General features: G+C 26.0%; 2 protein-coding genes and 1 long non-coding RNA gene across 7 annotated transcripts; 1 reads left to right on the forward strand and 2 right to left on the reverse strand.

Annotated features, from left to right (window-relative positions):
• Nucleotides 1-11,702: 11,702 nt before the first annotated feature.
• LOC135930882 (protein LMBR1L-like) lies at nucleotides 11,703-28,165 on the reverse strand. Of its 3 annotated transcripts, XM_065467680.1 has the most exons (19): nucleotides 27,834-28,165; nucleotides 26,184-26,366; nucleotides 25,670-25,854; nucleotides 23,025-23,129; nucleotides 22,554-22,669; nucleotides 20,018-20,095; nucleotides 19,880-19,973; nucleotides 19,807-19,837; nucleotides 19,630-19,769; nucleotides 19,484-19,587; nucleotides 19,306-19,438; nucleotides 19,096-19,164; nucleotides 18,880-18,944; nucleotides 18,413-18,494; nucleotides 15,421-15,707; nucleotides 15,094-15,171; nucleotides 14,345-14,418; nucleotides 13,313-13,470; nucleotides 11,703-12,529 (listed from the first exon to the last, which is right to left on the reverse strand). In XM_065467680.1, exons 6-19 carry the CDS (start codon nucleotides 20,072-20,074, stop codon nucleotides 12,255-12,257), a joined length of 1,647 nt encoding a protein of 548 aa, XP_065323752.1. In that variant the 5' UTR covers nucleotides 20,075-20,095; nucleotides 22,554-22,669; nucleotides 23,025-23,129; nucleotides 25,670-25,854; nucleotides 26,184-26,366; nucleotides 27,834-28,165; the 3' UTR covers nucleotides 11,703-12,254. The 3 variants fall into 3 exon arrangements, with proteins under 3 accessions (XP_065323752.1, XP_065323753.1, XP_065323754.1); XM_065467681.1 differs by lacking the exons at nucleotides 22,554-22,669; nucleotides 23,025-23,129; nucleotides 25,670-25,854; nucleotides 26,184-26,366; nucleotides 27,834-28,165 and having other exon boundaries at nucleotides 19,330-19,438; XM_065467682.1 differs by lacking the exons at nucleotides 11,703-12,529; nucleotides 13,313-13,470; nucleotides 22,554-22,669; ... (2 more) ...; nucleotides 26,184-26,366; nucleotides 27,834-28,165 and adding an exon at nucleotides 13,562-13,998.
• LOC135930881 (uncharacterized) lies at nucleotides 22,131-42,145 on the forward strand. Of its 2 annotated transcripts, XM_065467679.1 has the most exons (4): nucleotides 22,131-22,287; nucleotides 37,049-38,026; nucleotides 38,304-38,548; nucleotides 40,092-42,145. In XM_065467679.1, the coding sequence occupies exons 2-4, from the start codon at nucleotides 37,087-37,089 to the stop codon at nucleotides 42,111-42,113; spliced, it is 3,207 nt and encodes a 1,068-aa protein (XP_065323751.1). In that variant the 5' UTR covers nucleotides 22,131-22,287; nucleotides 37,049-37,086; the 3' UTR covers nucleotides 42,114-42,145. The 2 variants fall into 2 exon arrangements, with proteins under 2 accessions (XP_065323751.1, XP_065323750.1); XM_065467678.1 differs by lacking the exon at nucleotides 22,131-22,287 and having other exon boundaries at nucleotides 36,913-38,026.
• LOC135930883 (uncharacterized) lies at nucleotides 32,931-50,580 on the reverse strand. Of its 2 annotated transcripts, none has more exons than XR_010572895.1 (4): nucleotides 50,480-50,580; nucleotides 50,409-50,438; nucleotides 34,224-34,289; nucleotides 32,931-32,989 (listed from the first exon to the last, which is right to left on the reverse strand). It is a non-coding gene; the product is annotated as an uncharacterized LOC135930883 (long non-coding RNA). The 2 variants fall into 2 exon arrangements; XR_010572894.1 differs by lacking the exon at nucleotides 32,931-32,989 and adding an exon at nucleotides 50,326-50,364 and having other exon boundaries at nucleotides 34,250-34,289; nucleotides 50,480-50,579.
• Between the last annotated feature and the right edge of the window lie 11,669 nt (nucleotides 50,581-62,249).

Here is a 62,249-nt window from a genome sequence, read left to right on the forward strand (position 1 = left end):
AGAGTGGGACAAGAAATATTTAAGAACTATATTAACAATCTTGGAACTAAAAATGCCCAAATAAATAAAATAATGTACAATGGTAATATAATTTTTTATAATATGTAGCACCGCCGACGCCGCTAGCGCCAATTTATTAAGCCGCGACTACGGCCTTCCTGTGAAGAGCGATAAAAATTTAAAAGTCTCCGCCGCCGATTAAGACTTTGGCCCACCGGTCTATCTACAACAGAGCTTACATAGGTCAACTTAAAAAAAATATATAATTACCCAAATATAGACAGAATTCACCCCTCGTGGAACATAATACAACTAATTTTTTCTAATAATTTTATCTTTAAATAACTTGTCCTATATATCGAAATTTCATTAGTAACTTAGATAATATAACCTTTCATCTTATCGAATATAAGATTTTTATTATCTACCACATAGCATGAATTCCACACTATTTTTTGATTCATCATTTATTTTTTTTACGTCTAAACTATTATTAAACATTATAATTGCTTTTTAAAATATATTTTATTTTGATATAAGTTTGTATTGTATTTTATAAATTGAAATCATTTTTAAATAAAATAATTTGACATATTAACAACATAAACTTTGGATTATATAAATTTTTAAAAGTATTTTTAATTAAACTAACTAACTTGTATCTGTTATTTAAAAAAAATTTTTAAACAATATTTTTAATTTTCAAAATGAAAAAGAAAAAAATTCAAAAATTTATTTAATGATATGTATGTATATCTCTATTTTTAACATCAGTAACAACTAAAAATTATAGCCGTATTATAATAAATGTGCACGAGATTATTACTTACAATAATAAAAAAATAACACTCATTTTATGAAAATTTTGCTAAAAAAAATTCTTACATTTCGCAAATAGTGGTTTAAAAAAAAATAAAATTATTAATGAATTGTATAATATTATATATTATTAATTATTTATGAGAACTTTTTATTATAGAAAGAAATAAAACATTTTAAAAAGTGGATATTTTTTCCCCCTATTAAATCCTTATTAAAGTTTAAAATGTATTGTAATTATCTTTACGTAATAAACACTTTCATAAATATTTCTGCGAATTATTTATTAAAATTCTAAATTGTTATGTAATATAATAAATATATTTCTCTAGAGAAATATCCTTCCTTCTACTCAGTGTCGTAGTCAGGAATTCAGCTAGGGGGGTCAGCTGCTAACTTGAGAGGGCCACTATTTTTTTAAAATAAAACAATTAAGCATTCATAGAAATTTTTTGATATTTTATTAAAAAATTATTAATTGTTATATGAATACAAAATAATACTATAATAATAATACTATAATATAATACACGATTTTTATAACATAAATGAATTTAAGGATACATTTTGTTATTTTTTTTTCATAAGCCATCAATACTAAATTTTGCTTACGTTGATCTTTCATCGACTTCTAGTGCTCGATAGAACTCTCTAGAGAACGAGGCCACACAAAAAGCCATTGGTACCCTAATGACGATGGATGCTGAGTAGCATTTATACAATTCTTTAAATGCATGATGATATTTTATACATAATATTTAGGATATTTTTAAAATTATGTGTTTTTTTAACTTCTTGTGCTAATAATCCTCTAGCGATTTACATTTCTTGATGTAACGTTTCCATATTTAAGTTTAATAATGATTATAATCGGGTCATCTTATCCGATATAAAATAATCAGGATCAAAGGGGGACAATGTATTAAAACATGATAGAAGATTATAGTCATCTTGTGTAAATCCTATAAATCGATCAACACAAACAAAGTAATCAATAATTCATTTTTAAAGAACTCCAATTGGAGTCTTTTTAACAATCATATTGTAATTTGGTTTCGACTAAAAAATCTTGAAAATTTATAGGCGTTTTACGTAACCTTGATGATTTGTGGGGAGTGAGATTAAATTTTGCTAAAAGTGGTTCGGCCTTAATTCTAATCGAATTAAACAATTAACGCTTCTTTTATTTATATATTGATAGTGGAATCAATACAAATTTTAACATCCACTAGATTAGTACCTAGTGTAGATACTTATTTAGTGGATCTATTGTTATTATATCTCATAAATTATAATGGCTATCATAACGTAATTTATATTGACGTATTGAGATAAAAGACTAGAGGCTTCGACTAATTCATGTGAGTTCTATTAGAAAAGTAAAATAATACTTCACCAATAGCCTGAAAATTCTCATAAATGATGCGAGATGATTTTAAATGGCCAGTCCACCTCTGGTCTAAAAGGCTCTTAAGACATGACCTGTATATTTATAGGATACTCTAAAATGTCTAAAAAATTATACAATGCATTGGATAAATTAAAAAAATTAGAAATGATAATAATATTATACCAATTTTGAATTACAAGATGAAACTTGTGGTTGTAGCATATAAAAGTAACTTTTTTTATTAAATTTTTTTTGAAGGTTTTGCACTCCTCCATTTTGATCAGACATGATGTTTGCACCATCATATACCTGGCTTATTATATTAGTTGAATTAATATTTAACTCATTAAGTTGCTTTATAATGCAATCAGTAATGCTTTCAGTAAAAAGACACTGTAAATTAATAATTCTCCAGGAAATATAGCGAATAATTATGTCAGGTTTTGACAATCTGATGTATATTTTGCCTCATCAGCCTTAAGACAAAAAAAAAGCACGCACTTTTGTTATATTTATCTGAGATATTTAAAGTATCATATCTTCCATAATAGATAGGTGGGAACCAATAGTAAAAACCCAATATTAACAAAATATTGTATTGGTATTGGTATTGGGTCTAAAATATTGGTATTGGTTTAAACAATATTTTCTATTTGTTGTATTGGTATTGCTATTGGTATTGGTTTATATTGGTAACTATAGGTTTATATTGGTATTGGTTTAAATTCAAATTACTAATTAAAAGAATAGAAATAGTGATTATAAAACCCTTAATTTCTAATTTTAAATAAACATGGGAAAAAAAATCATGATACCATAAAATCAGGGCTAAGAACCAACTCTCAAAATTTTACTGAATTCAAATTCTTTTTTTTAAACTAGGAATTTATTAGGTGATGTGAATAAATTTTTGATTTAATCATGTGTTTTTTGTATCAACAATAATAAACGTATTGATTTTGAACCATTTTATTTATCACAAAGAACATAGCAAAATAAGTAAACTAAAAATGTAACATAACTGTCTATTTATACAAAATATAATGCAAAAGAATGATATAATTTTAATATAAGAAGAGGAAATAATTTTATGTATTTAAGAAGAATCTTGCATGCGCATCCAACTTTTTAGGCACAGGCAAGCTTGTATAGTATGCTCATCTAGTGAACAACGTTGGTCTGTTATAACATACCGTCCTTCTGAAAAAGCCCTTTCAGAGCTAGATGAGGTGGCCCGAATTGCTAGATAATCTCTGGCAATTTTTGATAATACTGGATATCTATTTTTATTTAATTTCCACCAATATAATGGATTTGTATCATTGGAAATTGTGGCTTCATCTACGTATTTACTTATTTCTAAGTTGTTATTATTATGAGGTTTCACCTGATAAATTTTGTCATAAAAGGACAATTTTTTGTTATTTTGTGCTTCATTTGTAAGTTCCGCTGAATTGTTATTATATTTTATAAATATTGTATTCATTAGTAAGATATCCAATAAGAGTTTCCCTATTATTATGCTTTAATAAATGACTTGATAGTTTAAATCTTGGGTCAATCATTGTTGAAATAATAAAGAGGTGTTTATTATAATTATAGTATTTATTAAGTTTTGTTAAGGCAGCTAAAGAAGCTGTCTTTAAAATAGCATTAGGATTATTATTATAACTCTCCACATGCTCAAAAAACACTGGAATATAAAGGAATAATTGTTGAAATTGTTGGAGTATTAGCACATGAGGCCATCTCTGTAGCAAAATTAAATGGTTCCAGAAATTTTCGGTATATTTCTATATTATTCCAGGCTAAGGCACTAATATAATTTTCTTGATTGGTATTTTGTAAATGATTGGTATTTTGTAAATGATTGGTATATGTTGTCAAATAGGGTTTGAGCAATATTGCTCTTTCAAGCATTTGGTATGTTGAATTCCAACGTGTTGGTATATCCAAAATTGGGTGAGGAAATTTTAAGTATGGATTTTTTTCAAGATATATTTTTTCGAGTTTATTAAATTTAGATTTAGATAGTTTAAAAAATTTTAAAAATTTCTTATTTTTTTTTAAAGTTGTATTTAAGTGTTCCAATGCAGCCATGACAGCCAAATGTATAATATGGCAAAAGCATTTGCACACATTATCAAAATTATCTTTTTGTTTTAAAATTTTTAGAAATGCTAAATTATTACTTGCATTGTCTAATGTAATGCAAAAAAAAATCAATTTCAAATTTTACTTTTAATACAGAATTAAAAATATTAATAGAATTATGTGCTGATTTAAAAGGAATAAAATCTAATAAATGATTATTTAATTTAAAATCATTATCAATATAATGAATTGTTATGCCCATAAAGGGTATTTTATTTGGAGGACCAAATGTCCATTGTTAAGGAAAATTTAGATGTAATGTTAAAAAGTACAGATTTTAAATTGATAAAAGAACTATGATAATGTTTCATAATTTCTATTTTTAGTGTTTTTCTAGAAACTAATGTTAGTGAAGGGTTACAATATGCTATTAAATTTTTAAATGATATCCTCAACTATTGAAAAGGCTAAATTATTATGAATGAAAAAGTTTATAATTAAATTATTTAAATTAGCTTTATTATTTATATTATTAAGTAAAAATGATTTTATTGTCTTAATTTTTTTACTGCCAATATTTATCTGCTCACATTTCTTATATAATGTTGGGTGGATGGATTTAAGATGTGTCCATAATCCTGAGGTTCCAAAATTGGGAAGTGATATTTTTTTTACATTTATTACAAATTGCCTTTTTTTTATTATCACAAGTCGTATAAAATTCCCAGATTTTTGCCGAATTTCGTCTTTTATTAGATATTGATAATTCTTCTTGTTCCTTATCGCTATTATTATTAGTACCAACAGCATCTATATTTATTAACTCTATTTGGTCTTCATTTATTATAATATCTGTTGATTGATTTAAATTTGAATATTATTTATTTTATATGTTGATTGATTTAAATTTGAATATTATTTATTTTGTATATTAACTATTTAAGTTGTTCAATTAACTTGTAAATTTTATATATATATAATGTTTTTAGATGAAAAAGATAGTAAATAAAATAGTTAAAATTAAGTCCTTACATTTATTATTTACATGGTGCCCCGGTTACGGTGGTACGTTTTTCGTTTTAAATTAAATTTAAATGATAAAAGTTTTAAAGAAAAAATTAAAAAATATCCTTACCTTGAATTCTTTTGTTAAAAATAAAAAGTAAACGAATTACTTATCAAATTCGTCGTTCGATATTGGAGATGATATAAGGACAAATAAAATTTTTTTGACTTTTCTTTTCGATAGTCAAAATTTTATCCAAATTTAAAAAATTATAAAAGGTAAAAAAAAAATTTTTTTTAGAATAAATATAACTTGTTAACTTCTTGTTTCTTTTATGGCGCCCTGTTACGTTTTTGTAAAAAAAAAAAAGAATAAAATATAGAAAATTTGCCTAAAATTAAAATAAAAAAGTATAAATTAAATTAAATTTGAAATTGATGACTACCTTATTTATTGATTTGTCTACCTATTGTGACGATTGCTTTATCCATTGAGATGACTATATTTATATGACTACTTTTGTGGTGACTACCTATTGTGACGATTGCTTAATCCATTGAGATGACTCTATTTATATGACTACCTTTGTGGTGACTACCTATTGTGACGATTGCTTAATCCATTGAGATGACTCTATTTATATGACTACCTATTGATTACCTATTGTGTTGATTGCTTAACCTATGGAGATGACTACCTATTATGACTACCTTATCTATTGTGACTACCTAATCTATTGTGATGACTATCTAACCTATGGAGACTGCTTAACCTATGGAGATGACTACCTATTATGACTACCTTATCTATTGTGACTACCTAATCTACTGAGATGACTATCTAACCTATGGAGACTGCTTAACCTATGGAGATGACTACCTATTATGACTACCTTATCTATTGTGACTACCTAATCTACTGAGATGACCAAGAATCAAACCTTAGTACGTTCTTTCATGCAAAAAGCTTCTTTCTTTATGGTGTCCCGGCTCTGGATGTTGGACTGGAATATGATAGCCAGCACCTAACCTAAGGTGGCAACCTAGAAAGAACCAATATGAAAGTTGGACGTTAGGTTATGAATTCTATTTTGTGAGACCAATGATGATTAATTATTATTCTAATCCACGTAAGAAGAAAAGTTATTAAAAATTAAAATTTTATGCCAGGATAAAGGCATGTTATAAATTTTTAAAATTACTAAAATGTAAAATCATAATGGATAATATTGATATTTTTTGATTTCTTGAATGATGACGAATTGTTGTTAATTAACAAAACCTAAAGATGAATTCTTAGATATAATTAAAAATAAACCATTAAAAATCCTAAACAAGAAGATAAAACTTAATTTTAAATATGTTAAAATGTAATTTAAACATATGAATTAAAAGGGATTGATTTAAATAACCCTTATAAGTAATACTTAATATGAAAAAAAATGTTTTTGAAATAAAGCTTTTGAAGAAAAAAGGTTATGTAAAAATTAAACATCATTATTTTAGAAAAATATTGTGTGAAATTTAAATTTTTTTTTAAGAGAGGGAAATGTGCATAGTATTTGCATATTTAACCTCGGAGATTGAAAATAAATAAAAATAAATTAAGTATTAAAACGCTACTAATTAAATATGGAAACGCTAAAAAATATAAAACGCAAAAAATATAAAACGCTAAAAATATAAAACGCATAAAACGCTAAAAGTATAAAACGCTATGATTAACTTAACACCTAAAAAATAATATAATAATCATTATGATTTATCATTCCTTATTCTGGATTTTATTCCTTATTCCATAAATTATCATTCCTTATTACATATTTTATTGTTCCGAAATTCAAAATTTTATTCGTGCATATTATTCATACATTTGATTTGATCAACTATTCCAAATTATATATTCCGATTTATTCCAAATTCCAATATTCAACTGGATTAATGATAATAACAATTTTGAGAAATGTGAACAACATACGATAAGGATATCAAACCAACGATAACGTTCAACGATTTTATCAAACCTACGCGATTGATTCAAGCCTACAAAAAAACGTACAAACTCACGCAACTCTAATAAACGATTTTATCAAACCTACGTGATAGAATCAAGCCTACGAAAACATTTGAGACTTATGCGTTAACCAATATGAAACCGAGTACAATCGAAACAGGAAAAACTTCTAGGACAACAAGCTCTCGATGACTGCTGAGAAGAAGCTTCGTTATTTATAGAAGAGGGGGAATGTTGATTGATTTAAATTTGAATATTATTTATTTTATATGTTGATTGATTTAAATTTGAATATTATTTATTTTTTATATTAACTATTTAAGTTGTTCAATTAACTTGTAAATTTTATATATATATAATGTTTTTAGATGAAAAAGATAGTAAATAAAATAGTTAAAATTAAGTCCTTACATTTATTATTTACAATATCCTAAATAAATAGATAAAATTGATAGATATCATATAAAAAATTTACTTCCATAATAAAAATAAACTATAATTATAAATAACAGAAATATTGATATCACAGTAGTATTTGGAAGAAATAACAGATGTATTCAGTTTTTGCAATGAAAGTAAAAAAAATACCACGATATAATTATCCACGATAAACCCAAATAATTATGTTATTTTTAATATTGGTATTAGTTAAAATTGTATTTAAACAATATATCAAAACCAATATATTTAGGTAATTGGTATTGGTATTGGTTGTAAAAGCAATACCAATATTTAAATATATATTGGTTTATATTGGTATTGGTATTGTAAACCAATATTATATTGGTATTAGTCCCACCCCTAGATAGGATGATGTATATTCGGCATTTTTGGGTATTTCATAATTTTATTTAATCCAGGATCTTTTTGGATGGTGCATGAAACATTGCAGTCCAGAAGAATAAATTATGTTTTCATCTTTTGCAGCATGTTGAATGAACCCCAAGAAAAGGTAGCTCCTGTATGCTAAGAAATAGCATCAAATCAAATATTCATTTAAGATAATAAAATTTATATTATCACTTTCATTTTTAAAAAACTTCAATGCACATTCATATAATTAAAACAAAACAATGATGAAAATACTATTTAAAAGAATATTAAATTATAATTGACAAACTATATCTATATAAAAATTTATAATTATAAGAAGAGAAATTAAAAAAATAATTTAAAATAATATATATGGTCGGCTGGGGTTAATGACCCATGTATGGATATGCAGTTGGATTGACAAATTTTAATTGAAATTCCTTGTTGAAGGTAAAAGCCTACTTTTGGATCACCTGTGATTATACGTAACCTTATACGGTTAATTTATTGGCTTACAAAATTGTTGTAATCTCAGTATTTTCTTCAGTTCTAAAATATTCACCTCGGTTTTAAATAACTGGTTATATTATAATAATAATAATATTGTGATTGAACCATAATAAATAAAATAATTATCATTGAAATAAGTACAATTTAAAAGTGATTAAGCGCCTATATAATGACATACACAAACACACATGAAAATGATTGTGAATGAATGATGATTTATTATTGGATAAAAATAAAACAGGATAGAAAGAAATTTACAAACAAGACATGTTTTTTGAATAAATATTTAAAATTTTTATTACAGGTCACCATAGAGCTTCATACATTGAGAAAGAATATCCTATGATTACTATGCATAACGAAAAAGGCGATATGTTGCATAACTTCTATAATTATTTTCTCATTCATTTTATACATTTGAGCCTTTATTTGAAATCTTCTTAAAATTGTTAGACCAATTTAATCGGAATGACTTGAAATTGTATTCTCTCTTTGTTTATTAATACGAAATAATAATTAATAAACTTGTTTCTGCTTCAGTTTATTATATTTATATATATCCCCTTAATAGACCTTTTAAAAAGATGAATGAAATATAGGAGTCGCAACACTTATCAAAATAAAAACCTTGATGACGACATTTCTTCAACTAATTTTATCATAAAACAGATAGAAATTAGATTTCCAAAAAACATTCTTTCTAAAAAATCAAATTAGGAGTTGATGGTAGAGCCCAACTATTTGGTCCGGCATGGCTCTTGCTCGAACCTAACTATTTTAAAATTGGCTCAGGCCTAAAAATAAATTTAAAAAATATTAAAATTTATCTGTAGTGATGACATATCGATTAATATTTGTAATTTATTTCTCTTATAAAAATCGTTTTTTATATATTTTTTTTTCATCAAATATTTTGGACCGGGCTCAAATCTAGAATATAAAAATTATCTCGGGTCTGGCTAAAAAATTTAGTAAAAAATTGAATATGCCTGGATCAAATTGATGGACGTCATTTAATAATTATTTATTTATTTCCGCATATCATTTTATTCTTATTTGAATTATATAATAAAGAGCAGAGCAATTCACATATTTCTAAGTAATGGTACGTTACCTATTTTTCTATGTGCAAAGGAAACTTATATGATTGCATATTTTCTGTAAATAAAGGTATTTATTTTTTGTAGTTTAACCTGCCCATCCCTTAAATTCACTTATATAAATTCATGTGCATTTATCTTTATAAGACATAAAAAGATATAGTAATAATTCTAATATTTGGTAATGTTTTTTTCATCATATTTCCCAATATATGTTTAGTTGTACCTCATTTCGATTCAAAGGAGACGATATCTAGGATGAGCTATACCGAACAATATAATTGCACATAATAAAGCATAAGTTCATCAATTCTGTTTCGGCAGCGAGGATGTAAAGCTTAGAGGTCTGGAATGAGGGGGGGGGGAGAGTTAACTCAAATGGCAGCCAGTCTGTAGTTTTGAAAAAAATTACCCGCCCGCTCATTTATATAAAAACTTTGTCCAAAAAATTTATTTAACTTGGGTGTTTGGTTCATTATTTAATTTATATATAAAATAAAAATATTAATTTTTGGTAAATATAAGCTAATTCTTTCAAATTCACCCGCCCGCCCATCAATTGTTTTAAAAATATTTTTAACTCTTCTACCCATCTTTAACCCGCTCCTTTTTAAAAAAATTTTCCCTAAATTATAAATTAATAAAACAAAATATTTAGATTTACGAACAAATCTGATTATTAAATGCATCTTTTTAACACCCTTCTTTAGACAGGCTTGAAAAAAAAATTCATGAAATATGGCACTTAATTTCGCAAAAGAGACTTTAGGGATAAAAAAAAGAGTATATTTCTATATATTCGTTTTTATCCTTTTCCGGGTTCAATAACAGTTTTATATCTATTGAAGGGTCCTGAAAAATCTGTGATGCTTTAATAAATATTAATATTTGTATAGCGGACGGTTTGTAAATTTTTATCGAATATCATTTTCAAAAATATTAGGTTAAGAATTGAGCTTGGAGGAATTAAATTTTGAAAAAGATAGTTTTAGCTGCGTAGGAAATATTAGAATGGTTATCTTCTTCCCATGACCATAGTTACACGATTCGTCAGCATTTTTAATATATCTTAATGCCAACCCATACCTAGCAAATCTTTAATTAACCCTAATCCATATCTCTAACCGTTAATCGTTATCCTTACTTCACCTGCTCAATCTTAAATAAATTGCATTCATTTAAAAAATTTCCTAGGATTTAAGTATGTTTTTAGAAGTTCCGATCTAGCTTATAATTAAGTTATTCTTTTAAACAAATATTGGATTTGAGGGAAAAGATTAGTATTTTTAATGAAACGGATTGTATAAAATACATTTGGAAAATAAAATACAGTAAAATCTGCCTAATTTCGGCACTGTTAGAACCAAAATTTACCCAAATTGTCAAGGCGTTTTTTTAATATTTAATAGGAATTTGATTGTGACTATGCCCACCACCGGCGAAATATTATTAATCATTGATATCCATAAAATGTTATAAATGTGTATTATTTTACAATTTTCTTCATTTTTTTGGGAACATACTTTTTCACCTATAGGTCTGGTTGACTAGAAAAAATTGGTCTCTAATACTTAACAGTATTTGCGAATAAGATTTACTAATTACAATTGTGTAATCTTAAATAATTACTAATTAAATCATAAGGCGAATAATAAAAAAAAAGGTTTCAAACCTGGCATATATACCTTGTTAGAGGCTATAAATTTGTTAGTATGTTTATAACCAGTAAGTTAATTTGCATGTCAGTCAACCAGATGTGCATAAGTCGGAAATATTATTTGGTGCGGAATAATATGACTCTAAGGCGATAAATATAAAAAAATATACTAATATTTCTTTCATATTAATTTACCAAAAATCTTGGAACTTTTTAAAATTACTTTTAATATACATTTATGTAAACTAAATATATTTTTTACAATACATGAACATAGATTTACATAAATACTAGCATCCATGATTTTTAATTAACTGAATTTAATAAGGGGTCGAGATATATGGTAAATAATAATACATAAATCAGGAAGCAATATTAAATAATGTTTTTAATGATTTGAATCAATGAGTTTTCCCAATTTGCATATTTAAAAAAAAAATCAGAGAACTATATCCATCTAAATAATTAATTGTGACTGCAATAAATAACTCAAAAATAAATTTGAATGTCAATGACAGTGTTAATTATAATATAAATAAATAAATAAGGAAATTTCGTGTAATTATAATTGCATAAAAATATGTTTTGATTTTTTTTCTTTAAACAATAGCGTGCAAATTTCCATCTTATTTTCAAAAAAATATAAATCATTTGGATAGTTTATAATACAAAATTATATATTATTGCAATTTTATTAGTAGCATATTTATTAGAAATGAGCTAATGCAAAAAAAATCGGAGATGACTCGATAAAAATGTAAATTTTACATAATTAAAATTGTATTTAAAGAAAATTTTGATTCATCGAATGTCAAAGATAAAATATTATTTAAAAAATATATATCAGCATTTTTAATTCAAATGCGTAATTATTCGAAATTTAATAATTTTGGCTGATGCGAAGAGAATGAGGGAATGAACATTACAAGAGGAAAAAGTGGGAAGCGGGTAAGGAACGAATGATAAAAATCTATTGTAAAGTTCTAATTTCATGGCGCGAGTGAATTTATTGGTTAGACACCAGGCGGTGGCGAGTACGAAGACTAAATTGTAAAATAGGACCAGGTAAAAGTTGCCTAACCATTGGAGTTTTCCCAAATTGCCTATGAGATCGAATTTCGTAATACCTAGTGATGTTTTTGGTAAAAAAATACTTTATTTAAAATTTTCATTAAAAGATAGAAAAAGGGAGTCAATTTAAGTTATGCGTCATATTTTTTTGTGACAAGATTATGAGAACGTTCCAACTAAAATGTCCGCTTTTTTAAAGAAAAGTAACCATTTTGTGATGACATATTTTTTTTAAAGTATCGATTTTGTATGACAAACTCTAAGGTAGCACAAAAATCCATAATAAAGTATATGCAAGAATTTGTGATCCCGGATATGAACTAATATGGTGATAGCAATCAATTCAGTGTTGCATTATTTTATTCGTAATTTTACACTCCTTGTTAGCAATTAAAAGGAAGGAATATTTTTTATTTTAAAATATTTCTCAAAATCTATTATTCTTTTTAAATTATTATTTATACTTTATAATAGTATACAGGAGAAAATATTTAAAATAAATTATATTTATAAATGTAAAATAAATTACTAAAAACTAGTGAGTGATAGTGTATAATATATATAATTATATCGAGATAGTTTTAAAAATATAGAAATTATTAAAATCTAAAATATTTTTTTGAAAGTAAGAAGTAACGTTGTTTAAAAAAGTAACTTGTTAACGTTAGATTTATTAAAATTTAACAAAAAAAACGTTACCTTTTCAGTAAAGTATACTTTATATCACTTAATAATATAGGAATTATATATTAATTATCTTTCTCTTTTTAAAAAAAATAATTCATAATCATATTTCACAATCTTCTATTACAGAAATAATAATATTTTAGATATTAAACCTATAGTTCGAGAGAACACGGGAAACGCTGAGGTTAGTATGAGGAAAATGCCGCAATTGAGGATTATTTTGGTGAGCGATGTTCCTTTTAATTTAGGTTTAATACGTGCGAAACAGGGAAGACCAACGAAACCAATAAAACTGGCTATTTTCAGGTAACTATTTTAAAGATTTAATGAAGACTTTGATAAAAAAATAACAATTTACTTTTACCAATTTTAAAACCCGATAAAAAATAAATTAAGGTTTATTTTTACCAATTTCATAAATTAAATTATGAATGATTAATTATTTTTTGCTATTATTCTAGAAATCCCTAATTTCCAACTTTATAGGATTTTCCATCCCAGGCTTATTTTTTTTGGATATGTTGGCTCTATAGGTAGAATCAATATCGACCATAAAATGTGGTTCTAGTTCTCCTAGATTTAACCAGGTTCCAACTTCTGATTTCGGATTCAAACTTAATAAGCAATGAAACCCTCTAAAACAAAAAAATATTTTGTTTGGTATGTGGAAATTTTCTCTAAAAATAATTTTAAATGAGATTCCGAGTGATCTAATTTCACTCTGATCATTTAAAAAAAAATTATTGTATTAAGTTCCTTGTAAATTAGCCCAAATCCCGTAAAATTAAAGAAGAGATGCCGCATACAGAATTTGATCGGATGGATGATCCGGATATACCTGTCCAGAATCAAAAAAAAATTAGGATTTATGCCAAACCTATATCGATATAAATAAAAAATTGAATACTATCTAACATTTATATTTATTATATTGCTTAAATATATCTCTATCGAATTTTTAGTACCAACTAGTAATAAAATTTTTTAGATCATGCTGGGAAAAAATATCTGCTAAATCTCAAATTTAATTATATTCCTTCCTTTGTTACTTATAAAATGCAGTTTGAAAAATAAATATTCAAATAAAGTATCTATATATTATTTATGAGTATTCATAAGAAAAATAGAGCTCTCATTGATTATATTGATTATATTGTGTATAAATCGTAAAATAAAATATTTACAAAATTATAATGACGTCCAAGAAGCCACCGAGTGGTCCAATAAACGATAAAGATGTATTTCCTATATTGATATGCTTGTTTTTATAGAATTTTACCATTGTAAATAATTTAAAATTAAACTTATATAAAAAGTAAATGTCAATATCAATCAACTCTATTTCATAAAATTTTAACTGACACTCACATGTCTATAGAACCTTCCAACCTATCTATTATAATTTCTTGTGATTCTGGAAAATATTTTAATATGGAATTCATTACCAGCCACAACCTAAGCTCTCTATAAACGAGGCCAAGGAATTTTATTTTATAAAAAACAAAAAAATATATAAATAATTTTTTTTCAGAATAACTATAGTTTCATGATTATAATTTAAATTATAATAATTTTCATGATAATGATTTAAATTTAATTCGAATAAATCAGAGATGCATCAGTGTCGGTAACGAATACCATGGCATTGATAAGTTTTGATTTTAACTTAATACCAGTGGTGGAGAGCCAAGGATAATTAAGGATCTTAAATTAAAAAAAAAAAATTTTTCCCCATTTCTTTCATTTTTTAAATTTAATTTCTTTTTTTTTATAAATTAATTATAAATGATAAGTTGCATTGAATGCATCTCTGAAATGAGATATTTTAAAAATAGTCGAATCGTATGCACGAATTGTAGTGTGCTGAGATGATGTATCTGTTTCAAAATATAACTTTAGCTAGAAATAAGATATATAATGTATAAAATTTAACTTTTGAAAACGAAGGCAATGCTTTTTCATCCACCAGCAATTCTAAACAGTGTACACCCACTATGACAACTGACAAGGCCTGTAAAGTAGTTTATGTAAAATATTTTTTTTTAATAAGAGTTATAGTATATTTTTTTTGGCAGGAAAAAATTGCAATTATACATAACTGTTTTGTCTCAATTCTAGGTTTAATTTGTACCTCCCTTCGTTTCCTCATCATCTTTGCCGTTTAAATGTTAAAAATAATTATTTTTAACTAAAAAGTTATACCTGTAAAGCTTCATTTAAACAAATAGCAACCAAAGAAAATTTAAAACAAAAATGAAACCGTCAAAATGAACAGAAATAAAACGAAGAAAGGATAGTTGACATTCCGCTTCCAAAAAGAGGCTCGTATAGAACTATCCAAATCCTGTATTTTAGTACGAATCTCATCGTAACTTCCTTCCGTGAGCTTATTCGTAGGATATTCGTTTTTATAAAGGGGGAAATGTTGGGGGTTGTTAATAATTTTCTTGTTAAAGTTGGAATGATGGCCATTACATATGATGACAGTCGAGCGAATTTGAACGTATATTTGCGATTCATTGTCACTTTTAAAATGGTCTTTCTCATCTTTAGAAATTAAAATAAATATATAGAAAGATTGATAATCAGAGTTCTTATATATAAAAAATATTATAGAATTCGTGAATACATGATTTCCCATTTATTTTTCAGAAATATGAGACTTTTTATAAAAACATATCTTTTTTTATTGTAAAAATTTAGGAAAAAAAAATTCAATGAAATTTCAGGGATAATGTAATCTAGAAAGGAGAATGAATTGGTAATAAAAAGGAACATTAACAATTTTATGATGTAAAAAATAAAAAGATAAGAAACATAGGATTTAGTCCAAAACATCAAAAAATTATATTCACAATGAAAATAAATATATAAACTATTTTAAATATAAAAATAAAAGTTGTCCAAAACATAATTCGAGAAAATTTTATAAATTATAACAAGATTTCATTAAAATTTTAAAATTTGTGAAGGTTTTAAAAACTCTGTATTTTTTAAATGGTTTTGGACATTGTCGAATGTAAATTTTTTTATTTAATATATATTAAACTCACACTTAATTTTTTTAAATATAGATTTCCCAGATATCTATTTTATTTATATTATAAATCACGTCTTAAAAAAGATCAGTCAACAAGTAGGGAGTGATGAGATGAAAGAGAGATTTGGTGTTGATCGAAAAATGATTGGGTGAAGAATGTAATAGGATCAAGGTCACGATGAAATCCCAAGACGATGTGGATGAAAGTGATAATGGGTGAAATGAGAATAATGTATATTATATACCGCGATGGCCAAGATCATAATTATTTAGAGGGCTCAGATAGAAAACTTTACCCGGCTAAACCCGGAAAACTGCCAAGATTTTAATAAAAAATATAAGGCAGTTCTAATATCGGAACTCTGAACAAAAATATTAATATAGTACAATGATTGAACATGTGCATATTTTCCTTTAAGAGTCTTTCATAAGTTTTCAACAAAATAATCAATTTTTTTTGTAATAATTCCATGTATATTTAATAGATGCAGGATCCCTCTATCAACAATTATCCCTACCCATTTAAATAATTCTTATTAATTCTATAAGTTTGGAAATAAACAGTAGTTTAGAAAAATTCAATTAAAAAAGATGTCAGTTATTATTTGTGCTGACTAAGCCAGGCCAGAAATCAAATAACCATGAATAATATCAATTCTATGTATGACGTGCAAATCTGGGACACTGGAACACACTCAAGTTTTGGCCCGTTTTTATGCAAAAAAAATAAAATTAGTTTTTAAAATAAAATTTTTTTTAATATACAATTGAATCCAATTTCATTTTTTATAATAAAATATTTTTCAAAAAAGTTGTTATGGTTAGAAATTCGCAAACCCTGGTTAGGCAAGAATTTTAGCATAAGTTGCCAAGTCCACTAAATTTTAAAAAAATTAGCCTGCCCACCCCTCAAAATCTTATGAAAAGTCAGGCTTGGTACTTTGAAAATTTAGGAAAAGTCTGCAACCCGTTAAACTTTTTTATACAAATTTCTGACCATGACTTTTTTAATATCTATATCTTTTTTTGTCTAATATCAATTAAGGGCTCTTATATTATGGCTATCTATTTCTACATTAACCTTTTTAAAAATCAACAGTGTTTGATATTTGTTTTCATCATATCATAAATAACTTGTTTAATATTTTTTGTGAATTTGCTTTTATAGATTTAGTATTTTGGGTAGACAGCTCTTAAAATACAAAAGGCATAATAATTTATTTTCAATAATGAAATCAAAATATTAGTTTTAAATTCAAAATAATATATGAAAATTTTAATGCCCAGGCTGGACTATTAGATTATAAAAAATAGTTTGTTAGGTCCTGCTTAATTTTTTATATATGGTCTAGACTGGCGCAAAAATTGCTTGAGCTCTTATATTGGCTGGGTTCTGGCTTTGCATATCTCTGGTTGAATCAATTCTCTAATTTTACATAAAATTGAAATTTCAAAATTATTATAAAAAATCAGAGATGCACTATTACCTCTTTTTTTGGCAATACTGATGTGATATCAACCAATATTATTTATTTATAGATATGATATCTACTAGAATAGGTAATAGAGGTAGGCAAGACCCAATGCTTGACACATGCACTAAAATTTTTCCTGTATGAGCCCTATCAGTGGTTGGCAGGACCTTTGAAGATAGAACTTGTTTAAGCATGACAACTGCTCATTATTTATATAACACAATTATTAACTATGTGATACTATTGATAATGATATATCTTTATAATATGTTCAATATATCATGCACATTATTTTTATATAGTTGCAATAATTTTTAAATTTGATTGTATTTCAACTTTTTTAATATTTAAACTAAATAAAAGGTATATGTTTCCAATTTAAATAAAATGCAACTAATATAAACATTGTTTACATTATGGCAATCAAATAAACTTTTATTTAAGGTAATACACATAATATTTAATTGTTATTTGGATATTATAATATTCACACTAAAATTAAAAAAAAAATTGAATTCAGGCTTGGGTCAGGATTGGACAAAATTTTTTTTATAATTTGGGATCAGGTCACAAAAAATCACTTTGCAGACCTCTAATGCCAAGTTGAGTAAAATATGTTTTTCCAGGTTGCCTTTATTTAGTATTTATTTCTTTAACAGAAAAAATGCCTTGTTTTTTATATTAAATCTTTACCTTTTATTTTAATAAGCAAATTTTTAAAAATAATCAATTGAAACTTTTAGCTAAAATCATTCTTTGCTTTAGGTGTATTTCTTCCATTTGAATTAAATTTCTCTCCTCTTCTAAATCATGGAATGACTAAATAATAATAAGAAAAAAAAGTTATGTTTAAAATTTAATATATATTTTTACCAGCTTCTAAAATTTGTGTCAAAAAAGAAATATATCCATAAATTCATTGACAACAATAATTGTTAAAAATTTTTGGAGGAATAAATTATAATTTGCTTAGAGGGGCTTCCATAATCAGAAATGCAATAATACCAATACCTTAACTTCTTACCCAAACTGACTGATAATAAAACATTTTATAACTGTAAAGAATATTTCTATACAAAACAACACCCCAAATTACATAAAATTTATTATTCTTGATCTTTATTTTATTAATTTTGGTTCTAAAGAGGGATCAAGCCCTCCTTACAATGCCAGAAAATTTTATTAATCATTATAAAAGGGTTACCTTTGGTTTAATGACTAAATCACCAATGACATCAAATATTCTTGTGAAACCGATTGGAGTGCAAACTTTTGTTATATAATATAAATATTATATATAGATAATTATAAAATAAAAGAAGAATCAAATTATATGTATATGTTGCTTATTTATCCATCTTCCTCACTTTTTACTGGAAAATCTTATTTTTGATATTAAACATATATGAATAAATTTAACCTAATAGAGTCAAAACCCCAAACAAAGATATACAATGATAGGAAAATGGCACATAATATGTCCATATATCTAAAAGTAGAATTATAAATGGTTATCTAAAATATATTAAATTTATGCATTTCATTAATAAAGATTTATAATATGAATGAGTATAATTTATATAAAATTTTTTTATTAAATAAATTTAATTTAGTTAATATAATTATATACATATCCATAATTTATTAGAATGACTGGTGTCTTCATTCTGAATTGTAGAAAATATGAGCCATGAAATGCCAACAATCATAATATAATATAACAAGGACACAATACTAGTTTCATAAAGCCTATTTAAAATGCCCTATATATGTGCATACATATATATATTATATAGAGAAAAAATAACCTTGCGTATTCCAGTAAATCCTATAGATTCTGCAAAAAAGTAGGCAAATGGCAATAATACAAATAAACAACAATTAGATAGGAGGAATATATAATTCCATAGACCTATAGTATTTAAATAAGTCAAATTAATTATTTTTATTAAACTGTGAATTAATGAAGTATTCAACCAATTAAGATCTTCATTGTCTGGATAAATAATAAGTATTTCATTGCTAATAATTGATATAGGAAGCATAAGTGATGATGCAAAACAAATCGCTAAGGAAAATGCAGTAATAGCAAAACTGAGAAACAATATATATATCATTATAAATAAATTACGTGATTTTTGATATAAATATATCTTCTAAATCTAAATAAAAATATCATAAAATTATGATTTTATAATTTTTACCTGAATATGATAACCCCTGATCTTGATTTTGCCAAAACAAGGTCAATATTAATGAAGAAATTAAATAAAAAATAATAAAAAATATCAAGCACACCTATATGTATATTCATAACTGGAAGGTATTATTTTTAAAGTTACGATATTTTCGCGGACTGTATTATTAAAATGAGTTTCTTTATCATCTTCATCAGACATTAGAATTCAACTTTATGTTTGCTAAAAACATAAATTGAATTTTGGTTAAGTTAACCGTAAAATGGTCCAAATAATTTATATTGAATAAATATTTTCCCTATTTTTTATTGGTTGTTTATATTTTTCAAAAAATCCTATAAGTTTTTTTTGATTAAATATAATTCGAATTTACATCTAGTTAGAAACAACTGAAATTATATATTGATGTTATAATATATAATGGCTGTGAACATAAACAGGAGGAAAGGGGGTGAGGTATGCCAATAACCTCCAAAAATCTTTGAGTATGGTGGTTAGGGAGTAGAATTTGGAGTATGGGAGTGTAGAGGCAAATTATGAGAAATATGTATCCGGATACAGATAATTTTTGAATTTTTTATTTAAGATACAAGATGCTAGATACTTAGGTAAATTTTCAATAATATTGTATTATTTTTAAAGTATCTATGATTCAGTCAAACACATTTTATAACTTTGTATAGTCAAAATAAAAGTTTATCAAGCTTTATTTTTAAATAAAATATGCTATAATATAAATTTACGGAAAATATTTGTGGTAGAAAATTGACAAATTTGTTATAAAAGATGGTGTGATCAATGACATATCATAGGGTGTGTAGACAAATTAGTTTATATAACGTGACAATTCTAGTTGGTTTTTAATATATAATATCCATTTTAATATCAATCAGCTTATAAAAATTTATTTTAACAAACTTCTAATAGCAAAATTGATTACTTTTAGATGATGGACGAAATTAGATGACAAGTTTGCAGCCACTTATAAATTTGTTGAGTTCTTACAATTCTATAGTAATTTTATTATAGATATTGATGTATTCATGTCGGGGGATTTCATGAATTTTCCAATTAATATTAATTATATTTGTAATAATTCTTCTAATGTAGCATCATGGTTTTCACTATCCAATTCTATAATTATTTTTTAAGATAACTTGGTTGATAATTTTTAGGGTAATGATGGTTGGATGTAGATTTTGATCAAGTTCATGTATTCGTTTTTTTGTGTTAAATAGTAAATTCATTCATTTATTTTTGGTGATGAATATTTCTTTTGATTATCTCGTGTTGTTATTCTTTTATAAAATTATTATTATTTGTAAAAGAAATAAAAAAAAGTAATTATATAAATTGTTTATGTAATTTTTTAAAAAATTAATTATATTATTAATCAATTTATATTTATTTTTAATAGATAAAAAAAGAGGGAAAAACAAATTAATCATTATTATTTTTCTTCCAAATTTATTATTATTATTCTTTTTTTTTGATTACCAAAATTTATAAGAAGGAAGAGCATAAAAAAGGAATAAACCAAGAAAAAAGGTAAAAACTATAATTACATTGATTTGAACTTTATTAAAAATTAGTCGTGTTTAAATTAATTAGCCTATCTTATAATATCTAAACTCAGGTTTCATTTTTCAGTTAAATTTTAAAATAATATTATTTTAAATTAATTGTTTTAAAGTTTTTATCTCTTTTTAATGCAAAGTTGATTAAGATCCGATATTTAAAAAAACTGGATCTCGGATACAAGTTCTTTTCGAAAAGTTTTAAAAAAACACAAATATCCCTGATACTTCGTAACCCAGGGTAGAGAGAAACAAGTATTTTTGAAGCAAGGGCGGGTCAAATCTGCATGTCTCCTTTAGGAATTTCTCTCAAATAGACACGTCGGGGTCAAATAAAAGTAGGTGCCATTTGGCCTGACCTAAAATGTCCTTAGAAATACGATATCTCCGACCAAGCCGTAATTATTTTTACCCGATCTATGGTTAATCTAATAGTGTATATATGTTTGTTTAGGAGATAAAGATTCCTTAATCAAAATTTTAAATAATTCCTTTCATATTTTATCATGTGGAGTTCAATAAAATTAATGGTCGAGTTCAATATATCTAGATAAAATATAACTTAATAGTTATGCAAGATGATGTCTATTGTTATTTAATTTAAATCAAATTAATATGAGAATAATCCCCTTTCACTTTTCATGTATGCAGAAGCCTATCCCAGTCTTTCAAGCCAACGATGATACAACTTATACCTCCTTAACTTTTCCTACATCCTACCAAATCAAAATTAACAAAAATAATTATAATTAACAAAAAAACGAAATCAAAAAGAGGAAATTAAACATACCACATTTTAGTTGGCGATCTTACGTCGTACCTCCCCTCCCCCCAATGGTAAAAGTGACTGCTATATGTAGCAATCAATTTTTACTTATATCATTATTGATACCCCATGACACAGATATCCCAAGACAAATTTTTGCAAATATAGAGGCCTAGTCAGGAATATTTTTTGTTTTTGCGAGGGTGAAAGCAATAAAATTTCGTTATGGCACTGACTATGCAATTTAATATATTGCTATATTATGTTAGATTATTTTCATTATTATTATATCGAAATTAATAATACTTAAAATATCATTTTCTTTATACTACATTACTATATACTATATAGGTCATATGCGTATTCAGGATTTTTCTATGGGTAGAGGGACTATTAGGCGAGTTTTTCTGCCATAAATTTTATTGGAGGTCTCTAGGTCCACTAAGCCTTTGACTATATTATATTTTAATAAAAATAATTTTGGAGCTTTACTTATTTTCTAAAAATTAGAATTATAGTCGTTATTTTAAAAAGTTATTAATTTTTCTTTCAAATTACTTTTTATGGTGCTATATTAATTTTTAGAAGGAGGAGGGTGGGGGGAAGTGTAGGAGGGGAATTTTTATAAAAAAATTTATAAGGATATGTACGGGAAGAGGCAAATTTGTGATGGGGGGCCTGGTTACGCGCCATATAAGTTATTTTTATTTTTTTATTATAATAATCTGTTAACATTTATACTTTAGGTGAAAATTTTAAATTCCTACCCTATAATTAACAACAATAATAATTTAATGTACTTTATTACTCTTTATTATCATCATGATTTCATGAAGTAGTTTTGACAAAAAAATATCGTGTTTGTAAACCGCAGACTTATGTAAATATTCGAATAATTTTCATCGTTTTGTTTCTAATTTTATTACAAAAAAAAGGGTCGAATAAATTATAAAATCTAAAATATGATTAAAAACCCTACAATAATTTATTATGTTTAAATGGTGCGATATCGTTAAATATCCAAAACTAATAATGATTTAAAAAATAAAATATAAAACCCTTTTAAATTCTTGTTAATATACACTATTATATATATGGTTAATTCCATATCAAATCGACAAAAAAAAGTCAATTCTCAACCCGACCACCTTCAATTTTTCTTAAATTTTTTATACTGGTAGTATATACTATGACTAAGAAAATAATGAAATTTTACCTTCCAAAACTGTTTACCCGCTAAGATATGGCCATTTAAAGCGCGGAAATGGTACATTTTGTCAAAAATGTACCTCATTTATTTTCAAATATCCTGAGATATAATTATGTTAGAAAAATAATTTAAATTTTATTAAGTAGCTTAATAATAGTTCTTTAATATGACATAAAAATAAATATGATAGAAATTTGATTAATATCGAAAACCGGATGTACAAAACCAAAAATGGCCTTAGAAAAAAAAGGTATTTTTTTTCAATTTTTTTCTTCTGTAGATAGATATCACACTGCTTTATATTTGTACAAAATCCTAGACTGAGATAAAGATGGGTTTAGGAGATATGACTCTTTATATGGCTAAAATCGAACAATTTTAACCCAAAATATCATCATATTTAAATTTAATGGATAGTTATGAAATAATGTTAATTTAAAAATTGCCCATATTTTTTTTATATCTTTATCAAAATTTTTGAGAGGTGGCTAAGATAATGAGCTTTATTTAGCATAAAATAATCTACCACATTCGACAATAAATTTCCCCCCATATCTTTAAAATTAAAAGAATAGCTTAATATATTCTTTGACGAGAATTCTATAGATTATATAACATTCAAACAATGGATAGTTGTTGATCGAACTACCCTCGAAACACTGACGAAATCCACCGACGAATTGTAGATTATTTAATTGAATAATTAAACAATTCGATTTCTTGTTTATAGCTTCACTTAATTCGAAACTTTTTAAAATTCAATTTAAATGTTGGCGAATTCTTAGTTTGCAGACTTTTCAGAAAACTATGCATTTGCAGTGTGGGACCATGCACAAGGATTTAATCGGATTAATAATCAGGCCACTATCCACACTTTTATGATTTATTACCGAGAGGACAACATAATAAACATATAAATTTAGTGGCTATTTTAGATTATTTAAAGCCCAACGCATGTTCATTTTATTTATTTAAAAAATTGATCGTATTCTTGAAGGAAAAATTTGATAGAGTGACTAAAATTTAGAAGCAGTAACCAATATAAAAATAAAAAGATCATTAATTTCTACAATCATGAAAATGATTTTGGGATACCCAGAGTGACATTTTTGAAACCGCACAAATTAAAATCCCTGCATGGGCCATTATAGCAGCTCAAGCAAGCTTGCAACGCCCATATGAATATCACATATTGACAACAATGGAATTATTTAACTATGCAAGAAATAATATCTATGGGGTAAATTATATATTTGTGAGCAATAACGAATATATTAACATATAAAGTCATCCTGAAAGCAGATTTTTGAGAGCAAAGAGAATTTCTGGAATACAAAGTTCCATGTTTTTATTTCCCTAGGCGAAAACAAAAGTCAAAATTTATTCAAATTCTTTAAATGATTATAATATATGATATATTTTAATTATAAATTTTTGATTGTATTATATGTAATGCAAATAAAGTTATAAATATGTTTAGATTTATTTTGTCAAGTAACTTCGACCAAATTTAACTAAAGTGTTAAACATAGCTCATTATTCTAGCCACCTCTCAAAAATTTTGATAAAGATAAAAAAAATAAGAGCCTGTCATTTAGACATAATTTTTAAATTAACATTATTTCGTAACTATTCATTAAATTTGAATATAATGATATTTTGGGTTAAAATTGTTCAATTTTATCCATATAAAGAGTCATAATTCCTAAACCCATGTTTATCCCAGTCTAGGATTTTGTACAAATATAAAGCAGTGTGATATTTGAAAAAATACCTTTTTTAATGGCCATTTCCGGTTTTGTACATCCGGTTTTCGATATTAATCAAATTTCTATCATATTTATTTTTATGTCATATTAAAGAACTATTATTAAGCCACTTAATAAAATTTAAATTATATTTCTACTCGAGATATTTGAAAATAAATGAGGTGCCTTTTGTAAGGTATCATTTTTCCGCGCTTTAAACGGCCACATCTTAGCGGGTAAACAGTGTTGGAAGGTGAAATTTCATTTTTTTCTTAGTTATAGTATATACTACCAGTGTGCAATAAGAAAAATTGAAAGGCGTCGGGTTGAATCTTGGTTGATTTGATATGGAATTCACCATAGATAAAGATATGCTATATTTACAATATATGATCTTATTTATATAAATTTAACAATCTAATAATTTTTATATCATTATTAATAATGAAATATATAATTGACTAATGTAATAAGTGTTAAATGCGCCTTTTATACATATAGATTTTGTCATGAAAGCATATTGGTCGTATCGATAGAATTCATAAAATTTTCGCAATCCTTTAATACCGATACGATAAAAGCATGATAGAGATATTGCGGATTTTGGTCGCCATTTATAAAATGGTTTGAAGATAGACATGTGATTGGAATTTTGTCATCTTTATTAAACTCCAAAATATCTATTTATATTATAAAAAATTAGTCAGATTAAATTTTACCAATTTTATTATATTTTTAATTTGTACGATGATTAACACTGACACTTATATAAATCAAATGGAATAATTAGAAATACTTTAAAAAAACCTGTAATTTTTTTTAAAATATTATAGAAATAACTGGATTCATTTACTTTATCATGAACATGTAGATTGATTTCTGCCCAAATAGGTTCCAAATTAATTAAACATTATAACAACTGACTAATTAACCGAGGTATTATAGGTATTTTAATAACATGATTCTTAAACAGGTAAAAAAAAATTTTGGATAAAAAAAATCTTTTTACTAGCGTCGTTTAATATATCAGTATTTTTAAAGTATTGAAATGCGGCCCCGTTCTTGTAACTTTCTTCGATTTGGTCCATTTTTTCTAAAAGATGTTTCGCTTCCTCCAATTTCATTTTCAAAATATCTAAACGATTATTATTCGAGTTATTCATATTAACTGGTAAATTCGAGTTGAATGTGTCTATATATTTTGATATTTACAAATAACAAAAAATTGAATAACATATAATATTTATTATAATATAAGTTAATAAAAATTAATACAAAAATACGAAAATTTGAACAACATAATATTTATTATAATATAAGTTATAAAAATTAATACAAAAATACGAAAAATAAAATATATAAATTTATTTAAACATTTAAAAAAAAAAAATACTCATGAAAATTTTAAAAGAAAACTAATATAGCGCCTTATGATTATTTTAGGGTATAAGTAGTGATGCAAAATTGCTCCTTTTGAGCAGATTTTAAATATAGCTAACTTAATATTTTAGCCAAACGCCAATTGATATCAAAACCTTTGCGCCATATATAATAAAAGTCTTCAGGTTTGCGTAATATTTTCCTGTATAAAATTAAGCCGTTTTTAAAAATCGGCTCAAATGGAGCGATCATCACTAGATATAAACCCATATTAAAAAAAATACAATAAAAGGTTTATATATTTTAGCTGAAATAATGTTCTATTGTGTTACAGATCTGTTATTATTAATTCGAGTTCTCTAAAATTTTCCCACAAGGAAAAGAATGTTAAATAGCTCAATTTTTAAAAACGGCTTGCCAAATATTTTAACCAAAAAATATTATGCAAGCCTGGAGATTTAGCTCATAGATGGCAGAAAGGTTTGGACATCTATTAACGAAATCTCAAGGCTTGCTTAATACTAATTTGGCTAAAATCTTAATTAAAAATTGGCTAAATCGAGTCGTTTAACAAACACTAAAGGAATTATACATTTTTCCTACTTAATGATCAAAAAAAAATCCAAATAAAACACATATCTAGCGGAAAAATTTTATCAATTTTTTTTATAAAAATAAAATTGTCTTTAAATCGGGTGAGTGATTAGAACACGAAATAAAATGAAAGGTGAGTAACAAATAAAAGTTTTTGTTTCTCAAATAGAAGTCGGCTCAGGTCGTAATTATTTTTGTTCCGTGAATTTTGTACAAGTTGTCCGACCCAGCCCGAAAAAGATTTTTATGATTTAATTATTTGTTTTTTAACAGTTTTTTTTAGGCTAAGACCTAAAAAAATTAAAAATATAATAAACTGTAAATTTAACGAAAAAAGAAAAATAAGCTATTTTTAAAGAAAAAATTAAAAAGTGGTCAAAATCATTTTTTCTAATTTATGAAAGTTTATTAATTTTTAAAAGTTTAGAAAGTAATAAAATTTAATAAATTTTCGCATAAAGTTTATAAATGTGCAGGTATATTAATCAAAATGGGAAGTATTTAGATTAAATAGGAAGTAAAAAATTTGGTAATTTTAAATTTCAAAATTTACAAAAAAGATTTTGAGCATGTTTCATAATAAAAATTTTGAGGTTTTTTTAAAATATATTTAGGTCGTAGCCTTAGATTATAAATAAATTGGAAAAGTTTAAATACTATGTATATCTAATTAAAATCATAAAACCATGATGTTGATAAAAGAAGAGGATCTGCGCGCGGTATTTGTTAAGCACAAAATGGTATGAGGTGGAGATGAAAAATGAAATGTCGAATGCATCTAGATGCGCTCTATCATAACTGGATTGGTAACCGTCTTTATAGCCGGCGTTTATCTGGCTCTTGGACATTTTGTTCCAATCATGCTCGATCTCGATGTTATTCGTTTTTAAGTGATCATCGATGGATATATCGCTCTTTCCCGATTGTGAAGAATTTGTAGGGGGGTTAAAATCTATGTGATCGTACATAGATTCTAAATTATCAGCCATTGCGACAGTTTTGTTTGATAGATCAAAAGATTTATAGAAAAAAATGGAGACGCTTTAAGTAGTAATATAATTATTAAATATATACAAGTGTTAAAAAAAAATAAAATTGTTTATTAATGTAGCAATCAAGAGCACGAGAAAGACCCAAGATGACCTGGATAAAATTGATAAAGGACATATGAGGAAAATGGATCCCACACATAGCGATACTTAGGATAACGAAAAAAATGGAGAAGTTGAAACTAGCTTACCCGGGGAAACCTGGAAAACCTACATTAAAAGGAAAGAAGAACATATATTTTTTTGAAATAATTTTCTAATTTTATTTTTTTTAAATTAAAAGAATTATTATTTGCGAAATTAAGATTTTTTTATTTGGTATATAATATCATAAAAAAAATAAATTATTACTTTGCAAAAAAAATATTTATTTTTTTCGCAGAGCATCGTTAAATATCCTAATTTATATTATGTTTTTAAAAAAAATTTAATGTTTCCAATATGCAATCAACAACAATAAAGAATCATAAGAATCCTTCAAATATTTTTTAATTTTGGATATAATAGCTAAAGGTTGAATTTCAAGTCTGTAGTGAAGGGCAAGCGTCCATCCCGTCCCGAATAGGCTATACTTTGAATGGAACGCATTTTTGCTCTAACTTTTCTCCTAATAAATCCTTTTATATTTCATAATAGTACTTAATTATTATTTATATATTAAGACTAATTTTCAAAAAATTATTAAACTGCTTTTTATTATGAATTAGAAAGATAAAAAAAATGGACATAATAATAAATCAAAAATTAATTTGATTGGTTGGATTGGCTATTTAGTTAGTTTATTTTACGTAAACTTATAAAATAGGCAATGTTATGAAATAAAAAATTTATTATTTTTCAAGTCTGTCCATCTTATTCCGCTTAGTTAAATTTTTAAAATTCACGCGCCCGCTCTATTAAACCAACCTGCAAAATAACAAAGCGTTAATTTGTTTTCCGACCACAAAACGACAACGAAGGACTTTATATTTTATCTAAGACGCAATTATTGGCAATCAATCAATCAGCTATTCTTTTTTAGTGATGAAGATTTAGAAAATATACTTTAAAATAATTTTTCGACCATTTAATTTATATTCATAACGCAATGTGCAATATCAATCAAAATAAATAATAAATATTCAGTTAGTTTGTATAAAAAAAACGAATTTCTATTATTTTCGTTAAACTTATAAATGTGGTTATCGAGAAATTATCTTATCTTGTAAACACACATGATTGTAACTATAATATAATAAAAATTATACTTTTTTTTTCCTATAATAAATAATGTGCCGATCAGAGACCTGCAGAGATACCATTTGTATGGTCCGGCTCGGATTTCTTTTAAAAAAATTTTTCAGCCAGGCCCGGATTTTTTTAAAATATATTTTATTTATTTTTGATTTTTAGAGCTAATAATGGCGATTACAAATATTTGGTTTTAAAATTACGGCCCGACCCAGATATTTTTTTTAAAAAAATTTTCAGGACCAGCCCGGGCTTAGGGCCGGGGCTGCAGATTCTCTGGTCATCTGTTACATATAAAATCTCTCTGGTATATTTAGTAATTGAGAAAGATATGCTTAATTAATTAAAACATAAATTTGTATTTGTCATAAATTTCAAGATTTTTTTTCTAACTGTGAATAAAAAAATAAATTCTATTTTAAAATAGAAAAAAATGATTTTTTTACAGTTTGGTCTTATCTCATAAAAATGGCCTTCAAAATCTAAAAAATTTAGCTAAATTAATTGAAGAGATTTTTTAAAAAAAAAATAGATTCCAATAAATGGCTTAGTCGATGTTAACAAATTTAGATTTCAAGGCTGAAATAGGATATGACATGAAACGAATGAATGGAGAAAGAAAATTCGTTTTATAGGCGTTTTTAATCCATCCTAAACCCATCAAAAATAAAGAATATAATTTTTTTTAAAAAAACCCTCTTTCTTTTTGGTTACTTTAAATTAATTTATTTTTAAGCACAAGCTGATTTGTTTTTCTCTTAATTTCTTGCAACATAAATATGCAAATTAAAAAGATTAATCTTAAATAATAAATCAGAAATTATACTAAATTTGGGGCCAAGGTTTCATGTGGGCTAAGGCTTTGCTCCAAAAGCATACAGTGCAAATTCTAATTTTCACAATTCCAAAATTTCATTTTAAATGGAAAGAACGGGCCAAAAATCTTTTCAAAAATTTTCAGGCGCTGGTTTACAAATCCTCTAAATTTGATCATAATCACAGAATATATTATAAATTGGCCCCCCCCCCCCGTGCCCCCCCCGTGGCTACGGCCCTGGTTTTTTAAAAATACAAAATAAGATACAACTTAATCTTTTAATTATTAAAAAAATAATGTTCCTCATATAAAATAAAAATATATTAATTGAAGATTTAAAAAAGAAAATGAATAGCTATTTTTTTTAAATAATATAAGTATAACTATCACTTTTTTTTCAAGGTTCTTTTTGGTCCATTACAAATTATTTTTACCAGAAAGAAAATAATATTCGGTAATAAAATGACTAACATAATTGTCAATAGTATGATGGCAATAAACAATGCATAGATATTTTATATTTGGTCATTTTTTTTTGTGTATATATAATGGCGATTTAATTAAACACTTCGAAATAAATTAGATTAGAAATTAAAGACCATATAAAGTTTTTGTTATAAAAAAGGAGAAAATTAATCACATTTATTCCCTAAATTGTGGAGAAATAAAATATGTAAATGAATACTCTTAAATTTATAACCTGTTGATATTGTAACTAAAATAAATTCCTCCAAAGTGCCAATTTTGAGGCTTGCCTGTCGGGTGATATTGATTGAGGGACAAGTTTTTGCCAACGTGCAGGTGGCCAAATTATGTAGGTAGCTTTACTAGTAACAAGACCTATAGGAATCTTGAAAAGTTATAATAAGGAAATTGCATTTCCCTAAATATGGGATAAATAATTCCAAAAATATAGTTTGTTAAAAAGCCCGTGGGTTAATTTTTAAAAACGGCCCGATTAATTAGTCAAAATAATATTATGTAATACCTGGAGATCTTTCTTCTCATAGATGGCAGAAAGGGATGTCTATTTGTTATTTGGCTAAAATCTTAATTGGACTGTTTTTAAAAATCGACCTATCTTTTTAACAACACTACAAAAAATATAATATTTTGACCGCTTAATTAACCTTATTTTAATAATTTTAAAGATTGAAAGAAAACGCATATGGGTTGGAATTGAAGATATTTTGTAAAAAATAAAACAAGAATTTGGAACTAGAACCAGACAAATCTAAGAGCCACAGCGGCCTCTTATAATTTATGAAGAACTCGTTTCAAAATTTCCAGAAATATATTTTTAAAATTTTTTTTTAATGTGATTTATTTGGAGGGTTTATTTAATGATGTTTAAATTTTTGGTAAAATCTTGCTTATAAACTAGAGGTGAGCATTTCCCGACCCGTTCGAAAAATAATTTATTTGGAGGCCGGGGAATATATCGATAGGGCGAGCCGGGCAAAAAAAATCATTGGCTGGATTATTGATGAATTCTGATATTTGATATTAATGATATTCCATAATAAAATGTAGTCTTTTTAATGTAACCATTTACACAATATTAGAAAATAGTTGTTTATTTTAGTGTTCAACAACGTATATTTCTGGTTAGACCTAAAAACCCGAACAGGCAACCTTAGTAAAGAAAATTGAAAACCAGCAGGGACCGGGTCGGACGTAAAAATTTCGCCATTTGCGGATGTCTATTATAAACAACAGTTTGGAAAGAAATCGGAAACCAAGTCAAATTTAGGAATCAAAGTTAGAATCACCCTATCTGGAACTAAAACCGCACATTTCAGTTTTATTTATCTTTTGAAAAAATAGCCGATTTTTTAAAAATGGCTAATTCAATATTTTATCCATAAAACTATTACGCAAGCCTAAAATTTTGCTCATTAGAAAAAATTTGACTAAAATTACAAGTTAGAATTACCCCCCTCCCCCCCTTCAAACAACGATAATTTTGTTAAAAAAAAATATGCCCAATAAGTATTATGATTAATTATTGATTATAAACGATTTTTCGAAACATATATAAAGTATAGCATCATACATTATTGATTAAAAAAAGGAGCGTTTTTATAAATTATAATATCAATTATATTATAGGGTGATATTTTTCGGGGTTTAACATTTTGTTAGGGCGCTACAACATCCATCTACAAACAACATTTTGTAATTTTGAAATAACAAAGATTTAATTTTTTAGATATTTTTAGTTTTACCTATGGACATATAACCTAAAACAGTTTATTTTTCCTCATTCTTAATGTAGTATGACTACAAGGTTCTATCTTCGCTTTTCAAAAATCCATTTTTTCCCAGTTTTTAAAAAATTTATAACATAATAAAATTCTAAAAAAATTTGTCCAAATATTTATTTCGCCAGAAGGCAATGGGTGTTTTTTTTAAATCGCAATTGTAAAAAAAATTGATCTTCAAAAGAAGGCAATATTATTTTTACAACACTGACATAATAATAATTTAATTTTTTTTTGGTATAGGTAAAAGGTGTTATCACTTATTAACTAATAACTTAAATTGGCATCGGAGTGTATCAGTGTTGATTAAAAAGTGGTATTAATATTAATACATATCTTAAAAAATATATAAGAATTTCGGAAGCTAATATTATTTACCGGTCCGAAGGTATTGCTGTCAAAGCTATTAAATTTATTGTCACCTTCGACCCAACAATGACCAATTGGTATTTTTATTATCGTGCTTTTGTAAAGTGGTGTTCTTTTTAAAATATTAAACAAAGTATATATTAGGTTGTTATGTTCTCAAAAAATTTTTTTTAAGGCGAACCTAATGGTAGTGATAAAGTTTTGAAAATTTCACAAATATATTTTGGCTATATTTGTATTTTTTAAAAAATATGGCTTATTTCGTGTTTTTCGATATAGTTTTTTTTAATACATTTTTTTTTTGCTACTTTGGACATAGCCTTACATTTTATTTTTAAATGTATAATTTAAAAAAAAACTTAAAAACCAATTATTATTTTTTCTAAGAGTAAAAAAATTTAAAGAAAAGATAGTATTGTGTATAGTCTAGAGAAAAAAAACATAATATTGAATATTTCAATATTCTTATTTGTGTAAGACTTAATTGAGCATTTGCGTCTCGTTATTCAAAACGCAAACAATACAATTAAAATGGTATCGTGTAAATTGATAACAATTTATACAAATTAATAAAAACGCTTGAAAACGCTCAATTAGATCGCACTATTAAGCATATTTTTTTCATTATCTTATTGAAATTACGATTATACATTACATAGGTAGGTAAATCTATTTAATTTAATTCAACAAAAAACATTGTTTAAAAATCAAGAGTAAGCTGTAATATATTATTTGGGCGTATCATTTAGAGTCCAATTAATTTAATTATAATTGGGGTAAGGGGGTTTCCTTCAAACCAGCAAAATTTATTGAAAAAATATAATTTTTTAAATTTAATATAAATCCTTTAAAAGTCGAGTGATTACTTTTTTTTTAAATTATGAAGATCAAAGATCAAGTTTTATAGGTTTCGCCACAGCAGTTTAAACCGAATCACGGTTATTTCATCTTTAGAAACGATTCTACCTTTCGGTTCGATTTTTGAAAACGGTCTTTAGTTCGGGTTGGGCAATTAGAAAATTGTATATAATCTTTGTAATTTAAATAAATAAAAACAATATCAAACACAAAAACTAGTTCTTGCGTTTAATGACATTTTATATGTATACTCGTATTAAACATAATTGCTCATAAATGTTAAATCTACAATGTAAATTTAAATAGATAAGGTCAGGAAATCCAGAATGGTTTCCAAATTTCACCAAAAACCAAGATATATTAATTCTTCATTAAAAATCATTCTTGGTGTGACCTCTTATCAGCTAATTATATCTTTTTCATTTTCGTCTTAAAAAAAATCGGGAAAATAGTCAAAATCGAAAAGGAAAAAAAACTTTAAATATTACTGTATAATTTCGTTTTCAATTCCTATTACGCGTTTAATCAATTTTTGGTTGGGATTTCTAGGCGAGCTAAAAATTTAAGCAAAATAAATAAAAATAAATAATGATCGTTATTATATAATTCATTAAAATTTCGTTATAGTTATGAAAGTTTATGAAATATATTTTTTATATTTAGGACAAAGCCTAGGTTGAAATTTTGAATCGATGAACTAATAAAAATGGCAACCTCAATTTCAAGTGATGCATTACGTTTTTTTTAAATTAAAAAACACGGGTAAACGCAAACGATCAATAGTAGGTACTACCAGAGATTATTTTTAGGACCCACGCAAGTTTATTTTTTAATTAAATTTTACGGCCAATAGTCAGGGCTTGCAGATTTCCAATTTTTACGCGTGGCAAATTGCTAAGCCATAAATAAATGTAATATAAAATGGAAGTTAATATCAAATTTCTCTTTAAAATATATCTTTTATATATAAGAAATAATGAAAAAAATTGTACTTTTTTTTATTAAGAGGCGAGGAGAGGGAGAATATATTTTTTTGAATCGGTTTAATCTTACGAATTTTGAACAATCGTGGTTTATGAATTAACATAAAATTATCATATTAAATAGATAATGTTTGTATCTAATATATACTAAGACGTTTTTTTAAAATATAAATCTTGCAATATAATAAATGTAAACCCAATTTATCATTTAAATTTTATTTTAAAAAAATATGATAATACATATTAAATAACAGTGGAAATAGCTTAGATTATGTTATTAAAATAAAAATAATAGTGTTCATAGTTTGGAAAAATGATGTTGTAACTTGACTTAAAAGTCCTATAAATTGCAAAATATTAACTAGGTTAGCCCCATAGATATTAAGCAAGGGGTTCTTGTGAGCATTAGGCTTTGAATATTAAACTAATACCTAAATTTTTTGCCAGAATATATATCTATATTAATGCAAATGCAGCTATAAAATTTATTTTATTTTAGATCACATTTAAATATAATATAATAAAGGGCCTGAAAGATGAAGCATTAGTAGCTATGAGCCAACATGTTTGGCTTAAGTCTTAATTATACTAAAATTTAACCTGTTTTTTGCAATGCGTTATTTTTGAACTTATAATCATTATTAAATTTAAAAATTTGATTTTACCGGATGTGTATTATTTCAGATAATTTCGTTACTTGAACTTCATATCATTTATATTAATATTTCCATAGATTTTTTTTTATATCTAATATAAATAATCTCTAATCAAAACATGATCGTTTTCGTATCATCTTAATGTATTAAAATTTAAGGAGAGACTATATAGTGTAATGTTAATTTTTTTGCAATCTACCAGTATCAAACCACAAACCTCGGTTTCAAAAGTGCACGCTTTACACCCCCACCTCCTTATATTATAATTAAATTTGAAATATGAATTATATATATTAATAAAACACAAATTATAAATGACTCAAAGGTTAGTGACAAAATTGTAACAATTCAGAATGTATTCTAAACATGCTGGAATATATTTCCGGTAGATTTTTAAATTTAAAAAACATGCTCAAACAATGATTTAAAGTTGAAATAACAACACATTACCGGAAAAAGCACATTGCCACTAACTATATAAAAATCCACTTTGAACTTAATAAAATCCGACATTAATATTAATAAATATCTAATTTTTGTACACTTTTTAAAAATGCCTTGAAAATACCTTAATATATTTTTATAATGTTTCTTATATGATGTATTTATTAAGATTTATCCATAATTTTGATTTCATTTCAGTTTGGTCTTTTAGGGATCGCATGATCCCAGGTCCTCCGTAACTATTTAATCACATATTTATTTATAAAGAAAAATATCCGTGGTATTGAAAAAAAATCCTAGATAAAATGAGCTATCGGACTATGTATGAGTCCAGTTAATTAATAAAAATTGTAAGACCCTTGGGCAGTGTTGTGAAAAAATAGGGTTTGGATTGATTTAAACGACCCGATTGATTTTAGCCAAAATAATATTCTGTAAGAGCCTCGATTTAGAAAATAGGAGTCCAAACCTTTCTGCCATCTATGCAACGCTTCAGGATAACGCGTTTACTACAAAGCCCCCATGTCCTTCGCCATCACGTATAAAATATTGAATTTTATCTTGCAAAAAAAGAAGTTTTTTTATATAGATATTTATAGCTCAATCTTCGAAGAATTAATAATATATTTTATAAATCAATTCAAAAATTTTTTTTTTAATTGACCACTAATAAAACTTATAATATTATATTTATATTCCATAATATATTAAAAACAATTGATATAGTAAAACCTGTATAATTTAGGCTCTTAATAATTCGGGCAACTCACTAATTTGACCAAAATTAGTCCCAATAAAATTCCTATTATAAATACTAAATTAGTCTTAATAAATTGGGCAACTGTCTAAGTTGGCCAAAAATCTTTCTCCCATTGGTACCCAAAATAGACAGGTTTTACTGTATTAGACTTAAGGAGTTCAAAAAAATAAAGACAACCCCTTTTTATGATTTTAAATAATATTAGCTTTCGTGATTTATTCATTAAGAAAATTTTTTTTTGCTTTTTTTTTACAATAAGTCTTTAATCGAAATTTAATCAAAAATATAAAAATCGATATTTAATAATAAATAGAAGACCTATTTTTGTAAAAAAAATAAAAAAATAGAGGAAAAAAAACAGTATCAAGGGTCTCTTTTTTATTTAAAAAAACCATTTACCTATGTAAAAAAATTAAATTTAAAAAAAATGAGAATTCATGGTCAATATTATTCCTATAATTCAATTTTAGCAGCGACAATCATTGTGGTCAATACAAGACCGATCTCCATGATCTCATCACCCATAAATTATTCGAATTTTATACGGGATAAAACATCAAAACGCCTTTTTACTTCCTCCTCCATCGAGCAATTCGAAACGACATGCTATAAAATATGCGGGTGCCTATACATGATCAGCAACGTGCATGGCCCTTTTGGAGAATGGGCTTCTTATAAGGAAAATTCGATCAAGAAAAAAGGGAGTAGCAACAAAGTGTCTAAATACCCTTGGTTCATAGGTATAACTATCAATTGCGCGAAGAAAAGCTTGAAAAATCTTCCCGAATTCACCAACGATCCATTTGATTCCAGGATTATCGCGGCTAAAAATTTGGACAAAAATGGGGATTTCGCGAATATAACAGTCGAGGAGGAATATAAACGAGCGGCCATTAAATTCTGGGATCCCGATTATGTGGAAAAGGTGACACTCGCTAACAATAGATTGACTAACGAAAACGTAGAAATATCTGATTGGCAAAAGCATTTATCCATTTTCGCACGATTGAAATCATTAGATTTATCGCAAAATAAGTTGGGCAGTTTTGAAAAGTATTCAATATTCCCTTATAAATTTCATGATACAATTGAAGGGGTGGACCTTAGTTTAACGCCCTTTGCTCATTTAAAAGAATTGCGTACTTTAACCATAAGCAAAAACAAACTCCAAAGAATAACTCGATTTTATTTTAGCGGGTTGAAAAAGCTAGAAATATTAGATCTATCCCGCAACAATATCTCAACCGTAGACTCCAAAAGTTTCCGGGACCTGCATAATTTGAGGAAATTGGACCTGAGCAACAACGCCATCGAAAACGTCGACGGATCCGTGTGGTTCCTCAACACGCCCCTTTTGTACGAATTATCTATCGATTACAATCATATTTTTTACATCGATAAATTCGCCTTTTCTCACGTTAAAAATCTGAAAACATTATCCATGGCATGTAAGTCCCTCGCGAAAAAAAACTTCATTTGTTCGTTTACAAAAAATAAAAAAATATAAATTGTAAAGGTTATTTTTGGAAAAATTAAAATCTCCAGAGATTTAAAATTTTTTTAAGTAAGAAATATTATAATCAATTAATAATTCCAATCCTGGAAAAAAAACAATTAATGCTAATTAGTTAATCAATAATCCCTAAATACGATTTTTAAAAAATTAATTTATTCAAAATCTAAATGCCTTCTTTTTTTTCATTTTAGTATTTATTTTATATTTAGACAACAAAATATTCAAGCTCAGAGACGATGAAACGGGGCTAAAAAATTTACGCGTCCTCAATCTAACTGGAAATCGATTCGAAAAGGTGCCGATATACGCTTTGACAAAAATGGGAAAATTGAAATACCTCTGGTTCGATGATAATGCTTTCAATAAATTGAAAACAGGGGATTTTCGTGATCTTTTATCACTGACGTTCTTAAGTATCAGTTATAATGAGGTTTTGGAGATGATTGACTTCAAGGTAATATTATTATAACAAATTCAACATCCCTCAAAAAAAAATGTAAAAAAATTCCCAATAAAAATATTATAGATATTTTTGAAGCGAAAAAATTATAGCCATGCATTATCTTGAATTCATTTTCGAATTTGATATTAGACGTAGAGTTCCTTATGCGCGCGCAGCCCTAAGTATCTGCCTGATTTCACCGCAATATAGGTTGGGCTTATAATTTAATATTTAAAAAAATGGTTTATAATTAATGCCGTTTTATACTACCAAATTTCTTTAAAAAAAATTTCCACCAATTAAATTAAAGTTCTATATCACACAAATATTTTTTAAAAAAGCAATTTCCTTCGAGGTAATGCATTCGTTATAATGTCGCCGATAATAAATTCTCGGAAAATTAATATTTTTAAGAAACGAATTACATAAAAAGAGTTTAAAGGAAATGTAAAGTTAACCGTATTTTATAAAAGGAAGCAAAAAATGTTGTTTTCAAAACTGGTCTTAGAAAAAATTTCAGATTTTTTTAAAAAAAGAGATTTTTAATCAAATTTCATTCCAAAATGTCAAAATCTTTTATAAGTAATTTTTTTTGTAATTTTCATAAATAAAAAAAATTTTCAAGATGAAATCATAAATTTTTTTTTAGGACCAATGATGTATATATCCTATTTGATTGGCGATTCAAAGTGTCTATATATAAGAGTCAGCTGTGGTGCCATTTTGTGATTTGCACTCCGATTAATTGTCTTATTTAGCATTATATGAATGCAAATTAATATCATTTAATCAATATAAACCACAAAATGACACTACCACTGATTTCTGTATGGCCATTTTTAAATGCATTTAATAAATGAATAGCCAATTTAGTAGCATATATGTTAGCGCCAATGTCTTTTTTCCGGCAATGTGCTATTTTTTCAACTATAAATCATTTTTTGAGTGCGTTTTGGAAATGTATTCTATCATGTTTGGAATACCTACTATAAATTTCAGACAATTTCGCCATGAAATTTTGAATTTATTATAATTTATATTAATTTCTCCATAGATTTTTTATATAAATTATAAATGGCTCAAAGATTAAAGACAAAATTATCTACAATTCATAAGAGAGGTATTCTAAACATGCTAAAATACATTTCCGATTTTTAAATTTAAAAAACGCGCTCAAAAAATGATTTAAAGTTGAAAAAATAACATATCGGAAAAAACACATTGACGCTAACATATATACATCATTGGTTACGACAGATTATAAAATTAACTTCTGATTTTTAAATAAGACAATTAATTTTTCCCCTATTTTTTTATACTTAAAAAAATGATGGAATTTTTTCTTTAATGTTTTTCATATACCTCTATAGTTTTATCAAATATATTGAATCAAAATGACCGGCTTCTTTAAAATTTTGAGTATAGCAAAAAAAATATATCCATTAAATTTCTTCATTTTGGGAAGGGTGTCATATAGAATCTTAATATTTTACCCCCCTCGTAGCTAAGCCACTGCTATAAAGACAATTTTTTATAAGATGTTTTTCAATATTAGACGTTCAAAAACCTACCTCGGCTATTCGAACTAGAAATTCACGATAATCCAAACTTAATTTATTTTGACGCGTTTGCGTGGGAGAACGAGGCCCCAAATTTAACGATTTTACGATTGCATAACAACATGCTTAGCTATTTAGACGAGCGAATCGTTTCGCGAAAGGTGTATCCGCTAATAAAAGAAATTTCTTTTTACGGAAACCCTATAACATGCGATTGCCACATGATGTGGTTATTCGTAAGGAATTATTTTAAGACAAACCAATCTCAAAAAGTGTCAAATGACAACAAGCAATTTAACGAGGTGGTAAGCCGAATCGAAGACGCGCATAAATCGATAGAATGCGAAGATAGATTGCGCCAACGAATCCAACTCAATTACGGCGTATTATTCGACGAAGTTGATAAAATGATATGCCGCAAGCCCGAAAAATTAAAAGGACTAACACTATGCTCCATATTGGCATTCGAAAACGAATCCCGAATGAGAGATATATATGACAGGTGTCGCCCAAAAATCATTTATCCGGATCCCTTAATGGATGATGAAAACGTTATGTATAAAAATACAAAGATCACCGTCATGGAGGGGCAGTCGATCCGATTGATGTGCAGAAGCAAGACCAAAATAGACTCCATAGATCCTGAGAAGATGATTTTGTCAGTATATTGGAAAATATACGAGGGCAAAAAGGATAAGACATTATCCAAAAAGTACGATAATGAAAATTTTTCGCATCAGCAAGCACTTGATAATAAGAATGTAGTAAATAATATGGGGCGTAATAATCAGAATGTTATAGCCTTACCTAACGGAGATTTATACTTAAAAAATATAATGGTTTCCCAAGCGGGATATTACATTTGCTCGACCAAAAATAGTGGTCAAATATCAGATTTATTAAGTGTTGTTAATGGAGATAATATTAATATGCGGCAAACTACGGAACAAAATTCCTTAATCTACCAACTATATGTGACGCGAGTAAAATTTGACTTATCCTTAAAAGTAGTATCCTCTAAAACGATTATTATTTCGTGGAACGCCTCGAGGATAAATAAGGAGAACGATCATACCGATTTTATCTTTAATAGTGATATTCAAGGGAGCCGTAACCCCTACTCGTACAACATTTTTAACGAAAACGAGGACGAGCAAAGTTTTTGTTACGGAATAATTTATGAGAAATTCGATAAGGAGCATTATCATAATAAATCGGAAGCGCTAAAAAATATTTTCAAAAATAAAAGTGTCGAATCATTTCTTCCGTTACACCCCTTATCAGATCATTCGGAATGGTTTCACCCTCCGATCTCTTACGGGGCGAGCTTCAGCTCGTTCTATGTTCCTCGACGGACGATCAAGTACGAAGATAATTTATTTACTGGTATAAGTTCCATCAATAACTTGACAAGGAATACACTTTACATCATATGCGTAATAAATTGCTTGATAAAAATCAGGCATTCGAAACCACTTGATTGCATAATAGCCAAAACGGAAGATAAACATGTAAATACGTATGGGCGAGGAAACGGTAGCAACGTAAATCTAAAAGTTGGCCACTCTTTAATGAATCTCGTTATTCTATTATTCGCGGCGCTTTTGTGCATAATGATCCTATGTCTAGTCAGAATATCTTACACCATTACAAGATGGAAAAAAAGATACCAATATAGGGCACCTGATATCAAACGCGAACGCGTTAGGCCTAATTACAGTTTCGCCAACGTTAACTTCGACGAAGAACAATCCCACGAGAACGAGGGAGCCCAAAAAGAAAAATTTATATCAAAAGTCCCGAATAGCGAAAATTGTCGGAAACTTGACTTAATCGAAAATGAGGGCGATAAATTATTCGATATTAAGCATGGTGATACTATGAGTCGATATGAAGGGTTAGAGTTGATCGTGCCCAAATCAAAATGTGTTTCCATGGATACAGGTAGCAAAAGATATTCGCGTAGACCTCTAATTAAGCGATGTCATTTAAATGTTTATAAACCATTGATAACGTGATAACTATTATCATTCAAGTATTTAACAAATTGTGATAGAAATATTTTTGTCTAAAAAAAAATTGTTAATTAAATTATACAGTAATTATGTTTAATACTCATGAAGAATTTGGAATTGCGTTAGTAATAATAGCAAATGAAAAACGAGTATACTACCTGATAATTACATTATAATTATGAATATATGAATACTATTTCTAGAAGAATTTTAAAAAAATATTTAATCCACAAAAGAATTATTTTTACAAAAAAGGGCATTTTAAGTCAAAATATGATCAAAAAATTATGGTTTTTCAAAAAAAATCTTCAGAGATTTTTGCTCAAAATATTTTTGAAGATTTAAAAACTCTGATTTATAGTAATATGTTTATGAGGGGGGTCCATTTTATAAGATTAAATTTATTTCATACTTTAGTAATGCAATGGAATTTTTTAAAATTGTAAGGCTACTAATGACTGATTCAAATGTAGGCGGACCTAAGATGAAGAGAATGTCCGCGATCCATTATTTTCTAAAATGATTTTTTAATATTAAATTCCTCCATGTGAACATCAAATCTTTGGAATATACTTTCAGTCATGTGTAGCTAGCAACTATGACCTACGTTAAATTTAAATTAGAGCTCTATCTAACATGATAACCCTATGGCAGAGTTGTGCAATGGGCGGGTATTTATATCCATAATATAGGTGGACAAATTTTTTTAGGGGGTGGGTAAAAGACTCTTTGAAACAACTGGCGGGAGAGTAAATTTGAGATATTATACTGAGGAAATAAGAAGGACGGGCTTATATTTCTTTTTAAAAATTAATTTTTTTATTAGTAGGTTGCATAATTTATAAGTTTAAAATAAAATAATAATTAATGAACCAAATAAGCCAATCATAAATTTTTAACATTGGGTGGGTGGGCTTAGCAAAATTTAGCAGAATGATTAGCGTGTTAAAAACCCATCTATTGCAGACCACTTATCTTATGGTATAATACTGCGACCTGAACCATAATAAAAAATTAAAAACAAAGAAGTTAAATGAGATAGGTTAAATTAGTTTCTATTTGAAACGACCGATTAAAAAGTTTAACGAGTTCTGACGAAAACGAAACAAAAATTATTTCAGCCTTGATTTGAAGTAATAAGGTTTTAAAAAACGTCGCTGAGCGGTAAAGCAGGTCCATCAGAGGGTCGGCACCGGTTATCAGCATTTTAAAATCACCGAAATTTTTTTAAAAAAAAATGCCAATTCCATTATTATATTCCAAATATTTATCAGTGAACCCCTATAAAATTGCGATTCCGCCATGGGATTTCACATATTAAATTTGATGTGTATATGCCTTAGGAAAAATTTTTTAATCCCTAAACCGTACAATAAAACAGTTTAAAATTTAGCTCGAAAGATAATAAATAAATTACTTATTATTCGATATTATTGTTTTCTAAACGGCCCGATTTGAGTCGATTTTTAAAACCAATTAATATTTTAGCCAAAATAATGTTGAGATAAGCCTCGAGATTCAGCAAATAGAAAACCAAACCTTTTTGCCACCTATGAGCAAAATCTCTAAGCTTACATATATTTTGGCTAAAATCTTTATCGGGTCATATTTAAAAATCGATATACTGGATATTAACAAAAATATGTATGTTTGAATTGGAAATGTAAGAGTATAAAATAGCGTCGGCTGCATATTATAGTGGTCTATAAATCCATTTTTTATAAATTTTCAGGAGCGTTTTAAGGAAAATTTTTCTTGCAGTTTAGATAATAGATCACATCATAATAATTTAAATAAAGGATTATTGCAAATTATATTTAATATTTTTATTGGTGATATGGAAAAATAGCAGGGAAAAATGTATTTTGCAAAAAAAAGTGGATATATAACATTATAATACTCAGCCGGCCATAGGATTAAAAGTGGGTCACATTTTTCTTGAGAAATGTGGTAAAGAAATATCTTGAAATTAGAATAATATATTTTTAAGGATTACTCCTAAAATAAATATCAAAAGGTCAGCTGGATGTGTCTTTCTAATTCCCATCTTCTAATTTAGTTATAAGACAACTGAGAGGTCAAATTTTAATATTTTTAAAAATATCTTTTATTGGATAATGTTTTACATAAAGACATTGATCGTAAAATAAATTTTTTAAAATGATTTTGAATAAATACAGTAGACAAAGTGTTTTTGCAAGTTTTTAATAAAAAATTAGATTTTATAAGCGAAAACCTGAAAGAAATCAATAATTGTTCATATTTATATCAACCACTTATTTCCAAATCTAAACAATTTTTCTAAAATATAAAATGCACTTTAGCACCCACTAACTGAATCTTTTTTTAATTACATTTTAATATTTTAAGTATACTTTGGGTCGGGCATATAATTGATAAAATTCGCTTATTTATGTTTCATTGAATTGTTGTTTAAGATAATAGGGAAATTATGTTCCATTGAATTATAGATTAAAATAATAAACTTTATAAGATAATAAAATATAATAATTATAAATTGTAAGAAGATTGACAATAGCATACTCTTATTAAAATTTTTTATGAACTGAAAAGTTTATATATTTTTAAGCTTATAATGAAATCAATTGAAGACTAATGTTCAGATTCATTTGGTTACTATGAAGATCTTGGTATGGAAAATCAAAAAAAACAACCATATATTTTTAGATTAAAAATGTGGTTAAAATAGATTAATTAGTATCAGAATCAGATGTAGTAAACGCTATTCACAATGGGATTACCTTTGTTTTTTGATACAAATCAATTTTCATATTTTATGAAAGCTTTTAACACTTTACACCTAGTAACGGCAATGCATTAGAAGCTGGAAAAGGGGCAATTAATACTGAAAATATTTTAAGAGAATATTTATAGCTCGTTTCTAAATTATAGCTATTGAAATAGTAGAAAAATGGTTTATTATGATTTACGCTACTTCTCAAAAAAAAATTTAATATCGAATCAATAATTACTTAAGAAACATGAATCTCATGATATAATTTCGTAAAATTAAAGAAAAATATTTTATCAAATTATATGGCTTTTGAAAAATTAATTAACTTACCAAAAAAACTTCAAATTTTATATTGAAATTTTTTTAAATGATTGATGAAGGTATATATCAAAAGTATAAGATAGTAATTACTGTTGAGTAGTGCTGTTAAACGGCCGATTAAGACTTTACCCAAAATACAATTATTTAAGCTTGGAAATTTTTCTCTTAAATGGCACAAAAGCTTGGACCTCGATTTGCCAAATCTCAAGGCTTGAACAATATTATTTTGGCTAAAACCTCAATCGGGATGTTTTTAAAAATGGACCCAAATCGGGTTGTTTGACAAAACTATTGTTGAGGATATTGAAGAAATAAGACCTATCTCGTATTGCCGTTTCCTTGCTTGTTTGAAAATTTTTCAAAAGTTGTAGCTCGTTATATAATTATGAAAAATAATTTGCAAATGCTGATAATAAAATGGTCAATAGAAGTTCATAATCCATATAAATTAGCTTGTAAAACATAAAATAGATTAAAAAAACACAAATTTTAACCCGTGAGGGCTTAATGGTAAGCAACCTATCCAGTTGTAATACTTAGTAGCAGGTTCTATTCCAACTGTAGGTATTATTGCATTTCACATAAATGTGAAACAAAATGATGGCTTTTTATTAATATTAGATACATAAAATATATTTACAAGAGGTGAAATGGGAAAAATAATTATATTACAAGGGAAGTATAAAATGATGTTATTCAAGGATTTGTAAAAGAAAAGCCTATTCGCATCATTTTAAATAGAGATGTATTGGGTCCCAAATTGAGTACCGAACCAGGATATACGTGTTTAAATCCGTCGTTATATTAAAATTAGATGATGGATAAACTCTTGCCAAGTTTTCATAGGCTTTTTTCGGTAGTAAATCAGTTTGTTGGGCCATTATCATCTGGCTGCTCAAGATATGACGCGATTGAAACCTTATATTAAGACCGTAATTATCGCTAAACAATAGCTTAGCTATTTAATTTAACACAGTGAATATTGTAAATTAAGCATCGCTTAAGCGAAATCGCGGTTTCTATAAACGAGGACTGATAAGGCGATCTCCAGCAGCAGTTAGTATAGCCTCAGTGGCGTATTTAAGTTGCCTGTTTTGGGGGAATGAGGTAGGGCTCGATATAAATAAAAATGCAATTTATAATAATATCGATTAGCAAGATTGATTCATATTCATTTTATTTATAAATTCTATTTATTAAATCAAAATTACATCCTAAACGCCTTTTTTTTATATTTACATTAAAATATAAAACATTGGGTATATAAAGTGAGTTCATCTTAAATTCTCATAAGCTATCATAACTGCAAAAATCGTAGACTAAATGTTAAAAATAGTATATAAAAATGCGAAAGTAAAATCAAATTAGTTTCGCTGTGATTGAACAATAATCAGATAATTGGGAGCTAAACTAATACTCAAGCCCATGAATAAATGATATTCAAATTATATAACTTTTAAAATTTTACAACTGAGAAGAAAGTGCTGCATTTAGTTTAGGTTTAAAAAAAACTGCGATATCGGGGGGGGGGGGGTCCCAGCCATTTTTAAAGGGGTTGCGAAATAAAATCTGATTTACCACTATGTAGCAAAGTCAAGAAAGATCTAAATAGCATAATTGATTTTATTATCATATGCTCGACATTGATTTGAAAGCACGGATATTTTTAAAGCATATAATAGCGAAGGAAAAAATGAATAAAAAAAATATGCTTTATGTGTGAGAGCATAGTCAAAAATTGTTTCCGTCTGTAAAAAGAAAGATTTCGCTGCAAAATCAAATGATTGGAGATTATGATTACCAGTGATATTTAAAAATTCAAATTTATTGATGTTTGAGTTGATTTGAATAGTTCAAACAAATTATGGTGAGACCAGGGTTTAATAAAAAAAATCAAAAGTTAAAGATTTCTTTTGCCCAAAATTTTTAGAAAAATCTATGAAAATTGAACACATATTTCATCAAGAGATATTTTTTATGCATAAAAATCACAAACTACTTATATAATAGACATTTTTAAAGAAATGGGAAATTTAGGTAAAATTTGGTCAAAAATTTTATTTAATTGAGCATTCTCAAAATATATTTGAAAATCAACAAAATTAAATACAAATTTCATATAGAGAGATTTTTTATGCATAAAAATCACAAACTACTTATAATAGACATTTTTAAAGAAATTGGAAATTTAGGTAAAATTGATCAAAAATTTTGTTTTAATTTAGCATTCTCAAAAAATCTTCATAATTAAATCAAAATCTGATTAGATTTTGGGCAAATGTCAAAATATTGAGTAAAAAACATAGTTCTGCAAACGATGGCCCGCCGTTTTTTCGATTCGGGCTGGGTCGAGCTAATATATTTAAAAAATATCTGGTGGGCTGGATCGGGCTTAAATTTTTAAATATGATATCATTACATTTTGTCAAATAAATTGATATATAATTTAATATTCTTGCAAATATTTTTTATTTGTTATGTAAAAAAAATATTAAATTTTTCTATATTTAAATAAATTCAGGCCGGACCAACAAATAATAATTATATTCATTGCGGATCGGGCTTTTCGGAACAAATAAAAAAATTCGTTCGGGATGTATCCGAGCAGTTAAAATTTATTAAAAAGTTTTGAAATGTACTACAATAACAATAATATCTTAATTTATATTTGTATTATGGATAATTTTTTTAATTTTAAATTTCTAGATAAATTGAGAAGAAAACTAGCTTTGTATAATAATTATAAATATATATGGCTTAGCCATATGTATCAATAAACTTATTTGATACATTTCTGGTTATTACTACTTGCTAGGAGATAAAACGTCGAATTTAAATATTATAAATAAAAATAACATAATAATCTGATGATATATAATAAATGTATAAATAAGTCTGAAAACTAAAAAATAATATTTAATACATTCATTTTAAAATAAATTTATAACCATCAAAATATTTAGTGCCATCTATATTTCTTTATAGCATTAATTTGTATTAGAAATGCAACAATAATATTTTTATTGCCGATATCAATACTAAATCAACTAATATTATTGCTAGTATATATCCAACAAAGGTATCATTTGCATGGCCCAATATAGATTTTTTAAAAAAAAATTTTTACGGCCCAACATGGCTTAAAAATAATTTCCAGCCCTGTCAGGATTTTTTAAAAAATATATTTTTGATTTTTATAGCTAATAATCACGATTTCAAATATTTGGTTTTAAAATATACAGCCTGGAATGGCCTAGTTTTTTTCTTTAAAAAAATTTTCAGACCCTGCCAGGCTAGACTTAGGACCAGACCTTCAATCCATCAGCCAATACAATATCAATTATTTTATATAATATAATCTAAAAAACTGATTTAATATGCAGTCTCCATTCAGACAAATATATTTTTTTAGCTATAAAAATCAGAGACCTGCAGGCTCGGCCCTAAGCCCGGCCCATATTTTAAATTTTAAAATAAGCCCGGCCCATATTTTAAATTTTAAAATATACCTGGGCCGGGTCTGAAAATTTTTTTTTTTTAAAAAAACCTGGGCCGGGCCTGAAATTTTTTCGTATTTTTTTAAAAAATTTATACAACATGAATTATTATATTTGTCAATTAGATTTGTTTATAATGATTATATATAGTTATGATTAATATAATGTTTGTGAAAGTTAACACTAGCTTACATAATAAAATTATAGTTTTCCTGCCATGGAATAAATACGCAAAGGATTAAATAATAAATAATATATATTATATTTTTTATTAATTAAATTATCATTTTTATTTTTTTTATAGTACAAATCTCTTCCATTGAATAACCTTCCATTTTCCAAGCTTCATTTTTTTTATCCCCTATACTTTCCCGTAAATTATATTTCTACAATTTTTCACCTTTATTTATTTTACCTTTTTAAAAAATTAATTATTTGCTAATATATTTTGACATCATATCATATCAGTAAATATTCAAATAAAGTATCCCATGACCGGAAAAAAAAAATATTTACACAAATTTTTTATAGTATCAATTTGTAATATACTAAATATCTGTTTAGAATTAAAAAAAATAAAATGTAGTGTTGTTAAACGGCTCGTTTTGAGCCGATTTTTAAAAACGGTTAACTCAGTTTTTTTATCCAGAAAAATATTATGCAAGCCTGAAAATTTTGCTTTAGAAGGAGCAAAGGTCTAGACATATAGTATCGAAATTTCGAGGCTTAGTCAATATTTTTCTGGCAAAAATATTGAATTAGCCGTTTTTAAAAATTGGCTCAAAACGAGCCGTTTTACAACATTAGCTAATATACTTGCTTATTAAATGATAATACTCACCAAAAAATATGATAAAATACGAAATAATCAATTTTTTGTATATACCAGGTCGAATATAATTTTAAAAAATTCCGAGCCAGGCCTAAAAAATTTTTTTTTAAAAAAATACAGGCCGGGCTGGGCCCAAAAAATTTTTTTTTATATATGGGCCGGGCCTAAAATTTTTAAACCCAAGCCGAGCCTTAAAAAATTTTTGAAAAAAATCCGGGCCAAGCCGAAAATTTTTTAATCTGCGCCAGGCCCTACAAATGGTTCTGCAGGTCTCTAAAAATATATAAAAAAGTTTCCACAATAAAATAAAAGTGTTAAAAAAAGATAATTAGCAACATTTCTTTCTTATTTGCTTAGAAATTTTGTTATTTTTATATTTTTTATTTCTAATTAAATTCATTTTTAATCTATGAGGGTTAGTTATTATTTTGTGTAACAGCCATTGTATTAGCTGTAAAAAAAATATATTGGCTGATAAAGATACCAACTGACACTTTGAAAATTATCTAAAATTGGTATTTTGCACTTGCAAACCTAAAAATTTACATAATTCATCTAAATTTTTTATGAAAGCATATGTATTTTAATGTGCAAATAAATATATGATAAAAATTTCTAACAAATTTATGTTATGCTTTAAAATATAAATAAATAATATTACAGATTAAACCCTTGCACTATTTTCAACTAGTAATTTAATAAAGGAAGTGATATAAGCTTATATATTTAAAAGCTAAATTTTATTTAATTATTACTATGTTAATTCATTTATTTATGACATGTGTAAAATATTATAAATATAGTTATTACATAAATGCGATTATTTCTCCTTTACAAATATTGTAATTTCTAACAGTCCAGCGATTTAAAAAAACAAAATCTGAATTGTATACTTTTTCTATTGGGTCAGGATTCAATGAAGGCTAATATGACATTAATTAACTTCAAGGTAAATAGAAATTACTTGCATAGATGCTCCCTCTACTCTAGCTATATAACCAAATATATCTGAAAATGTTATTGCAATCGGAAATGAATAAGCAAATGTCTTTAAAAAACCAAAAACATTCATATGTCTTAGAATATCATATGGTTCCAATTCTAAGCCTGAAAATGAAAATAAAGTTTTATGTTATTAGACTACAAAATACTTGCTAAACAACGACTACTTTTATTAACGTGTTAGCATATATTAATTGATTAAATCATATATTTTCAGATCTCCTATGTATATATCCCATAGTATAAAAATTATAAATTCAGAAAAAAAAACAAATCCACGTGGAATCAAACCCAATAGAAGTTCATCTACTTACTCAATTAACTTAAAATACGTGTTAAATTAATTTATTATCTCACCAAAAATTATTTCTAACCAATTAAACTCTCTTTCTTTCCTTCACGGTTTATTCCAAAATCCAGTAAAAAATATTAAAATATTTGATTTTATTTATATTAATTTAAAAAATGTATATCAAGGTTTTTGAATCAATATTTCTAGACAATCTCTGGAAAGAAATTAAATAATTAAATATTTTTATGATAAAAGTCTTGACAATCAAATTTTGAACGATTTTTTTTAGAAATGAGTGTCGGGATTTTGAAATATTTTACCCGTGTTGGGCTTAATTTTAATTTTTTATATATATCCGAGTCAGGCCGTACCTAAAAAATTTTTTAAAAAAATACCCGAGAGCCAGGCTGAGCCGTATTTTTAAACCAAATATAAATGCTATTATTAGCTATAAAGATTAAAAATAAATGTAATATATTTTTAAAAATCCGAGCCTGTGTACCATTAGAAATTAATTCTATTAATTTTTTACTACCATGGACAGTCATTTTACAACAGTCGTAACCGTTGTAAAATGTCCACTGTCGTATATTTCTTGCTTCAATAACATTGGCGGCCATTTTTTTAATGAAAATAAATGTTTTGGGATTAAAACAATGAATTAATTTGACAATTAATTTTACTGCTAAAAATTAATCATTCACTTCAAAAACATTGGTAGTCATTTTTTTCTACGAAAATCGATTGAAAATAATCAAAATTACTACAATTAATATGACTGCTAAAAATCTTAATCACCGCTTTAAAAATGTCGAGGCCATTTTTTCTAAAAAAAAATTGTGTTTAAAATAATTGGATTTATAATATTAATATATGTAGCTATTTATAATTTCTCCCTTCAATAACTTAAGCGGCCATATTTTAATTGAATATTTTTGTGACTAAAAGCTGCTAATAATATTAATTTATCGCTTCATTGGCAGCCAAAATTTATATCTAAAAACACTCATTATTTAGCTTATAATTTTTTTCCTTTGCTAAGGCTTTATAATACTGGGCTAAGAAATATTTTTTTAAATCCAATAATTACGACATGCAGATATTTTATGCTATTCTAAATATTATTATCATTTTAATCAAATTTAGTCGAAGTCTTTCTCTCTATTTTATAGTCTAATTTATTGCTTAGGTAATCAGTTATTTTAAAAATTAATATCAAGAAAAGATTTCTTAACTGCTTTATTCATTTAGATCAAACAGTCTATGTAATGAGGTGGAGATTATTAATATAATATCTATACAGTATTTAAAAAAAACTTATAAAATTTTTTTAATCACTACTCTAAATATTTAGGAAAGTTAAATTTTCTAGGTCAAAATTTTTAACTAATCCCTCGACAAATACCGCAAATAGAAACCCTGAAATCCCTGTTTCACAACCTCATATCCATCCAAGCTTATCTTTATTTTTAATTTTAAATACAATGGGTCTATAAAAATTTACTGCTCTACTAAAGACTCTTAATAAATATAGCATTTCATTTTTAAATTTGTGGTTTTTAGCTTTAATCATGAACAAATAAACAGACATTACAATTGATTTTTATTAGAATCAATTGAACACGGTACATAGTTTATAATTATTATTTGAATTAACTGAACAAGGCAATTTATAATTTTTATGAAAACTTAAAAACCACAAATGTATAAAAAGACAAAATTAGAGATTAGTATAAATAGTGATTAATATAAATTTAATTATGATATAAAAATTTTATTTTATAAAAGTATAATAAGGTATATATACTACCAATATACAAACATTAAAAACCTGAAGGGTGGGTTGAAACCTTGGTTGATTTGATATGGAATTCACCATAAATATATAAATGATACAAATTTGTCTAAAAATAGGCGCAATGTAAAAATTATTTATACATGTAAAAAAGATATAACGGGGTTATTGTGACAAGTTGTAATTTATATTTATTGCAAAATTTGAGTTCAATATAAATTTATTTTATGTTAGATTAATTGAGTAAAATTTAATGATAAAACATGTTATTATAAACAAGCCTTGAAATAGACATAATATTTAAAAAAATGATGTGTAAAAATATTAAATACAAAATAAAACTCGTACAAACTAATTCATTAAGCGTTATTAATGGTCATGAAATATACAAGTGCAAAATTAGCTCATAGGACTTTAATAAATTAAATAAATAAATTATTTTCACATTGATATTTAATTTTTTTGAATTTCTTTTATTACTTTTTTAAAAAAAATTGATCTTCCTTTTTACTCGAGCATTTTTAAACGAAATTTCTAATCACTATTTGAATAAGAAAGAAAGATCTAAAAAGAGAACGAAATAAATTTTATTTTTTCATTATTGGAGTCATTTGTTACAACAATTTTAAAAATAATTCTTTCAATTTTTATTTATCAAATTGAAGAAGTTTTTTCAAAATTTGTGAATACTCTTTAGGAATAGTTTTATGTGTTTAGGTGAAAAATAATAGCACTTTTTGTTAATTTTTTATAAACTATAAATTATTTAAATAAAAATGGGTGAATTTAATGAAGAATTTATGAATTTAAATAAAGTTTGGTTGTTATTATGCATTTTTTAAATATCAGTTACAGGCCTGATATCAGTTGCAGTATCGCTGTCAGTAAAAAAGGTGATATCGATGCATTTTTTTTCAACCCTATCTCTTATTCATAGATAACGCCTCCAAGATTTCGTATTCAAAAAGGACCCGCAAAAGATCGAACCCGGTCGTAATAGTTTGCTAGGTTCCACGTCAATTCGGAAGGGAAAATTCGGCGCACGACAATTCAGCGCGGCGACAATTCAGCGCACGAAAATTCGGCGCAGCGTCAATTGGGCGCGGCGACAATTCAGCACAGCGTCAATTCAACGCGGCGATAATTCGGCGCGTATCTATTACAGTTGCAATTTATTATAAATTACTTAGTATAAAAATGTAAGGATGATTAAATAGAAGTCATTTTGAATGTTAGTATTATTAATTATTTCTTCATATTTATTTTTACAAAAATCTCAATTTTATTTACTAAATGTATATCGAAAAAAATTAATTAATATTTATATCTATTTCTATAATGGACCATTTTACCTATTTCTATAATGGATAATTTTACCACATTATAAGGTATGTTGATTAGCAGCCAATATTATGTAAGCTGGAGATTTTGCGTATAGAAGGAAGAGAGAAAAAGAAAGATTTGACCTCTATCTCTATCTCTATCTCTAATCTTATATATTATTTTGGCTACAATCTTAATCAACCGTTTTTAAAAATAGACCCAAAATACCCCCCTGATAAGTACATAATGTTAAATCTTAAATCCCCTTTTCACGCTTAATTTTAGACAATAAAATAAATAAATAAAATTATAAAAGTTTAAAAATATATCCCCCTGATAAGTAATATGCCCAAAATCTCAGCTTACATAACATTGGCTACTAATCAACATACCTTTGATAAATTGGTCAACCATTGGTTGTAAATTTTTTTTGATATTAAACATTTAATTTTTAATTTATATAATAGAAAAAATTAGCCTAAGCATAATATTTTTTATAAAAAGGATTAATAGAATTTAAGGATTTTTAATAAATCTAAAAAGTGAGTCAGTTTTAATTTGATTATTTTTGGATCATGGCTGGGTCTATTTTTAAAAACGGTCGATTTAAATTCCAGCCAAAATAATATGTAAGACTTGAGATAGAGGTCCAAACCTTTCTTTTCTTTCTTTCTTCTATGCCCAAAATTTCGGCATACATAACATTGGCTACTAATCAACATACCATATGTAGTAAATTGATCAACCAAAGAAATAGGTATAAATATTGGCTGTTAATTTTTTTTGATATTACACATTTAATTTTTGATTTATATAATAGAAAAAATTAGCCTAAGCATAATATTTTTTATAAAAAGGATTAATAGAATTTAAGGATTTTTAATAAATCTAAAAAGTGAGTCAGTCTTAATTTGATTTTTTTTGGATCATGGCTGGGTCTATTTTTAAAAACGGTCGATTTAAATTCCAGCCAAAATGATAGAGATCCAAACCTTTCTTTTTCTTTCTTTCTTCTATGCCCAAAATCTCGGCTTACATAACATTGGCTACTAATCAACATACCTTATGTGGTAAATTGGTCAACCAAAGAAATAGGTATAAATATTGGTTGTTAATTTTTTTGATATTATACATTTAGTAAATAAAATTGAGATTCTTGTAAAAATAAATATGAAGAAATAATTAATAGGACCAACATTCAAAATGATTTCTATTTAATCATCCTTATTTTTTTATACTAAGTAATATATAATAAATTGCAACTGTAATAGATACGCGCCGAATTGAGGCTGCGCTGAATTGTCGCCGCGCCGAATTTTATGCGCCAAATTTTCCGCGTCGTATTGACGTTATACCAGTTTGCTATCCTTTTTCAACAAATAATTTTTTTATATAGGCGGTAACTTCGCAGACAATTAAAAAACTGCTCGAATTCGGGAATTTTGTAAAAACAAATTTTATTTTATCTATGACACACACGCCTATTTATATTTTTTACATTTTTTGCAAACATGGAGCTAAATTTTATATTGCTAGCGAAGACATAATAGAAAAACTTCGCCTACTTGTTTTTAAATATTTTATGCAAAAAATACATAAAAGCTAACACCGTACAACTGAAGAGATACGAAATCTCAAATAAATTGGTAAATTGAATTTGTATTGAAGACCACTATATCGTCTTTTCTTTTGTCTAATTGCATTTAGAAAATATGTAATATTTTTTTGTGATTTTATTTTACCTATATATAGATTCTGTAATTGTACATTTAAATCTTTCAATACCCTACAGTAAATAAAGTGATTAAAAAATTAATAAAGACAGTAGTTAAAACTTGGATACTTTCGTTACCCCGGATTAAAGTTTATTTGGCGGTCTGGTCTGGTATCGTATATTAAAAAAAATTTTTTTTAATAATTTACTTATAAGTATAATGTAAATTCAATTTTATAAAAAAAATATTTTTTGAATTTATGATTTCTTCCTCCCTACAAAAAATATAATGGATCACCAGGTTTAATACTTTGTTCATCTAAAAATAAAATGTGTTGTAAACTTTAAAGGGTTTTTGAAGTATCTAAATTCTCCTACATACAAAAATGTGATATTTATATCCAGGTAAAATTTATAAAAGTGTCTGTTATTTATAAGTTTATAAAAAGTATCTGTTATATATACGTTTTATAAATAGTATCTGCTATTTATACGTTTTATAAAAAGTATCTGTTATTTATACGTTTTATAAAAAGTATCTGTTATTTATACGTTTTATAAAAAGTATCTGTTATTTATACGTTTAAAAAGTATCTGTTATTTTTACGTTTTATGGAAAGTATCAGTTATTTATACGTTATATAAAAAGTATTTGTATTCAATACAATTTTATAAAAGCTATCTATAGGATACTATTTATGAAGATTTATTTTAGATACATTTCAATATAATTTTATTTTACGTTTTTTTATATTAAAAATAAAAATATTTGAATTAAATTGATTTAATAATATGTCATAGTTTATTTCACAAAAACAAACCAGACAAATTTTATTTTACGTAATGAATGATAACAAATGGTAAATTTCATATTTAAATATTAGACAATCTCTGAGAATAAATCAAATAATTTAATATTACATTTTTAGTATAAGTTTTGTCAAATTTTGAATGATTTTTTAAAAATGAGCATGGAAAATTTAATATATTTAATGATTATCTTATAAAGTTTATTTATTAAATAAAACAACCACACTGCCGTCAAGTGTCCTTCCTGGGAGAAAGAGTTTGTGAGATTTAATTAAGTTATTTTATAAAAATTATGATACATCTAATCTATAAAATAATTTAAAATATATTCTCATCAAAATTTATTATCCGGTTCGGTTACTGTTTAAAGGCAAAAAATTATAAAGGTTTCGGCTCGGTAATGGTTCAGTTGCTTAAAATTATAAAGGTTCCGATTCGGTTAAGGTTATAAAAAATAAAGGTTGTTTAAGGTTTTATAATATTTACCTAAGTTAATAAAAATTTAAATAAAGTAAATTTGGAAAAATATCAGATTAGAGGGAAAATTTTACAAATTTCCATTATAAAATTAATAAAAACTTCATTTCATGATATTAATGCTGAAAAATTTTATTATTTATGTTTAAAAATAGAAAAAATTCAAAAATATAATAATTTTAACAAAATGCGTTTTTAATATAAGAGCGCCATCTATTTTTGAAAAACAATATTCATTCATTTTTAGATCGCAGTAAATAAAAAACCCATGGCTGTCCCAAGTTAAAAAAAATTTCTGCATATAGATATAATATAAGTGAATAATGAATTCAAAATAATTCGGAAAGCAAAACACCTGGTGCTTTCAGGTTCAAAATTTAGTAAATTAAAACTCATTATTATTTTAAGAAAATCCTTAATATTTACTAAAAGGTCTTTAATAGAGTTACAAAATCACATTCATTTTTATTTTTACATTATATTTTAACTTATCTCAATTTTTAAACATTGATATCTCAGATCTATTAGAACCTATAGGCTAAAATCTTGAAATGATGCCTACTAATGAATCGATTCGGTATAGAATTAATTAACCTTCTATTGTATCTTATGTTAGGTAAGCGGAAAATAATTCCCCGGAAAAAAAATCATCAATAATAATTCTTAGAAAATAATTCTCCGGAATTGATTTTCTTAAAATTTTTAAACATTTTATTTGAGTTTATTTTTCGTGAATATATTTATAGAGAATTTTTTTCTCCTATTTTATTAAATTTGTAATTTTTAATATATTAAAAAATGGGGATTTTTTTGAATTATTTTCCTCTTCCTTAGGTTACATTCAATATTTTTTAAAAAAGTTTGGAATAAAATTAAATAAATGAAGCCTTTGATAACTAAAGGAAAAGTATTTTAAAAGCTTTATTCTCTTGAACCAAAAACTATTCCAAAAAGAGCTTAATTATTCTTAGAAGTATCTATAAAACCCCTATATAAATGTTACTAACAATAAATGCAAACATTTGCAGGAACTTATATCCTATAAAACAAGTATTTCATTTGTTTTTTAGGATAATATACTGTGGTCATTTTTTTAAAGTATTTGTTACTGTTGTGTTTTTTACAAATTTAACTCATATATAAGATGAACTTTATTGTATTTTATTTATATTTTTTTATTATTTGATTAAAGAAACGGAGAGTTTTATTATTCATGAAATAATTTTACATTGAAAATTATATTCAATAATATATTATTCATGATTTGAAATTGACTTTTTGGTTTTATAATAAAAAAAATTTCTCAAAATTATTTAAAGCGATACGCTTATTTTTAAAAAAAATTAAATTTGGAAATGACGTTAAAAAATTATTATCGTTTTGAAAATGGTGCGAACAAAGGATTGAATTTTTTGGGGTGATATATAAATATCGTGATACCACAACCGTATATTATCACTGTGTACAATGCAGTATACTACCCTTTAGATCAAAATGATAGAGAAGAAGCTGCTATATTAGTTAAAGATATCATTTGGAATAAATTAAATTCACCTGGGAAATTATTATAGTAATAGTTATTTACCCGATATTCATGTTATCTATTATAAATATTATTCGAAGAAGAATTATGTTGATTACCAAATATATATATTATTATCCCAAATTCTGAATATAAAGAAGTGGATAATAGTGAAATAAAATAATTAGGACTGCACTAATCCAGTTTTTTCGTTGATCCGATATTTACATTGATTTTTTTGTCATTATTTTATATAATATAAGATAATGGAATAATAAAAATTTGTGTATAAATTTTTAAAAAGCGTTTTAATCAAAATATTCACTTATCCTGGCTCTTAAAAAACTAAAAAAAATTTAAAGCTTTAAAATACTAATAATATGTGTTTAGATTAGTAGAAAGGTTTTTATTTATAAGATATATAGTAAATAATGTGTTATCTTATTAAGGTATAGCCATTAGAGAAATTATATGCATAATTCATATCGTTATTTTTTACTAATGGTCAGAATTTTCATTTAGTATAACCTTAATAGAAATATGAAATTATATACTAGCACACTATATTAATTCATATTAAATTTTTGGTACAATACATAAAAAATAAAAACAAGTCCGCTTCCTTCCTTCTGCTCGAGTTGAGTTGATAGATAAAAACGGGGAACTTACTTTTTTATCCAGGAAAATATTCCACAAGCCTGAAGATTTTGAAGATGGTACAAAGGTTTGAATATCTATTATCGAAATTTCGAAGTTTAGGTGATATTTTTCTTGCCAAATTATTGAGTCAGCTGCTTTTAAAAATCCGCTCAAATATAGGTGGTAAACAACACTATATTACTAGCTGTGCTGAAGGCTGAATCTGATGGTTTGCAAGATTTGCCATAGTTAGAAACTTTTGAGCAATAACCAGGGTTGCCAGATCTACCGGTTTTGGCTTAATTTCTCTATTTTTTACTTTAGTTTACGTCAAAACACGCCGTCCATTGATTTACTCTTTCTCCTGATTTTATTTATAAATTTTTTAAAATACAAAATAATTAAAAATAGCTTAGCCAGAAACTACCCTTTCATTTTTTATTTTAAGTCAATATATTTAAAAAAGGCATCTTGATTTTGTGAAAGGAAAAAACAAATATAAATTACAGTTTAAAAACAAGTCTAACACCAAAAAATTTTTTAAATCGCAATATCATAATAACTGGAATTCCATTTATTTTTGGGTCATAAAGTCTAAATGTAATTTGTATAATATCAGCCGTGGAGGAGTGTGGAAAAAACATTCAACAAGGCCATTTCCAATTTAAAAATAAGAAATCATCAAATAATATTCCATACTTCAACGATAATAATTTATATGATGATAATACTGTAATAACCAAAATGAAATTCATATAACACACTATAAAACATTCGCTTAGTTATTTATCACAGATTGTGCCACAAATTTAATGCATATACTCTTTTCTGATTCAAAAATAGTCAAAAGCATAAAATGTAGAACAAAAGCCTCAAAAATAGTGTTAAATATCCTAGGTCCTAAAACTAAGAAAAAGAAACACATCTTAGAGGATTTGTAGGAAAATCACCATTTTCTCCATTCTCCATTAAGTGATGCATCAAATAATGGAAAAACTAAAACATTCCCGTAATGTTGCACTATTTTGAAAGAGGTGTTTCAAGTAAACTTGCAAAAATTTTTTTATTGGCTCTGAGAAATCGAAGGATATTCCGTCTATGCTTGTGCAGATTGTAACCTTTCATTATCAAAAGCTTTTTGTGGCGATAACGCAAGTGGAATTTCAGAAGAAGGCAAAATTTAATAACGGAATTATTTGTTTTGAATGAAAATATTCTCCCCTTTGGTTGCCTGCGCCTTACAATTTACAATGCAGGAAGAAAGGGGCATGTATCATTATCAATTAGGCATAGAAATAATTGGAAATGTTATACCGAAATCAGCAGATCCACAAATAGGGTATCTGTTAATAAAAATATAGATTCTCAAAATTAATGGTCCGAACTTCTATGAATTGTTTCAACAAGATGACTATCATTAATACCGGCTCTCGAAAGACTATAAAAATCATTTAGCTGTTAAATCTTATTTTTTATTCTATAATTTAATATTAAAATTATTTTTTGTAATATTTTAGCTGAAGTTTATTTTGGCCTAGTTTTAATATAAGGACAACCTTACAACGTGGTTAAAAAATTGCAATCGAAAAATTCTGCAATGGAGATGTTTTATAAATGAATCAATATTTACACCTTTAGAAACCAAGTTATCAATAACTTTTATGGGGTTGTAAGACAAAATCTTATAAATGATGATGATAAAATCGCATAAACATTAAATGAAGCTAATAAATTCATTAAAACAATTATTTCATATTTAGAAAAGAAATTGAATTTATAAATAATAAATGGAAAAATCTAAGTATTATCGATAATAAATTCAAATTAAAAGAAGTTGAATTAATATAATATACAATTTTAATGTCATATTTATATAAAATTAGATGAATTACAGGAATTTGCTGCTTTAAATACATTTTTAACATTCGTTTAAAAAGAAAAATCTTTTTGAGATAGCTTAAACAGGAATTTTGATCAAATTATACCTAAAATTGGATTCGATTTGTTTTTTATTAATGCTGTTAAGTAACATCGTTACTAGTTACCTTTTTTAAAGAAAATGAACGCCATTCATTACTTCCATCTAGAAGTACCGAGTAACAGGTTTCTTTCTTTTTTTTGTTTCAAATTTTTCTTAAAAAATATGGAAAACACATATTTTATTGTAAAATTACTTTTATATTTTTTTAAATTTTATAAATAATTTAAGCCGAGTTTTTAATTCACATCAACCACCAAATTCCTTCATTTTTTATTTTCGTTATTAAATTTTCAGTCATAATTGTTAATCTTATAAAATATTTTATAAAGAATATTATGTCATATGTATTTTCTTCATATGAAGATGAGTTAAACCTGCCTTGGCTCCAATATGAAACATTTTTTATACCAATAAAGAAAACTAAGGGTACAAAGTTCACACTTTGTAAGTATAAATTGTGTTCCAACTTAAATATTTTAACGTTAATTGTGGAATATATGAACATCAATAAACTGCCATTTTTAAAGGAAAAATGGGCGAATATCTGATTAAACTGGCTATAACAAGATAGAACTCTTTCTATAAATCCTAATAGATAGTCTTAAGGAGAATGGCCACAAATTTGACGAATCTTGTGATAAATCTAAATTACAGAGATTTTTAGATAGTGACATGACAAGTCTTTCATAGATGAATATTGTATAGTTATATATATGATATTATAGGTTATGAAATCAGTTCCCTACGGATCTTTGGATTTTAGAAAAGAAAAAATATGGGATCACTCCCAAGATAACTATTATAAATTAAAAAATGGCTTTAAATAATTTCATTTTATAAGACACTAATGCAATTCTGCAAGATAAAGATAAAAGGTCAGTTGGAATATTGTTTACAATTATATTTTGATATTATTTTATTTCACTAGATGCGAACACATCTATAAAGATCAATATATATTATCAGCAATAATTCACCCGCTATTTAAATCAGATTGGCTTTTGTAAAATTAGAAGTCAACGTAGAAAGGAAGCTTGAACTTATTTCCTGTTTGAGAAAAGATCATGACAAAGAAATGGAACTTGATTCCTTTAAAGAACAAAGATAAAAAAAATTAGATGAGGATCTGAATGATTCTATTCTTTTGAAGGTGTTAGCTTTCTGCAAAATAAAGATTAT

Source organism: Gordionus sp. m RMFG-2023, chromosome 1 (assembly GCF_954871325.1).
Source record: "Gordionus sp. m RMFG-2023 chromosome 1, tfGorSpeb1-WG-v2, whole genome shotgun sequence".
NCBI classification, from domain to species: Eukaryota; Metazoa; Nematomorpha; class Gordioida; order Chordodea; family Parachordodidae; genus Gordionus; species Gordionus sp. m RMFG-2023.

Bases quoted from the DNA above. Each gene is read 5' to 3' on its own strand.
- LOC135930882 (XM_065467680.1), bottom strand. From the start codon at position 20,074: ATGTCTGATGAAGATGATAAAGAAACTCATTTTAATAATACAGTCCGC. The intron at 19,439-19,483 runs GTTATTTTTTCT...GCACATATATAG, and splicing joins GATTTACTGGAATACGCAAG to GGCATTTTAAATAGGCTTTA. The intron at 15,708-18,412 runs GTTTCAATTGAT...TAATTTCTAAAG, and splicing joins AAGAATGATTTTAGCTAAAA to ATGAGAAAGACCATTTTAAA.
- LOC135930881 (XM_065467678.1), top strand. From the start codon at position 37,006: ATGAGAATTCATGGTCAATATTATTCCTATAATTCAATTTTAGCAGCG. The intron at 38,027-38,303 runs GTAAGTCCCTCG...TTTTATATTTAG, and splicing joins GAAAACATTATCCATGGCAT to ACAACAAAATATTCAAGCTC. The intron at 38,549-40,091 runs GTAATATTATTA...TTTCAATATTAG, and splicing joins TGGAGATGATTGACTTCAAG to ACGTTCAAAAACCTACCTCG.